This window comes from Triticum aestivum, chromosome 6B (assembly GCF_018294505.1).
Source record: "Triticum aestivum cultivar Chinese Spring chromosome 6B, IWGSC CS RefSeq v2.1, whole genome shotgun sequence".
Classification (NCBI taxonomy): Eukaryota; Viridiplantae; Streptophyta; class Magnoliopsida; order Poales; family Poaceae; genus Triticum; species Triticum aestivum.
Genome location: NC_057810.1, coordinates 691,974,094 through 692,046,182, shown reverse-complemented (window position 1 = coordinate 692,046,182; position 72,089 = coordinate 691,974,094). Strand labels below are relative to the sequence as shown.

Genomic DNA, 72,089 nt, shown 5'->3' with positions numbered 1-72,089 from the left:
GGCCCCGCAATTCCCGACCCACCCCGTAGCGCCCGTAGCCCGCTACGGCCCCTGTGCCAATGATAGTGGGGGCCCATGCCCCAGAACGTTTTAACTAAAATAAAAAAAGAATTAAAAAATATGTAATAAATATAAATAAATAGATAGTAATAATTAAATTAATTAATTAATTAACAAATTAATTAAGTTAATTAATCACAATTAGATTAACCTAATTAGCTGTTAGTTAACTAATCAAACAATGACAGTGGGGCCCACCCCCTAATTAATTATGATTAGTTTAATTAATCTGTTAATTAAAATGTGTCACTGACCAGTGGGACCCACTAGACAGGTTGACTAGTCAACTCTGTTGACTGCTGATGTCAGCACGACATCATGCTGATGTCATTATTTCATTTTCGAATTAACTAAATAAAAAAAATCAGAAAATGATTAAATCTTTAGAAAATCATATCTTTTAATCCGTAACTCGGATGAAAATACTTTCTACATGAAAGTTGCTCAGAACGACGAGACGTTTCCGGATACGCAACCCGTTCGTCCGCCACACCCCATAACCTATCGAACTCGCAACTTTCCCCCTTCAGCTCCTCTGCCCAAAAACGCGAAACACCGGGAATACTTTCCCGGATGATTTCCCCATTCGTCGGTATCACCTACTACCGTGATTGGGCACCCCTAGCATAGTTACTTATCATGTCATGCATCGGTATGCATATGTTTGCATGGTATTCACTGTTTCTTCCCCCTCTTCTCTCTGGTATACTACGAGACCGACGCTGCTGCTGCCCAGTTCGACTACGGAGTTGACGACCCCTCTCTCTTGCCAGAGCAACCAGGCAAGCCCCCCCCCCCTTGATCACCAGATATCGCCTACTCTCCTCTATACTGCTTGCATTAGAGTAGTGTAGCATGTTACGGCTTTCCGTTATTCCTATCCTGATGCATAGCCTGTCTTTGCTACTTCTGTTGATACCTTTACCTGCATTCCTACTTGCCTAGTATAGGATGCTAGTATTTCCATCTGTGGCCCTACATTCTTGTCCGTCTGTTGTGCTATACTATCGGGCCGTGATCACTCGGGAGGTGATCACGAGTATATACTATATACTTATACATGATACATGTGGTGACTAAAGACGGGTCGGCTCGTAGGAGTGCCCGCGAGTGGATCTTTGAGGCGGAGCGACAGGGCAGGTTGAGACCGCCTAGGAGAGAGGTGGGCCTAGCCCTGTTCGGCATTCGCGGATACATAACACGCTTAACGAGATCTTGGTATTTGATCGTTGACCTTATACGCACTAACAGCCATGTGGGACAAGTTATGGGCAACCGGCGTCGTGGTATCAGCCGAAGCACTTCGTGACGTCAGCAACTGAGTGGCGCGTGCCGGATTGGACTGGAACGCCTGCTAGGCTAGGTCTGCTTCTGGCCGCATTCGCAACGTGCAGGTGTGCTAAGGGCGATGGGCCCAGACCCCTATACGCGTATGTTTAGACCGGCGTGCTGACCTCTCTGTTGTGCCTAGGTGGGGCTGCGACGTGTTGATCTTCCACGGCCGGGCATGACCCAGAAAAGTGTGTCCGGCCAAATGGGATCGAGCGTGTCGGGTAATGTGGTGCACCCCTGCAGGGAAGTAATCTATTCGAATAGCCGTGATCTTCGGTAACAGGACGACTTGGAGTTGTACCTTGACCTTATGACAACTAGAACCAGATACTTAATAAAACACACCCTTCCAAGTGCCAGATACAACCCGGTGATCGCTCTCTAACAGGGCTACGAGGAGAGGATTGCCGGGTAGGATTATGCTATACGATGCTACTTGGAGGACTTTAGACTACTCTCTTCTACATGCTGCAAGACGGAGGCTGCCAGAAGCGTAGTCTTCGACAGGATTAGCTATCCCCCTCTTATTCTGGCATTCTGCAGTTCAGTCCACTGATATGGCCCCTTTTCACATATACCCATGCATATGTAGTGTAGCTCCTTGCTTGCAAGTACTTTGGATGAGTACTCACAGTTGCCTTGTTCCCCCTTTTCCCCCTTTCTTTACCCGGTTGCTGCGACCAGACGATGGAGCCCAGGAGCCAGACGCCACCGTCGATGACGACTACTACACTGGAGGTGCCTACTACTACGTGCAGCCCGCTGGCGACGACCAGGAGTAGTTAGGAGGATCCCAGGCAGGAGGCTTGTGCCTCTTTCGATCTGTATCCCAGTTTGTGCTAGCCTTCTTAAGGCAAACTTGTTTAACTTATGTCTGTACTCAGATATTGTTGCTTCCGCTGACTCGTCTATGATCGAGCACTTGTATTCGAGCCCTCGAGGCCCCTGGCTTGTATTATGATGCTTGTATGACTTATTTATGTTTTAGAGTTGTGTTTTGATATCTTCCCGTGAGTCCCTGATCTTGATCATACACATTTGCGTGCATGATTAGTGTACGATTGAATCGGGGGCGTCACAGCTCTTTTGCTTCACTTATATTTGTTAGAGCATGGGCGTATCTTTTGTATAAAGAATTAAACTCTCTTGCTTCACTTATATCTATTTAGAGAGATGACAGGAATTGGTCATTCACATGGTTAGTCATAAAATCCTACATAAAACTTGTAGATCACTGAATATGATATGTTTGATTCCTTGCAAGAGTTTTGCGATATAAAGGTGGAGTCGTGCTAGTTGAGTAATTGTGAAATTGAGAAATACTTTTGTTGAGGTTTGCAAGTCCCGTAGCATGCACGTATGGTGAACCGTTATGTAACGAAGTTGGAGCATGAGGTGTTTTTTGATTGCTTTCCTTATGAGTGGCGGTCGGGGACGAGCGATGGTCTTTTCCTACCAATCTATCCCCCTAGGGGCATGCGTAGTAGTACTTTGCTTCGAGGGCTAATAAACTTTTGCAATAAGTATATGAGTTCTTTATGACTAATGTGAGTCCATGGATTATACGCACTCTCACCCTTCCATCATTGCTAGCCTCTTCGATACCATGCATTGCCCTTTCTCATCTCAAGAGTTGGTGCAAACATCACCGGTGCATCCAAACCCCGTGATACGATACGCTCTATCACACATAAGCCTCATTACATCTTCCTCAAAACAGCCACCATAGCTACCTATCATGGCATTTCCATAGCCATTCCGAGATACATTGCCATGCAACTTCCATCATCATCATATACATGACTTGAGCATTTACTGTCATATTGCTTTGCATGATCGTAAGATAGCTAGCGTGATGTTTTCATGGCTTGTCCGTTTTTTGATGTCATTGCTACGCTAGATCATTGCACATCCCGGTACACCGCCGGAGGCATTCATATAGAGTCATATCTTTGTTCTATTGAGTTGTAATATTGAGTTGTAAGCAAATAAAAGTGTGATGATCATCATTATTAGAGCATTGCCCCAGTGAGGAAAGGATGATGGAGACTATGATTCCCCCACAAGTCGGGATGAGACTCTGGACTTTATAAAAAATAAAAGAGGACAAAGAAGCCCAAATAAAAAAGAGGCCAAAGAAGCCCACCAAAAAAATGAGAGAAAAAGAGACAAGGGGCAATGTTACTATCCTTTTACCACACTTGTGCTTCAGAGTAGCACCATGTTTTTCATAGAGAGAGTCTCCTATGCTTTTACTTTCATATACTAGTGGGAATTTTCATTATAGAACTTGGCTTGTATATTCCGATGATGGGCTTACTCAAATGCCCGAGGTCTTCATGAGCAAGCAAGTTGGATGCACACCCACTTAGTTTCTAGTTTGAGCTTTCATACACTTATAGATCTTAGTGCATCCGTTGCATGGCAATCCCTACTCCTCGCATTGACATCAATTGATGGGCATCTCCACAGCCCGTTGATTAGTCGCGTTGATGTGAGACTTTCTCCTTTTTGTCTTCTCCACACAACCTCCATCATCATATGCTATTCCACCTATAGTGCTATGTCCATGGCTTGCGCTCATGTATTGCGTGAGGGTTGAAAAGGCTGAAGCGCGTTAAAAAGTATGAACCAATTGCTCAGCTTGTCATCGGGGTTGTGCATGATTTGAATGCTTTGTGTGGTGAAGATGGAGCATAGTCAGACTATATGATTTTGTAGGGATGAGCTTTCTTTGGCTATGTTATTTTGATAAGACATATTTGCTTGGTTGGTATGCTTGAAGTATTATTGTTTTTATGTCAAACGATAGACTATTGCTTTGAATCACTCGTGTCTTAATATTCATGCCATGATTAGATTGCATGATCAAGATTATGCTAGGTAGCATTCACATCAAAAACTATCTTTTTTATCATTTACCTACTCGAGGACGAGCAGGAATTAAGCTTGGGGATGCTGATACGTCTCCATTGTATCTATAATTTTTGATTGTTCCATGCCAATATTATGCAACTTTCATATACTTTTGGCAACTTTTTATACTATTTTTTGGGACTAACATATTGATCCACTGCCAGTTCCTGTTTGTTTCATGTTTTATGTTTCACAGAAATCCCATATCAAACGGAATAAAAACGGATGGAGAATATTTTGGAATATTAGGAGTATATGGGAAGAAGAAACAACGCGAGACGGTGCCCGAGGTGGCCACGAGACAGGGGGCGCGCCTGCCTCCCTTGGGCACGCCTGCCCCCCTCGTGGGCCACCCGTCAGGCGGTTGCTACTCTTCTTCGGCCGCAAGAAAGCTAATTTTCGGAAAAAAATCGTGGCGAAGGTTTCAATCCAATCGGAGTTATGGATCTCCGGATATAAAAGAAACGGTGCAGGGAAGAATACGAGAACGCAGAAACAGAGAGAGACAAAGAGATAGATCCAATCTCGGAGGGGCTCTCGCCCCTCCCACGCCATGGGAGCCAAGGACCAGAGGGGAAACCCTTCTCCCATCTAGGGAGGAGGTCAAGGAAGAAGAAGAAGAAGGGGGGCTCTCTCCCCCTTGCTTTCGGTGGCGCCGGAGCGCTGCCGGAGGCCATCATCATCACCGCGATCTTCACCAACATCGCCGTCATCTTCACCAACATCTCCATCACCTTCCCCCTTCTATATTCAGTGGTCCACTCTCCCGCAACCCGCTGTACCCTCTACTTGAACATGGTGCTTTATGCTTCATATTATTATCCAATGATGTGTTGCCATCCTATGATGTCTGAGTAGATTTTTGTTGTCCTATCGGTGATTGATGAATTGCTATGATTGGTTTGAGTTGCATGTTTTATTATTGGTGCTATCCTATGGTGCTCTCCGTGTCGCGCAAGCGTGAGGGATCCCCGTTGTAGGGTTTGCAATATGTTCATGATTTGCTTATGGTGGGTGGCATGAGTGTCAGAAGCACAGACCCGAGTAAGTAGGTTGTTTGTGTATGGGATAAAGGGGACTTGATGCTTTAATGCTATGGTTGGGTTTTACCTTAATGATCTTTAGTAGTTGCGGAAGCTTGCTAGAGTTGCAATCATAAGCGCATATGATCCAAGAAGAGAAAGTATGTTAGCTTATGCCTCTCCCTCAAATAGAATTGCAATAATGATTATCGGTCTAGTAAAGTAGTCAATTGCTTAGGGACAATTTCACAACTCCTACCACCAGTTTTCCACAATCGCTATATTTACTTCATTGCTTCTTTATTTAAACAGCCCCTACTTTTTATTTACGTTCTCTTTATTATCTTGCAATCCTATCCAACAATACCTACAAAGTACTTCTAGTTTCATACTTGTTCTAGGTAAAGCGAACACTAAGCGTGTGTAGAGTCGTATCAGTGGCAGATAGGACTTGAGAGAATATTTGTTCTACCTTTAGCTCCTCGTTGGGTTCGACACTCTTACTTATCGAAAGAGGCTACAATTATCCCCTACACTTGTGGGTTATCACGCCACACCCCTCCCAATGAACAGGACCCCGTTTCGAGTGTAGGCGCTCGAACAGAAGTCTGTTTCCTCCGTTTTGCAGTACGCCAGACCCCTCCCAATCAACAGGACCCTGTTTGACATTAGACGGTCGAACAGAAGTCCATTTCCTCCTTATGGTATGCCAAACCCCTCCCGATGAACGCGACCCCCTTTCAACTGTACGCGGTTGAACAGAAGGTTGTTTCCTCTGTTTTGCGGTACACAAGACCCTGTTTCGGCTGTTCCATCCAAGCCGGTTGGCTCCCGATGATCAAGACACATTCCATTGCCTCCCGATGAACACGATGCTGTTTCTCTGTTCTGAACCAGCCGGTTAGTTGCCGATGAACAGGAGGCCGTTGCTTCCATCCGTTGCCTCTTCATGTACACGAGCACTGGCCGTACATATGCGCGAATACACATTCGAGACCCCGCCTGTACGTACGTACATGGCCGTATTTTTGGCATGTGGCTATACGTACATGTACATGGTTTAGACGGGACTGCCTGAACTGCTATGTCAGGGGCTCTGTGATAACCCAAAAGTATAGGGGATCGTAACAGTTTTCGAGGGTAGAGTATTCAACCCAAATTTATTGATTCGACGCAAGGGGAGCCAAAGAATATTCTCAAGTATTAGCAGTTGAGTTGTCAATTCAACCACACCTGGATAACTTAGAATCTAAAGCAAAATATGTAGTAGCAAAGTAGTATGATAGTAATGGTAACAGTGGTAAAAGTAAAGATAGCAGTTTTGTAGTAATCGTAACAGTAGCAACGGTAAAGTAAATAAGCAAAGCACAATATGTGAAAAGCTCGTAGGCATTGGATCAGTGATGGATAATTATGTTTGATGATGGAGGATGTTTGATGATGATGACAGCGACGAATCCCCCTCTCCGGAGCCCCGAATAGACTCCAAATCAGCCCTCCCGAGAGAGATTAGGGCTTGGCGATGGCTCTTTATCGTAAAACGTGATGAAACTTTCTCTCTGGTTTTTTTCTCTGCGAAAGCAAATATATAGAGTTGGAGTTGAGGTCGGTGGACATCCAGGGGGCCCACGAGGTAGGTGCTTGCCCAGGGGGAGGGGGCGCGCCCCCCACCCTCGTGGACAGGTGTGGGCCCCCTGGCCTTTATTCTTTCGCCAATATTTTTCATATTTCCAAAAATAATCTCCGTGGATTTTCAGGTCATTCCGAGAACTTTTGTTTTCTGCACAAAAATAACACCATGGCAGTTCTGCTGAAAACAGCGTCAGTGCGGGTTAGTTTCATTCAAATCATGCAAGTTAGAGTCCAAAACAAGGTTAAAAGTGTTTGGAAAAGTAGATACGTTGGAGACGTATCACTCTACTATGACACGTGCGCTACTTACTCAGCCACGGTTCATCGTTGCAGAGAGACCGGTCGACCAGTATGTACGTACACGCTCGCGACCATACAGACAACGCTACATACGTTTCGACTGGGTGGGTCCCAGCTGTCAGGGAGGATAAGGACGCACTTTCCTACCGTGTGAAGATATAGCTGTTGGGTCCCAGCTGTCAGGGGAGGAATCTTTTTTGTTTTGCGAGTAATAAGGAGGCACTTCCTTGTGTTCGAAGATGTAGGTGGTGGGTCCAGCTGTCAGCCTCACCGCCTAAATTCCTCTTCTGATGGCTGTCATTCTTTGACCTTGTTGACCGCGCCATACCGAGAGCATCAAGGCGGTGGACGACGGCGAGGCCTAGGAAGGGAACAACGCGGAGCTAGGGAAGATGAGGCAGGTGGAAGCCCATGCGGAGGGGAGTACGAGCATTCATTGGGGGTGTGGATGACTAGATGGAAGGCCTGGCCAGTGATGGTAGTAGGGTCGGGCGGTGAGGCCTGCGTGGTAGCACAGCCGACCATGGAGGCTGGAGCAGGCGGTACAATGGGTGCTGGTTCGGGCGGCTAGACAAGAATACCAGTGGTTGAAGATGCAGCAAGGCCATTGGATTAACATCCAATGGTTACGGCATCTAGAATCGTTTATTGACTAAGTTGACAAAGCCCTGGGTACGCGTCAACTAAGTAGGCCCATAAGTCAACCTCCAAATCTGGTGGATCCCAGCTAGCAAGGGGAGGAATAATTTATTGCATGTAATGAGGAGGCACTTCCTTGCGTGCAAAGATGTAACTAGTGGGTCCAAGCTGTCAGGGATGAAAACTTTTTTTCCGCGTAATAAGAAGGCACTTCCTTGCGTGCGAAGATGTAGTTGGTGGGTCAAACCTGCTCGGGGGAGAAATCATTTATTTTCGCATAATAAGGAGGCACTTGTTTGCATGCGGCATGGACCATGTGGGTCCCTACTGTCAGCCACTCCACGTACATCCCTCTTATGATGACTGTCGTTTGTTGACGAAGTTGACCATGCTGTGCCGAGAGAACCAACGCGATGGACGACGGTGAGGCCTAGGAAGGGACGACCCGGACCCGACAAAGACACAGTAGTGGTGCCCACGCGGAGGAGAGTACGAGGGTTCACTGGTTTGGTTGCGGTGTGAGGCCACCATCGCCGGAGAATAATAGGAGGTGTTGGTGAGTAGAGGAATGGCTTGGACGGCGATGGGAGTAGGGTGGGCCGGTAACGCCTACACTGCAGCACAGCCGACCATGAAAGGCAGGAGCGGCGGGCGATGGTTTGGGCGGCTGAAGCAAGAATATCCGCGTTGAAGAAACACATACGTACAACCACTCTACAAGAAAGTAAATACGGCTACATACATACATACGGGTGGGGTATCAAACACGTACAATGACGACGTCCTGTTTATCGGAAGCCAACCGGCTGGGTCGGAATGGAGGAAACAACAGCACGTTCATCGGGAGGCAACCGATTGGGTCGGAATACGTCCTGTTCATCGGGAGCCAACCGGCTTGGACAGAACAGCCAAAACGAGGTCTGGCTTACCGCAGAACAAAGGAAACGGCCTTATGTTCGACAGCGTACGGTCGAAACGGGGTCCTGTTCATCAGGAAGGGTCCGGCCTACCGCAAAACGAAGGAAACAGACTTGTCGCCAAATGCCTATGGTCAAAAAGGGGTCCTGTTGATCAGGAGGGGTGTAGCGTACCACAAAATGGAGGAAACAGACTTCCACTCGAGCGCCTGCGGTCAAAACAAGGTCTTGTTCATCAGGGGCGGGGTGGCGTACTGCAAAACTGGACTCCACGGGCTACTGTTCATCCACCGTTCACTTCCTTCAGAGGCTACTATTCCTCCACCGTCGACTTCCTCCAGCCTCCACTTGCTACTGTTCATCCACCGTCGAGTTTCTCCAGCCTCCATGAGCTACTATTCATCCATGGGCTATTGTTTATCCAGCCTCCACCGGCTAATGTTCATCCAACCTTCACTAGGGTCCTGCTCATCCACCCCAAATCGGCTGGGGTGTGTGGTAGCCTCCTCCGTGTCTTGTTCATCCAGTGGCTACCGCCTACACACGGCCGGGGTCCTGTTCATCCAACCTCCACCAGGAACTATTCATCCACAACCAACCAACCGGCTAGGTCGACTAACCACGTCTCGACTCGTTCTACATATCGCACACAGGGCAGCAACGGACATTGTTGATCCAGAGGCAACCCCCAACCGGCTAGCTACATCTCGCACGGGGGTTCGATCGGCTTCAGTAAGCAGCAGCCGCGATCAATCGGGTTCAGTTAGTAGCGAAGGAGTCAATCAAGTTTAGTTTGCAGCGAAGGGATCAATCGATCGGCTTCAGTACGTAGTAGGGCAATCGCTCGTGTTCAGTAAGCGAACACCTCTCGCTCGGGTTCAGTTATAGCGACACGGCTTGCACCACATGCGCGTGCGAGGGAGAAACGTGCAAACCACACTGCATTGCTCGGCCCCGACCACCCACCGTAACCGGGAACCCCGTGAAAATTTCCTCGCCCTCAATTCTACCACGATTGTTTATGTCATGAAAGGCCCAAAGAATGTCATGCAAGTGCATCCCCGGCCTGCCGAGGATGAAAAGCCCATCTTTTGTTTTGATTTTTTGTCATAGAAGTAGGAGCCCACCACATCTATGATGATACATGTTTTTGTCACAATTATCGTCATAGAAGTGTCATGACCATGACATAAAAAAATTCATTCGGGCCATAATGTCACATATGTGCCTTTTTTTGTAGTGTCAGCCTGATATTTGGACTTTGTGATTTCCAGGTGAATGGTTCCGAGTTGCCTTGGTTGTTGTGAATAGTAATCCTAGTTCCGATGGTTCAAGTCATGTACCGTAGGGAGGGGTGTGACCGGCTTCTCTATTGACCCGACTATTGGGTTGCCCTGGACGGCTAAAGAAGGACATGAGCAACGATCACTTAACCAGGACGGTTCCTGATATGGTTCGAATGCAAACGAAGGAGAGGGTGTAGTAAGTCGAGGATTGCGCCATACTGCTAGAGAAGTTGCCATAGGAGTTGGTACTGCCAGAGGAGTTGGTCCCTGCGCAAATCAGAGATGCTCAAGTTGTCATCACGAGCAAAAGGTATACATAAAAAGAAGGTCTACTATACGTGCCACCCATAGATTGCTTGACTTTCTGGTGTAGTAGGTGTGTTTTGTGATCTTTGCCTAACCTTGGGATGCCATGGACATGCCAGTTAGAGGGTCGGTCGGGTGGGGGCATGTGAGACATAAATCGAATTTGAGAAAGTAGTAGTGGCGGTTGGGAAAACAGACCCCCCATAGCTACATCCATTCCAGTGATGGGCGTCAACTAATACTCGTCATAGGTAAACTCTTACAAATTAGCCCGAGAGATGGGAAGAGCAGTGGTGGGCACTACATAAACTAGTGGCGGTGTGTGGAAACATGTTCGCCACAACTACATTTCGGCAAGCCACACCAAAAATTACAAAATATGACAAAGTGTGCAGTGGCTGGTGTCTGTGCCCGCCCGCCACTTCTCACTCTGCAAACTTACCCCCACGCCCGCCTGACCTAGACTAATCCATTTTCAGTAGTCTTGTTGGTTCCCCCCCCCCTTCTGTGTGCGCCCGTATCACTCCATCGTCCCTCCTATCCGCCGGAGGCTCCTTCCACATCATCCACTGTCGGATCTGCCTTCTACACCGTCCGCCGCCACAATAGTCGAAACAGCCGTCCCTCCACACTTCTGTCCGCCATCGGATCCACCCACGGTATAGTATCTCCCCTCCCATCCACTATTGCTCTAGATACATTATAGATTGGCTCCAATTAGGTAGGGTTAGGGTCTGCTTCTAGATATTTTGTAGATTAAATTATGCTTTAGGGTTTCATCTTCCTGTGTGATTGATGTAATATTCATCTACTACCTTAATTTACGTAGGTTAATTAGCCGCCAGATAAATGTTTTTGCACTGCAATGGACAGTGGCAATGTGGTTTGATTATTATTTTTGCATTCCAATATAAAGTGGCAATGTTACCCATCTGCCGTGTTGTACATGTACCATTTTATTTGCAGGGATTCAACAATGAGTGCCAACATTTTGGTGAAACTTTGATTCATTTCCGTTTCGCCAAATTTCTGTCACTCAATATGTTCACTTTTTAAGCAAAGGTCATGCCGAATTTCATTTATGTCACTCAATATGAGTGGCATTGTAATATCTCACATTGTGCAAGTGCATGTGATTAGCATGTTTAAGTTGCTTACATATGAGTGGAATTGAGTCGACTTTACTTACATATGACAAGTGCATGGGCTTAGCATGTTATTTATAGGGATTTAAAAATGACTGCCAACGTTTTGGTGAAACGTTAATTAACTTCTGATTCATCAAATTTCTAGTATTCAATATGTTAAATATCCAGCAAAGGTCATGTTGATTTTTTTACCCTTCTTAGATGGTTCCTCTTCTCAATATTTCTTCCATAAGCTAGTTTTCATGTCAACTATTTAAAATTGATAAGTGCATCATATTGATTACTAGGGATCATGAGGCGTAAGAATTGCCATATCTGCAAAAGTCCATGTATGGACAGTTTGCTAACTACAGTACAATTTGGGATCATCTTGAAGAAGGGGTTTCAAAAATCAGTGGTAACGGTCTTCAACTTCTATTAGTTTTCAATTCTAACCATTTGTTTAATCCTTTTACTAACTTTATTGCTAATTATCAACTCTTGCATAGTGTATCCCGTGCAACATAAGGGTTGACTTCAACAATTTATGTCGTAACATTATGGACTTGAGGATGATAAGAGGTGCATACTCAAACTAGATGTGCGTAAACAAAGGGATAGAACCATCATAGGCGTCCCTGGATGGAAGAAGTACATTTCACATGATGACCTCATCGGAGGAGAGTACATAACATTTTCCTTGAAAGAAACGGTCAACGGGTTAAGGACACTATATTTATCCAGCCAAGATGATGAGGCTGACGAAGATGATGAGGATGACCAGGATCAAGCGATAGCCCAGGATGACCATGATGATGGGGACAACCAAGATGACGAGGACGAAGAGGAACATCAGGGCAGCTAGGATGATGACGACAGCCAGAATGATGAGGATGAGCAATATGATCAGGATATCAAAGATGATTACAATTATGGTCCCTTTTAATTCTGTAATTTTCTCTCAAAGAATGAAGAAGCTTACTCAAGATGAGACCATGATTCATTGCGATGCTACCATCTAGTGTGGCCTTCTTGGGGGAACCCTTTGTGCATCATTTAACTAAGACCAACGTCGTTAGAAACATCAACGTGAGATGTTTTGTATTATTTCATATATTAGTTAGTTCATTACCATATATGGTGAGATGTCTAACATTGCGTGTGAAGGAAATATGCCCTAGAGGCAATAATAAAGTTATTATTTTATTTACTTATATCATGATAAATGTTTACTATTCATGCTAGAATTGTATTAACCGGAAACTTAGTACATGTGTGAATACATAGACAAACAGAGTGTCACTAGTATGTCTCTACTTGACTAGCTCGTTGAATCAAAGAAGGTTAAGTTTCCTAGCCATAGACATGAGTTGTCATTTGATTAACGGGATCACATCATTAGAGAATGATGTGATTGACTTGACACATTCCGTTGGATTAGCACTTGATCTTTGAGTATGTTGTTATTGCTTTCTTCATGACTTATATATGTTCCTATGACTATGAGATTATGCAACTCTCGAATACCGGAGGAACACTTTGTGTGCTACCAAACGTCACAACGTAACTGGGTGATTATAAAGGTGCTCTACAAGTGTCTCCGATGGTACTTGTTGAGTTGGCATAGATCGAGATTAGGATTTGTCACTCCGATTGTCGGAGAGGTATCTCTGGGCCCTCTCGGTAATGCACATCACTATAAGCCTTGCAAGCAATGTGACTAATGAGTTATTTGCGGGATGATGCATTATAGAACGAGTAAAGAGACTTGCCGGTAATGAGATTGAACTAGGTATTGAGATATCGACGACCGAATCTTGGGCAAGTAACATACTGATGACAAAGGGAACAACGTATGTTGTTATGCGGTTTGACCGATAAAGATCTTCGTAAAATACGTGGGAACCAAAATGAGCATCCAGGTTCCGCTATTGGTTATTGACTGGAGATGAGTCTCGGTCATGTCTACATAGTTCTCGAACCCGTAGGGTCCGCACGCTTAACGTTCTGTGACGATTTGTATTATGAGTTATGTGATTTGATCACCGAAGTTTGTTCCGAGTCCCAGATGAGATCGGGGACATGACGAGGAGTCTCGAAATGGTCAAGACATAAAGATCGATATATTGGAAGGCTATATTCAGACATCGGAAAGGTTCCGAGTGATTCGGGTATTTTTTGGAGTACCGGAGAGTTACATGAATTTGTATTGGGCCTTAATGGGCCATACGGAAAAGGAGAGAAAGGCCTCAAGGGTGGCCGCGCCCCTTCCCCATGGACTGGTCGGAATTGGACTAGGGAAAGGGGGCGCCCCCTTCCTTCCTTCTCCTTCTCCCTTCCCTTTTTCCTATTCCATGTGGAAGGTGGAATCCTACTAGGACTAGGGAGTCCTAGTAGGACTCCACACTTTGGGCGCGCCCTATGAGGGCCGGCCTCCTCCTCCCTCCATCCTTTATATACGTGGCCAGGGGGCACCCCATAGACAGACAAGTTGATCATTGATCTCTTAGCCGTGTATGGTGCCCCCCTCCACCATAATCCACCTCGGTCATATCGTCGTAGTGCTTAGGCGAAGCCCTGCACTGTTATCACCGTTATCATGCTGATGAAGCTCTCCCTCGACACTTTGCTGGATCGTGAGTTCATGGGACGTCACCGAGCCAAACGTGTGTAGATCGCGGAGGTGCCATATCTTCGGTGCTAGGATCGGTCGATCATGAAGACATATGACTACATCAACCGCATTGTCATAATGCCTCCGCTTATGGTCTACGAGGGTACGTAGACAACACTCTCCCCTCTCGTTGCTATGCATCACCATGATCTTGCGTGTGCGTAGGATTTTTTTTAAAATTACTACGTTCCCCAACAGTGGCATCCGAGCCAGGTTTATGCGTAGATGTTATATGCACGAGTAGAACACAAGTGTGTTGTGGGCGATAAGAGTCATACTGCTTACCAGCATGTCATACTTTGATTCGGCAGTATTGTTGGATGAAGTGGCCCGGATCAACATTACGCATACGCTTACGCGAGATTGGTTCTACCGACGTGCTTTGCACACAGGTGGCTGGCGGGTGTCAGTTTCTCCAACTTTAGTTGAATCGAGTGTGGCTACGCCCGGTCCTTGTTGAAGGTTAAAACAGCACATACTTGACGAAAAATCGTTGTGGTTTTGATGCGTAGGTATGAACGGTTTTTGCTCAGCCCGTAGCAGCCACGTAAAACTTGCAACAACAAAGTAGAGGACGTCTAACTTGTTTTTCCAGGGCATGTTGTGATGTGATATGGTCAAGACATGATGCTATATTTTATTGTATGAGATGATCATGTTTTGTAATAGAGTTATCGGCAACTGGCAGGAGCCATATGGTTGTCACTTTGTTGTATGAAATGCAATCGCCATGTAATTGCTTGACTTTATCACTAAGCGGTAGCGATAGTCGTAGAAGCAATAGTTGACGAAACGACAATGATGCTTCGATGGAGATCAAGGTGTCAATCCGGTGACCATGATGGTGCTTTGGAGATGGAGATCAAAGGCACAAGATGATGATGGCCATATCATATCACTTATATTGATTGCATGTGATGTTTATCTTTTATGCATCTTATTTTGCTTAGTTTGGCGGTAGCATTATAAGATGATCTCTCACTAAATTTCAAGGTACAAGTGCTCTCCCTGAGTATGCACCATTGTGAAAGTTCATCGTGCCGAGACACCACGTGATGATCGGGTGTGATAAGATCTACGTTCACATACAATGGGTGCAAGCCAGTTTTGCACACGCAGAATACTCGGGTTAAACTTGACGAGCCTAGCATATGCAGATATGGCCTCGGAACACTGAGACCGAAAGGTCGAGCGTGAATCATATAGTAGATATGATCAACATAGTGATGTTCACCATTGAAAACTACTCCATCTCACGTGATGATCGGACATGGTTTCGTTGATATGGATCACTTGATCACTTAGATGATTAGAGGGATGTCTATCTAAGTGTGAGTTCTTAAGTAATATGATTAATTGAACTTTAATTTATCATGAACTTAGTCCTGATAGTATTTGCATAACTATGTTGTAGATCAATAGCTCGCGATGTAGCTCCCCGTTTATATTTGATATGTTCCTAGAGAAAAATAAGTTGAAAGATGATAGTAGCAATGATGCGGACTTGGTCCGTGATCTGAAGATTATCCTCATTGCTTCACAGAAGAATTATTTCCTTGATGCACCGCTAGGTGACAGACCTATTGTAGGAGCAGATGCAGATATTATGAATGTTACAAAGCTCGGTATGATGACTACTTGATAGTTTAGTGCACCATGCTTTACGTCTTAGAACTGTGACTTCAAAAATGTTTTGAATGCCACAGAGCATATAAGATGTTTCAAGAGTTGAAATTGGTATTTCATACTCATGCCCGTGTCGAAAGGTATGAGACCTATGACAGTACTTTGCCTACAAGATGGAGGAGAATAGCTCAACCAGTGAGGATGTGCTCAGATTTTTTGGGTACTACAATTGCTTGAATCAAGTGGGAGTTAATCTTCCAGATAAGATAGTAATTGACAAAATTCTCTAGTCACTATCACCAAGTTACTAGAACTTCGTGATGAACTATAATATGAAAGGGATGACGAAAGTAATTCCCAAGCTCTTCGTGATGCAGAAATCAGCGAAGGTAGAAATCAAGAAAGAGCATCAAGTGTTGATGGTTTACAAGACCACTAGTTTCAAGTAAAAGGGCAAGGGAAAGAAAGGGAACTTCGAGAAGAATGGCAAGCAAGTTGCCACTCCCATGAAGAAGCCCAAAGCTAGACCCAAGCTTGAAACTGAGTGCTTCTACTGCAAAGGAAATGGTCACTGGAAGTGGAACTGCCCTAGATACTTGGCGGATAAGAAGGATGGCATAGTGAACAAAGGTATATTGGATATACATGTTATTGATGTGTACTTTACTAGTGTTTATAGTATCCCATCGGTATTTGATACTGGTTCAGTTGCTAAGAGTAGTAACTCGAAACGGGAGTTGCAAAATAAACAGAGACTAGTTAAGGGCGAGGTGATGATGTGAGTTGGAAGTGATCCCAAGGTTGATAAGATCACCATCGCACACTCCCTTTATCTTCGGTATTAGTGTTGAACCTAAAATAAATGTTATTTGGTGTTTGCGTTGAGGCATAAATATGACTGGATCATGTTTATTGCAATACGGTTATTCATTTAAGTCAAAGAATAATTGTTGTTCTATTTACATGAATAAAACCTTCTATGGTCATACACTCAATATAAATGGTTTATTGAATCTCGATCATAGTGATACACATATTCATAATATTGAAGCCAAAAGATGCAAAGTGAAAAATGATAGTGCAACTTATTTGTGGCACTGCCATTTAGGTCATATTGGTGTAAAGCGCATGAAGAAACTCCATGCTGATGGGCTTTTGGAATCACTTGATTATGAATCACTTGATGCTTGCGAACCATGCCTCATGGGCAAGATGACTAAGACTCCGTTCACCGGAACAATCACTATTAGGGAAAACCCTAGCAGTAGCGCTGGTTTTGTGCTCACTAGTAGCGCGGGTAGGCGCGCTACTAATAAGGCGCTACAGCTACTGCTTAGCAGTAACGTGTGCCCGCACGCGCTACTTCTAGGACGAATAGCTGCAGCGTTTGTTCACTCCAGCGCTACTGCTAATGTAACTACTGGCAGTGTGTTTTCTCTCCATCGCTACTAGTATTCTTTTTTTATTTTTCATTTTTAGTTTATTTATTCGCCATCGTACAAATATTGATACAATACCAGTTATGAGGTTTACATCATTATGTCCATAACAGTGTCAAATAAAGGTGGATTAGGTTCAAGTGGAGGCAATATGTGGTGCATGTCAGAAGTATACTACTAATCCAAACTTGATCTAGTTTGGACTAGTAGTACTTTTGATGTGCACCTCATGTTGCCTCCACTTGAATCTAATCCGCCAGCACAAGATATTTAATCATCATCATGGTCATTACCACCAACAGTATTTATTTAATCACCACTAACACTAGCTAATAATAATCATCATAGTCATTACCACCAACACTAGCTATTTTATCATCATAGTAATAGTGTAGCACATCATCATCCTGAAACTCATTTCTAGCTAGCTAATCACTCCTGCTGCTCTCTCTTAGGTAAAACAAAATAAAACATGTGTAGCTCTCCTCCTTGATCAAGTTGGAGCATGCAGATGAACCTGTCTCCTAATCGTGGGTAGCGCCTCTGTTTGCTCCCTAGTACTTCTCTGCGCTCCCCCATCACATATTTGGTCCAGTCTTGCACTATTAAGCGTCCGTCGCTAATCTTGAATGCACTAAAGTAATCTGTAGGATATCTTGGCCGTAAGCTGATAATACTCATGGTACCTTTAGTCTTGATCCCATAAGGCACAACATTCATCGGGAGTCCCTGTTGAAGAACATCGTATGGTAACATACTTAGCAATGAAGTTTAGCCTCAAAAATAATGTATGGAAAATATGCAGTGAGGACAAATAGTAAAAATCTTACCATCCTTCCTAAATAGATGTGACCATAGTTCATTACGAACACTATTGGTCGCACGTTTTTAGTACTAACATTTCTAAATCCAGGAAGAAAATTTGTCTTGACAGTATCAAGATCCTCAAGCCATGAAACATAATGACTTAGCTCCTCGCAGTTTAGTTCAGCCTCGGGACAGTAGTAGGTCCTGTCTACCAAGCGCTGGACATGTTTTCTTGCACCGAAATAAGCTGACAATACAAATTAGTTGTCAACTATTTTTGAATAAAAAATATCAAAGACATAAATATGGTTGAGAAACTTACATAATGGTATAACTGGAGGCGTCTGCACATCGACCCAGATGTCGGTATTACCTTCAATATCATCTAACCATATCAGGCTCAAATGCATAAGTCTTGCATAGTGCTCGCCATGTTTTGCATCCAAAATAGGTGTAGTCGTCTGAATTGTATAATTTTGCATGGAAAATATAACCATGCTCGGTCTTCAAATAAACTTTCTTTACCTCTGTAGTATGACTGAAACCTATCTTATCCAATACAAAAACTCTTGCATGGCAGGGGATACGCTAGTAGAATAGTAAAAAAAAATATAAGTTTAAGACGATGTCATGCTTAATTACGAAATAAGACTTGTCGTTATGACTTACTGTGTCCACTTCGAAGTTCTCGTCCAGCTTGATGCTGAAGCGCCTATCATCATCTAGGAAGATTCCGTCGCACAGGCCGCGCTCGTCTTCGCAGTATTTCCAAATACCGAAATCCTTTTCGTCGTCAGACATTTCCTATGTTCATAGTTAAAACATTAATTGAAAATCGATCGAAGACAACTACCAGGATACTCAACACACAAATCCGGGCCACTCGATATTTCCTACATAGAATCTGGCACAAGTCATGCCAAAATTCACAGAAAAATCCGTCATGACCTTTGCTAAAATAGGACATATCGGGCGCCTGAAATTTGCCGGAACAAAAATGAATCAACACTCCGGCAAAACATAGGCCACTCGGAGGTGTAACCTGCAAACATGACCGGCCACTTGGATATAGAGCAACACAAGATATACATTTCAAAATATCTTATAGGACTCAAATTAGCATGCATTCAATAAGCAAAAGTAAATCATCTCATGCGTCCGTACATCGTCGAATATTATCACTAATACATCACGAATAGTGTCATACATATAACATCACTAATACAACTAAAACCCTAGCACACGACGGGTATCGGCACGGGCGGTGGACACCCACAGAGAAGGAACCATCACGGGATCATAGCTCCAGTGAGATCCCTGGAGAACCTGCCAGTTATTGGAGAACCTGTGCTCCAACGCAAACAAGTAGCGACGGACGTGCGCGTCCTCCTCACTGACACGGTGACGCACCACCTCCGCAGATTCCTCGAGCCTCTGGACCGTCACTGGCCCACGCGACCGCCACCAAAGAAGGTTTGGGTCAATGACAGGGTGGCTCCTCACCAACCTGCGCCCCCCGGTAGGTAGTGCCTCCCAGTACCACCCCGGCGGAGCCCAATCCCGGACATGGCCCATCTGGTCAATTAGGTGTTGTAACATCCCAAAATTCTAAATTTTGGAATGTTATAAACAAATAGATAGATTTGATTGATTGCTTGATTGATTGACTGAAAGTGAGTGAATTCGAAACTTTTTGAAAGTTAAATGAGAGGGAATAAAAGGACTTTCCCAAACTTTCATATTGGTTTTCTGATCTTCGTGAATTCAAATTCTTTTCATCACAAAACCCCGGAGAGAAGATGACATGACTTCTTCCATTTATTTAAATGACAAGGGGTGTTGAGAATATTTGAATTTCATTTGGAAATATCCCAATTCTGAAACTTTATGCGACTCAATGATTTTCACGAGAGAAGATAAAATGACTTCTTCAAATTATATGAAATATGAGTTGGGAGTTTCAAAGAATTAAATTCAAAGCCCCTTTGAATTTATTTTAAATTTGGAATAGATCATCATGCATATTTTATTTTCTTGCATTTTGGTCGATCCTATAAATTTCACGCAACTCAAGGACCCTTGGAGAGAGTTGGAGATTTCGTTATTTTCATATTTGAGAGTTTTCTCGAATTGAAAAGAGGATCATTTGATTTATTTATTTCATCTTCAATTATTTTCCGTTATCAAAAATATAAGAGAGGGAATAATATGACTTTCCCAAATTTAGGAAAATGAAGATTTAATAAATAGATCAACTTTTGTTTGCCGGAGTTTTATTTGCATTTTATTCGGATAGGGAAAATTGTGCGTTTTCAAAATTTGCTTTTTAGGTCCGGAGAAAAGTTCATTTTGTTCGGCTCATTTTTAGGAGTCGGGGAAAATTTACTTTATTAAATTTTGGAGTTCGTTTAGATTTTCTTTTATTTATTTTTCTGCGCGCGAGACCGTTTTAAAAAAAAAATCCGCAGCGCCTTGGGCCAAAGGCCCAAGCCGCTAGCCGCCGGCCGGCCAAGAGGCCATAGCGCGCGTGCACCAGGGAGCCGCCGCTTCCTTCTTTTGCCTAGTCCTAGTAGGACTCTTGTCCTATGTTCGTTTATTCCGTATCTATTTCTAGATCTTTTCCTCTTGTTTCCTAATTCTAATCTATTTCTTGTCCCCTACCCCAAGCAAAACCCTCCCCTCCCCAATATAAATACCCAAGCACCCCCCCCCTCTAAACACATCAAACCAACACCTCTCCTCTCCTCTCCGCCGCCCCACGCCGCGCCGCCACACCCACGCCGCGCCGCCGCACCACCCAAGCCGCGCCTCACCCCGCGCCTCTCACCCGCGCCGCCGCCCTTGTGCATCGCCGCCGCGTCAACGCCGCCCAACCCCGCGCCCTAGTGCCGCCACCGCCACCATGCGTCACCGCGCCGCCGCCGCCCTGCGTCAATGCCGCCGTCGCCGCCGTTCGCCGGAGGTACCGCGCCGCGTCTCTTCTTTCCCTCGGTTCGGTTTTTCTTATAAACCGTTCCGATTCTTTTCTTCTCTACCGATTCGTTTTCTTTCCGATTTTTCGCTAAACCGTTCCGGTGTTCTAGATCGGTTTTTCGTTCGATCTCTTTTCCCGAAAACCCTAGATTGGTTTTCGTTCTTCTTTCGGACCGTTCGTCTCAACGAACGTGATCACCGATTATTTCCCGGTTAACGACGTCTGTTCGTATAACCGTTCTTCTTTTTCTTCTCGTCGGATTTATTCCGCGATCGCGATCTCAGATCCGATCTTCGTTCTAGTTTATCTTCTCGCTCGTTTATCGGAATCAGGTGATTCAAGCGCCTGGAGTTTCATCTCGAAACCGCCGTTTCGTCTAATCAACTTGAACAAGCTTTTGCTACAGTAAAATTTTGACCTAGATTCAACTTGCTAGAACCGAGTTGTTTTCTTCCGCCGTTTGTTTTTCGTCGTTTGTTCGGCTCGTTCTTTCTTTGCAACCGGAGTTCTTAAGTTGAACTTTCTGGTTCGTTCTCTTGTTCGATTTTTCCCTGTGCATTAGATGAGTACTTATTGTGTGGTTACTATTGCTTGCCTACGATAGATTGACCGGAGTATGACGATTAGATCTATCAAGAGTTTTGAGTGCGAATCATCTTCATCAACATTGCAGGCAAGTAACACTTGATCATATCTTTCCTACTACCCAGTTTTATTGCATTAGATCAAACCCTCAAACACTTGCATTGTTAGGATCTAATTAAATTGTGGGTTGGGAAGTAGAATTGAGGTAGTACCTATTACCTGTTACTTATGAAACCTTGGGAGTTACTTCTACGTTTGCTTATTATGCTATGCTATGCTAGTAGACGTGGATTGGGTGAGTGAATATCCATGACAGATGTGAGATTGTTAATTAATGGCTTATCTAAGGTGGCAACCTAAACACACATCTGGGTGGATTGAGGCACCTGATGTCTATCAGGACTTGCCTGTTTTTTTTTGGACCGCCACCCAGGCTCTAAGGGATCATAAGATCTTTCATGCTAGAAACTTCCGTGTGCAGCCACATGCTACTATGGGCTCTAGCATAGTTGACTAAGTTGTGCGAACTCTTACGGGGTAGACTAGCAGATGTAGGGGATGTAGGTGTACCGGTTTACCCCACATGTAAGGTGCTAGCGCTTCTGAAAGACTATGTCTCGGTCATCCGTCTTCTCAAACACCCTGTAGTGCGAGAAACCAAACGGAGGCGATCGAGTCTTGTGGGAAAAGTGCGCAAACCTCTGCAGAGTAACAAACTAATCATGATTAGCCGTGTCCCCGGTTATGGACATTTTGAGTATCTAGTTCTTGGATTATCCTGTTGATCTCAACACGTTACTTATTATAATTTGTTTGGGTTTAATGAGTACTTTTAATTGGGATTGAGGATGCTGTCAACCATTCTCAATGTTTAACAACCACCATGATAGTTAAATAAATTTATTCCTTTGAAGTAGGGAAAATTGGCTTTTCGCAAAAACTGTAATCATAGAGCTTTCCACCAGCCATATATGCATGTAGTATAGCCTATTCTTTCATTACTCTCTATGTGTTACATTGCCAGCATATTCCATGTGCTGACCCGTTTTCGGGCTGCAACTTTTCATGTTGCAGACTTTTCAGACGACGAGTAAGTGGTACGTTAGGGTTACGATTTCCTATACTCAACTTTGCCGTTGGTGTTGATGGGAACCACAACCTTGTTGCTTCCGCTATATTTTGGATTGAGGTAATAGTATTTACGTTACTTTATACATGTGATTTACCTCTGTTATAAATCCTTCGAGTACTGTGTGTGTCAGCATACTGATCCAGGGATGACACATAAGCACAGAGACTTGATCCATTCGGGTCGGGTCGCTACAAGATGGTATCAGAGCACATGTTGACTGTAGGACGTGACCCTAGAAACTGGCAAGCCAATAGCAAAGATTTTTCTCTACAACTTTCCCTTTCAAAAGATCTTTTACCTCTCTTCTCTTCTGAGTTTATTCAAATATTCCCCTTTTAAGTGAGACCATACCCCTTTTCCCTTTTGACCACTCGAAGATTTGACTGATGAGACCACTCCAAGGAGACAAGATATCGGACAACTAAGACCATTTGGAATGAAGAGGATTTTACCGTGTAAATGGAAACTACAACTGTTGAAGACTCCGAAGACTTGGAGAATTTGAAGGCTCTGAAGAATTCCCAAATTTGTATGACCCAGGAAGGCTACCTTTATGGAACCTGGCAGACTATGGAAGTTATCAATACCGAGATCAAGGTGTATCGGAGAAAGACCGGAGCATGGAGAGTTAGTAACTCAAAGTTTTGTCAAGAGAACCCTAAGGCAGGAGTTATTAACTCATGGAAATGACAAGAGCAAAAAAAAAAACACGGCTATCCATGATGTTATCGCCCGCCTATGCTATTGTCACCGTGCGGAGTTAAAGCATGCAGATGCATGGAAGGATTGGATGGTAGAAAGCTGATGGAGCATCTATCTGCAAACGTTGGAGTGTTAACCTTAGCTGGTGTATTCACCAGGATCTGGAGTGTTACATCAGGAAGTTAAGATGGACCTACAAGAAGCAATATTTGACAATAAGGCAATTGGTGAAGAACTCAGGACCCAGAAGCTGAAAGTAGACAAGATGAAGGAGCAAAACATCGAGATACCGGAGATTTGACAATAACTGAAGGACAGTAGGATCATGGATCATGTCAAGGATGTTGAAACCGGCAGTTGGAACGTAACTCCAGAAATATTGAAGGACGTCGCGAGAGACTTCGCGTCAACAGAGATGATCTGGCAAAAGAACTTGAGCAGGACAAGCACGATTGGAAGAAGCCATCGGAGACATGAACAAGACTTGAAGAGTTTGGAGACGTTGAAGATTCATTGACCTTTAGAAGACCAAACCCCTATTATATACCTACGTTAGATGCGACGTTTGTGAGCTGTCATTTGTTTGATGTTTTTTCGACAGCCACAACAAAATCTGTCTTTTCAAAACTTTTGCTTGTATTGTGTGCATTCCTCTCTCTTGATCTCTCTTATCTCACCCCAAACCCTTGAACCCAATAGAGGATGAATGGCGATGAGCTTGTATTTTCTGGACCGATGAGTCAATTGGAGACAGACCGATGGATTCAGAACATGGAGGATCATATGGAGAACAACCCTATAGTCGGAAAGGATATGGCCCAGCATGCTCTTCAATGCTTTGAAAGAGGTGCTGCTACTTGGTGGAGGATGTACCAAACCATCAATGGATGGCAAGGAGTAACCACTTGGAAAGAATTTAAGTTGACCTTGCTAAAGTCTCAGTTTGTGTCCCAGAAGTTGAAGCCTTATGGAAAGGATATGAAGAAACCTTGTGCATGCAAGATTTGTGGACAAATCGGACACACCCATAAGGAACACAAGGATGAATGCCCTAATTGTGAAGGAAGTCACCCAACTGAAGAATGCCCAACTAGACAGATTACTTGTTTCTTGTGTGAAGGGACTACCCACTACCCTGCTCAGTGTCACATTTACCCCATGGTACAACGAACCATCCAGCTGAAGGAAGAAGCAATGAAAGGAGCTCTCATGGAAGGTTTAGAAGAACCTGTGATGAAGAAAGAGGTGGAGGACACACCCAAAGAAGAGCCAATTAGACCCTGCACTAAGTCATGCTATTCATGTGGAGAAGAAGGACACATCTCCCAGAATTGTATGAACGGGAATCTAGTAGAATTCCCGACAGAGGAAGTAGAATATGACCCACGGGAAATAGAAGCCATGATTGGAATGGAAAGGTCCAGGAAGAGAAGTAGGTTGGATTCGAGGAACAACCCAATTTCCACAAAGAAAGACCTGAGTCATATCACATGTTTCAGGTGCAAAAATTCAGGGCACTACTTCAATGATTGCCCAAGAGGGAAGAAAAGGACCCAAGGAGGCTATGTGATCATGAGGAAACCTCGAAACCTGTCAGAAGTAATGTGTTTCCGTTGTAATGGAGCAGGGCACTTTGCCAGAGGTTGTCCGAAGGAGAAGGAGACTTGTGATAAATAGTTGAGTTTGTAACAGAAGTAATATAGTAGTGGTAGTGAGAACATTTTCTTTTATATAGAGGTATTGAATTGAGGCATGTAATGGAAAAACAGGAGATTGTAATGATTTGAGAATTAATAAAGTTAGCCTCGTTGGTACTGATATGGATTTTATGAGTTGCTACTCTATGAAGGAGGATTTTGACCATTTTTGAGGATAAGAGAAATATGGTCTATGGAAGATTTGTGTATTTTAAGGGTGGTAGTACCCTGTAAGAACCTTTGACCCCAGAAAGGATAAAGATACTCCACTGCATGGATTTTGGGCAAAATGAAATACGAGTTTTGTCTCGATATGTGTGATGCCCCAAGAGTATGTGGGATGAAGTTGGAGACCGTCAGTTGTTTGGACCAAATGTGATCAAGGAGTCAGAAGAGAATGTTAAGTTGATTCGAGATAGACTGAAGGTAGCTCAGTCCAGGCAGAAGAGTTATGCAGACTAAAAACGCAAGGAGGTAGTCTATGAAATTGGAGACAGAGCATGTCTTCATGTGTTCCCTCTGCGAGGAGTTAAACGGATTGGAGTTAAGGGACAGTTAGCCCCGAGGTTTGTAGGACCATACCGAGTTTTGGAGCGTATGGAGAAGTGGCCAACAAGTTGAGTTACCCGAAGGACTGTCAGGAGTTCAAGACGTGTTTCACGGTTCCCAGTTGAAGAAGTGCCATGCAGAGATGGCCAATATTCCCTTGTAAGGACGCTTGACCGCAGAAAGGATAATGATGTTCTACGAAGTGAATATGGACTTCATAAGTATAAGTTTTTATCTTGGTATGTGGGAAAATCCCACGAGGATGAAGAAATGAAGTGTTATTGGATATAAAGGAGGTATGATGTTGGAAATATGGATCAATGGAAATTCCATGAAGAGTCTGAGTAATCATGTCCCAGTTTGGTGCAAATATAAGGAAAAGAGACAGTACATTTGGATGGATTTAAGTATGCCAGGAAGTTGGATGTTGGGATAATGATCAGTTGCCCAGATGATGAGTTCAAGATTTGCAAGTGATGAGATGGGCCATAACCCACAGGCCCCAGGACCTGCCAAGAAGCAAGCACACTCTTGCTGAAGGAAAAACCCTGGAAGAAGTTACGACTTGTATCAACCGACGATTCTATAGGAGTTTACGCAAAACCTGAGAGTTGTTAAGTAACGATAGATGTTTGTTTGGCTTGCAGAATCAATGGATTTTCCGAACTTGGTTCATCGACAAGAGAAATCCTGCAATGCTTGTGAGGTTGACCGAGTGTTAGTATGCGAGATTCGCTAAACTGTATACATGGTAATGATTTGGGTGCGGGATGGATTGATCACCATACCGACTTACTCTTATTATTCGCTTTGCTATATGGGATGGTAAATCTGAGTGACTTGCCTATAGTAGAGAGACAACGATATTAAACCTTGTTTGAACCTTAGAAAGGTATAGGTATTTTTTCCCTTGTACACGGCAGTTGTTGCCAACCGTAGGTTATACGGTGAGGTTCAACCCAGACCCTTTCCTGCAGGAGAAACCGTAAATTGTTGACCACCACGAGATATCGATAGTTGTTTAGCATTGGCGTCAGACCCGTCAGCTATGAAGACCCAGTTTCGGGATAACCTTACCAAGATGAAAGGACAAAGGAATTGAGGAAAAGGTTATGCCACTACCGGAAGAGCCAGAGAAGGGATTATCCTTAATATCTGAGAAGACTGACACTGTCAACGATAAGGATGGAGTATATGAGTTTTGATGGAACCGTAACAATGTTTCTAAGGGTGGTAGCACCCGAGACCTCGGAGATGATCGATGGACTTTGAGAAGACCCCAAACCCTAACCTATTCTTTCTAGCCTCTCCGAATCTCGAGGACGAGATTCATTTTAAGGGTGGTAGTTTGTAACATCCCAAAATTCTAAATTTTGGAATGTTATAAACAAATAGATAGATTTGATTGATTGCTTGATTGATTGACTGAAAGTGAGTGAATTCGAAACTTTTTGAAAGTTAAATGAGAGGGAATAAAAGGACTTTCCCAAACTTTCATATTGGTTTTCTGATCTTCGTGAATTCAAATTCTTTTCATCACAAAACCCCGGAGAGAAGATGACATGACTTCTTCCATTTATTTAAATGACAAGGGGTGTTGAGAATATTTGAATTTCATTTGGAAATATCCCAATTCTGAAACTTTATGCGACTCAATGATTTTCACGAGAGAAGATAAAATGACTTCTTCAAATTATATGAAATATGAGTTGGGAGTTTCAAAGAATTAAATTCAAAGCCCCTTTGAATTTATTTTCAATTTGGAATAGATCATCATGCATATTTTATTTTCTTGCATTTTGGTCGATCCTAGAAATTTCACGCAACTCAAGGACCCTTGGAGAGAGTTGGAGATTTCGTTATTTTCATATTTGAGAGTTTTCTCGAATTGAAAAGAGGATCATTTGATTTATTTATTTCATCTTCAATTATTTTCCGTTATCAAAAATATAAGAGAGGGAATAATATGACTTTCCCAAATTTAGGAAAATGAAGATTTAATAAATAGATCAAATTTTGTTTGCCGGAGTTTTATTTGCATTTTATTCGGATAGGGAAAATGTGCGTTTTCAAAATTTGCTTTTTAGGTCCGGAGAAAAGTTCATTTTGTTCGGCTCATTTTTAGGAGTCGGGGAAAATTTACTTTATTAAATTTTGGAGTTCGTTTAGATTTTCTTTTATTTATTTTTCTGCGCGCGAGACCGTTTAAAAAAAAATCCGCAGCGCCTTGGGCCAAAGGCCCAAGCCACTAGCCGCCGGCCGGCCAAGAGGCCATAGCGCGCGTGCACCAGGGAGCCGCCGCTTCCTTGCTTTCCTAGTCCTTAGTAGGACTCTTGTCCTATGTTCGTTTATTCCGTATCTATTTCTAGATCTTTTCCTTTTGTTTCCTAATCCTAGTCTATTTCTTGTCCCCTACCCCAAGCAAAACCCTCCCCTCCCCAATATAAATACCCAAGCACCCCCCCTCTAAACACATCAAACCAACACCTCTCCTCTCCTCTCCGCCGCCCCACGCCGCGCCGCCGCACCACCCAAGCCGCGCCTCACCCCGCGCCTCTCACCCGCGCCGCCGCCCTTGTGCATCGCCGCCGCGTCAACGCCGCCCAACCCCGCGCCCTAGTGCCGCCACCGCCACCATGCGTCACCGCGCCGCCGCCGCCCTGCGTCAACGCCGCCGTCGCCGCCGTTCGCCGGAGGTACCGCGCCGCGTCTCTTCTTTCCCTCGGTTCGGTTTTTCTTATAAACCGTTCCGATTCTTTTCTTCTCTACCGATTCGTTTTCTTTCCGATTTTTCGCTAAACCGTTCCGGTGTTCTAGATCGGTTTTTCGTTCGATCTCTTTTCCCGAAAACCCTAGATTGGTTTTCGTTCTTCTTTCGGACCGTTCGTCTCAACGAACGTGATCACCGATTATTTCCCGGTTAACGACGTCTGTTCGTATAACCGTTCTTCTTTTTCTTCTCGTCGGATTTATTCCGCGATCGCGATCTCAGATCCGATCTTCGTTCTAGTTTATCTTCTCGCTCGTTTATCGGAATCAGGTGATTCAAGCGCCTGGAGTTTCATCTCGAAACCGCCGTTTCGTCTAATCAACTTGAACAAGCTTTTGCTACAGTAAAATTTTGACCTAGATTCAACTTGCTAGAACCGAGTTGTTTTCTTCCGCCGTTTGTTTTTCGTCGTTTGTTCGGCTCGTTCTTTCTTTGCAACCGGAGTTCTTAAGTTGAACTTTCTGGTTCGTTCTCTTGTTCGATTTTTCCCTGTGCATTAGATGAGTACTTATTGTGTGGTTACTATTGCTTGCCTACGATAGATTGACCGGAGTATGACGATTAGATCTATCAAGAGTTTTGAGTGCGAATCATCTTCATCAACATTGCAGGCAAGTAACACTTGATCATATCTTTCCTACTACCCAGTTTTATTGCATTAGATCAAACCCTCAAACACTTGCATTGTTAGGATCTAATTAAATTGTGGGTTGGGAAGCAGAATTGAGGTAGTACCTATTACCTGTTACTTATGAAACCTTGGGAGTTACTTCTACGTTTGCTTATTATGCTATGCTATGCTAGTAGACGTGGATTGGGTGAGTGAATATCCATGACAGATGTGAGATTGTTAATTAATGGCTTATCTAAGGTGGCAACCTAAACACACATCTGGGTGGATTGAGGCACCTGATGTCTATCAGGACTTGCCTGTTTTTTTTGGACCGCCACCCAGGCTCAAAGGGATCATAAGATCTTTCATGCTAGAAACTTCCGTGTGCAGCCACATGCTACTATGGGCTCTAGCATAGTTGACTAAGTTGTGCGAACTCTTACGGGGTAGACTAGCAGATGTAGGGGATGTAGGTGTACCGGTTTACCCCACATGTAAGGTGCTAGCGCTTCTGAAAGACTATGTCTCGGTCATCCGTCTTCTCAAACACCCTGTAGTGCGAGAAACCAAACGGAGGCGATCGAGTCTTGTGGGAAAAGTGCGCAAACCTCTGCAGAGTAACAAACTAATCATGATTAGCCGTGTCCCCGGTTATGGACATTTTGAGTATCTAGTTCTTGGATTATCCTGTTGATCTCAACACGTTACTTATTATAATTTGTTTGGGTTTAATGAGTACTTTTAATTGGGATTGAGGATGCTGTCAACCATTCTCAATGTTTAACAACCACCATGATAGTTAAACAAAATTATTCCTTTGATGTAGGGAAAAATTGGCTTTTCGCAAAAACTGTAATCATAGAGCTTTCCACCAGCCATATATGCATGTAGTATAGCCTATTCTTTCATTACTCTCTATGTGTTACATTGCCAGCATATTCCATGTGCTGACCCGTTTTCGGGCTGCAACTTTTCATGTTGCAGACTTTTCAGACGACGAGTAAGTGGTACGTTAGGGTTACGATTTCCTATACTCAACTTTGCCGTTGGTGTTGATGGGAAACCACAACCTTGTTGCTTCCGCTATATTTTGGATTGAGGTAATAGTATTTACGTTACTTTATACATGTGATTTACCTCTGTTATAAATCCTTCGAGTACTGTGTGTGTCAGCATACTGATCCAGGGATGACACATAAGCACAGAGACTTGATCCATTCGGGTCGGGTCGCTACAGGTGTTGTCCTCCGCCGACTCGACGACGAGGATGTCGGATAGGCATCGTCCACGTCGATGCGGGAAAAATTGCTTTAACTAAAAAATAGCAACAAGTTCTTACTAACTAGTTCTATTAATTCAACTAGTTCTTACTAAAAATAAACTTACTATAAATAAAAATATTCTAATACCTAATTAGTACCTAGTTCTTACTAACTAATTAGTACCTAGGAACTACTGCCCTAATTACCATCTAATTTGATGAACCTATAGGGCTGGAAAGTGGTAGCGGATATTCCAATTATCCAACTATAAAGTGAAATAAGTGGTCAAATTTTACTCGTTTTATGATTCATCTTAGAAATTTGATTCGTTTCCACCCTTACATGAACCCTAACTCATTTGCCGCATCCACATCCGATTTGTTTCCACTCTTACATGAACCCTAACTAATTTGATGCAACTAAAATATAAAAAAACCCTAGGCAGAGGTAGGGGAGAGGGAGCAGCAGGCGTGCTCACCTCGGGTGCCTGCGATGAGGGAGGGGAAGGCGGCGTCGAGGTCGGGGTCGGGGGCTCGGGCGCGTGGCCGATGGCGGCGTTGAGGTCGGGGTCGGGGGCGGCGTCCGGGGCGGCGTTGAGGTCGGGGGCGGAGGCGGCGTTGAATCTGGGGTCGGGGCGGCGTAGAGGGTGTGCGGAGAGCGCGCGGCGGCCGACGGGCGACGGCGGCGGCGAGGAGTGTGGACAGTTGGATTTGGGGAAGTGGCCGTGTGGGGAAGGACGAACCCCGTGGTTAAGTCAGAGGTAGCAGTAGCGCGTTCCAGGAAGAGCGCTACCGCTACGTTAGCTACAGCGCTTTCTGGGATACACGCTACTGCTACTCCTTTCTCTTTTTTCCCTTTTTCATTTAGTTTTCTTCACATTTTATTTTTTTCCCTTTCACCTTATTCTATTTCTTTTATTTTCAATTACCTTTCTATTTGCTTTCCATTTAATTTTATATCTTTAGCAGTAGCGAGTTTAAAATAAAATGCGCTGCTACAAAGAATGTAGCGGTAGCGCGGTTCGTTATAGGTCGCTACTACTATGTGAAGCCTATCGGCTAAGCCGTGGGAATTTTAGTAGTAACGTGTTTAGGGCAGCACGAGCTACTGCTAGAACTTTATCTGCAGCGCGGTTTGTCCAGGCGCGCTACTGCTAGTTAGCACCAGCGTGCTTTTTTGACCCTCGCTGCTGCTAAAGTTCTGTGTATAAGGTTTTCCCTAGTAGTGAATGGAGCGATCAACTGACTTATTGGAAATAATACATACTGATGTATGCGGTCCGATGCGTGTTGAGGCTCGCGGCGGGTATCATTATTTTCTTACCTTCACAGATGATTTGAGCAGATATGGGTATATGTACTTGATGCAACATAAGTCTGAAATATTTGAAAAGTTCAAAGAATTTCAGAGTGAAGTGGAAAATTATCGTGACAAGAAAATGAAGTTTCTACGATCTGATCGCGGAGACGAATACATGAGTCATGATTTTGGTCTTCAATTAAAACAATGTGGAATAGTTTCAAAACTCATGCCACCTGGAACACCACAGCATAATGGTGTGTCCGAACGTCATAACCATACTTTATTGGATATAGTGCAATCTATGATGTCTCTTACCGATTTACCACTATCGGTTTGGGGTTATGCATTAGAGACAGCTGCATTCACGTTAAATAGGGCACCATCTAAATCTGTTGAGACGACACCTTATGAACTGTGGTTAGGCAAGAAACCCAAGTTGTCGTTTCTTAAAGTTTGAGGCTGCGATGCTTATGCGAAAAAGCTTCAACCAGATAAAGGTCGAACCCAAATCGGAGAACTGCGTCTTCATAGGATACCCAAAAGAAAATTTTGGGTGCACCTTCTATCACAGATCCAAAGGCAACATCTTTGTTGCTAAAGAATGGATTCTTTCTAGAGAAGGAGTTTCTCTCAAAAAAAGTGAGTGGGAGGAAAGTAGAATTGATGAGGTAACTGTCCCTGCTCCCTTATTGGAAAGTAGTTCTTCATAGAAATCTGTTCCTGTGACTCCTACACCAATTAGTGAGGAGGCTAATGATGATGATCATGTAACTTCATATCAAGTTACTACCGAACCTTGTAGGTCAACCAGAGTAAGATACGCACTAGAGTGGTACAGTAATCTCGTTCTGGAGGTCATGTTACTTGACCATGACGAACCTACGAACTATGAGGAAGCGATGATGAGCCCAGATTCTGCAAAATGGCTTGAGGCCATGAAATCTGAGATAGGATCCATGTATGAGAACAAAGTATGGACTTTGGTTGAATTGCCCGATGATTGGAAAGCAATAGAAAACAAATGGATCTTCAAGAGGAAGACGGACGCTGATAGTAGTGTTACTATCTACAAAGCTAGACTTGTTGAAAAAGGTTTTTGACAAGTTCAAGGTGTTGACTACGATGAGATTTTCTCACTCGAAACGATACTTAAGTCTGTCCGAATCATGTTAGCGATTGCCACATTTTATGAAATCGGGCAAATGGATAAACAAAATTGCATTCCTTAATGGATTTACTAAAGAAGACTTGTATATGATGCAACCAGAAGGTTTTGTCAATCCTAAAGGTGCTAACAAAATGTGCAAGCTCCAGCGATCCATCCATGGACTGGTGCAAAGCATCTCAGAGTTGGAATATACGCTTTGATGAGTTGATCAAAGCATATAGTTTTATACAGACTTGCGATGAAGCCTGTATTTACAAGAAAGTGAGTGGGAGCACTAGAACCTTTCTGATAAGTATATGTGAATGACATATTGTTGATCGGAAATGATGTAGAATTTTTTGGAAAGCATAAAGAAGTTTTTCAAAGAAAGACCTCGGTGAAGCTGCTTACATATTGAGCATCAAGATCTATAGAGATAGATCAAGACGCTTGATAAGTTTTTTCAATGAGTAAATACCTTGACAAGTTTTTGAAGTAAGTTCAAAATGGAACAGTCAAAGAAGGATTTCTTGCCTGTGTTGCAAGGTGTGAAGTTGAGTAAGACTCAAAGCCCGACCACGGTAGAAGATAGAGAGAGAATGGAAGTCATTCCTATTCCTCAGCCATATGTTCTATAAAGTATGCCATGCTATGTACCAGACCTATTGTATACCCTGCCCTAAGTTTGGCAAGGGTGTGCAATAGTGATCCAGGAGTGAATCACTGGACAACGGAAAAATTATCCTCAGTGCAATAAGGAAATGTTTCTTGGTTATGGAGGTAACAAAGAGTTCATCGTAAAGAGTTACGTCGATGCAAGCTTTGACACCGATCTGGATGACTCTAAGTCTCGATCTAGATACATATTGAAAGTGGGAGCAATTAGCTAGAGTAGCTCCGTGCAGAGTATTGTAGACACAGAAAAATTGCAAAATACGTAAGGCTCTGAATGTGGCAGACCCGTTGACTAAATTTCTCTCACAAGCAAAACATGATCACACCTTATTACTCTTGGGTGTTAATCACATAGCGATGTGAACTAGATTATTAACTCTAGTAAACCCTTTGAGTGCTGGTCACATGGCGATGTGAACTATAGAGTGTTAAACATCACATGACGATGTGAACTATTGGTGTTAAATCACATGGCAATGTGAACTAGATTATTGACTCTAGTGCAAGTGGGAGACTGAAGGAACTATGCCCTAGAGGCAATAATAAAGTTATTATTTTATTTCCTTATATCATGATAAATGTTTATTATTCATGCTAGAATTGTATTAACCGGAAACTTATTACATGTGTGAATTCATAGACAAACTGAGTGTCACCAGTATGACTCTACTTGACTAGCTCGTTGAATCAAAGATGGTTAATTTTCCTAGCCATAGACATGAGTTTTCATTTGATTAACGGGATAACATAATTAGAGAATGATGTGATTGACTTGACCCATTCCGTTAGCTTAGCACTTGATCGTTTAGTATGTTGTTATTGCTTTCTTCATGACTTATATATATTCCTATGACTATGAAATTATGCAACTACCAAATACCAAAGGAACACTTTGTGTGCTACCAAACATCACAACGTAACTGGGTGACTATAAAGGTCCTCTGCAGGTGTCTCCGATGGTACTTGTTGAGTTGGCATAGATCGAAATTAGGATTTGTCACTCCGATTGTCGGAGAGGTATCTCTGGGCCCTCTCGGTAATGCACATCACTATAAGTCTTGCAAGCAATGTGACTAATGAGTTAGTTGCGGGATGATGTATTACAGAACGAGTAAAGAGACTTGCCGGTAATGAGATTGAACTAGGTATTGAGATACCGACGATCGAATCTCGGGCAATTAACATACTGATGACAAAGGGAACAACATATGCTGTTATGCGGTTTGACCGATAAAGATCTTCATAGAATACGTAGGAACCAATATGAGCATCTAGGTTCCGCTATTTGTTATTGACTGGGGATGAGTCTCGGTCATGTCTACATAGTTCTCGAACCCGTATGGTCCGCACGCTTAACGTTCTGTGACGATTTGTATTATGAGTTATGTGATTTGATGACCGAAGTTTTTTCAGTGTCCCAGATGAGATCGGGGACATGACGAGGAGTCTCGAAATGGTCGAGACGTAAAGATCGATATATTGTAAGGCTATATTCGGACATCGGAAAGGTTCCGAGTGATTCGGGTATTTTTCGGAGTACCGGAGAGTTATGGGAATTCGTATTGGGCCTTAATGGGCCATACGGGAAAGGAGAGAAAGGCCTCAAGGGTGGCCGCACCCCTTCCCCATGGACTGGTCCGAATTGAATTAGGGAAAGGGGGCGCCCCCTTCCTTCCTTCTCCTTCTCCCTTCCCTTTTTCCTATTCCATGTGGAAGGTGGAATCCTACTAGGACTAGATGGTCCTAGTAGGACTCCACACTTTGGGCACGCCCTATGAGGGCCGGCCTCCTCCTCCCTCCATCCTTTATATACGTGGCCAGGGGGCACCCCATAGAAAGACAAGTTGATCATTGATCTCTTAGCACTGTGCGGTGCCCCCCTCCACAATAATCCACCTCGGTCATGTCGTCGTAGTGCTTCGGCGAAGCCCTGCGCCGGTAGCTTCATTATCACCGTCATCACGCCGTCATGCTGATGAAGCTCTCCCTCGACACTCTGCTGGGTCGTGAGTTCGTGGGACGTCACCGAGCCAAACGTGTGCAGATCGCGGAGGTGTCGTACCTTCGGTGCTAGGATCGGTCGATCCTGAAGACGTACGACTACATCAACCGCGTTATCATAACGCTTCCGCTTATGGTCTACGAGGGTACGTAGACAACACTCTCCCTCTCGTTGCTATGCATCACCATGATCTTGCGTGTGCGTAGGATTTTTTTAAAAATTACTACGTTCCCCAACAATGTGCTCTCTAGTTGCTCTTAATGATGGGGAAGTTCAGAAATTACCTATGAAGATGGTTGACAGAGTGGACATCCCCATCATCGGCAAAGCTGGAGTACGCCATGGACCAACAGAGCAGGTCACCACGGTTCAGTACAAGACGGAACCAGACGGGCGCATATCCTTCTATGAGGCCGGCTGGCGGGAGTTCATGACGGGAAAGAGATAACTAAGGGTCGACACACCAGTGATAATCACCATAAGGGATAGCAACCGCAACGACTTGTAGATGATGGTTGTCATTGACCATGTTTAGAAATAAGGTCCAAGACATGAATATATTAGCCGATGAATTGTAATTAGTATGTTAAGATGGATGTGATACATTGATGTTTGTTTGTTGAGTGGAACAAATTTGAAGTGTTACTTAATTAGTTTGTCGTTTGTTTCCAAAATGGATTGAGTGTGGTTTAGTTATATTGAGAATCACATGACCATGTTAATTAACCTTTTGGAAGTAATGTGTGGCAACATGCAATGCCAACAAATGAGGTTCTCTCTTGAGCCTCGCCCGCCAATGGTGGGCGCTACAGCACAACCGCTAGGGCACCATTGGCGCGCAAAAACCGACACCTGTGGCGGGTAGTAAACAATGCCCGTCACTCAAACTTATCTACCAGTGGCGGATGAGCGCCTGCCATGATGCCATGTCAGCAGTGGTTGGAGGTCAGTGGTGGGCGCCCCTGATAGCCTTGCTTGTTACTGCTGGGCTTTTTCGCTAGCCACTATTAGTCATTCCTGCGGTAGTGACTCCTTCGATGGCACAGTTGTTTCATCACACACACACACACGCGCGCGCGCGCACACACACACACACCTGAAACAAACGTGGATCCAATCGCATCCGCCTCTAGAATAAGGAAATATGTAACCCCTCATGGAGTAGTTGCTCCACCTTCCTCCATCTCAGCCGATACGCGCTCGGTCACATGAGATAGAACCAGGTTGGTGCAGTGCCGCCATTATGCTCACATGGTAAAACTGATAAGTACCATCAAACCTTGGAGCCTCTGTCCTTCACCTCGGCATTCATTAAAACGCCTATGACATAATGTGATGTTCCCACCCATCTATCAGTTATAAACCATGACGCGTATTCGGTGTTGTATTTTCTAATTTGGCTCTCTTTGGAAGAGAGGATGGCACATATCCCGTGATACAGTGAACGCAAAGATAATCTAGACTATTTGTCGCCACTTTTAGTTCGCCCGCTCTCACATTGTGCCAAAGTTATTACTAAAGTGGCTTTTCTGGTTCCTTCGAGACCCTTCCGGTATTAAATAGAAGTTATTTTCTATAAGACCCACCCACATCCATCAAACACCCATCACTTTCTCTTTTTCCCTTCCTTCGACATTCTTTGTTTTCCTGTTCCACCAAATTATGAGCGAGAAGGCGTGAGAGAAGAGTCCCCTCTTTTGCTGCTTGGAGAACTGAGGACCATCTAGGAGGAGGAGGAGGAGGAGGAGGAGGAGGAGGAGGTAGAGGAGCACACACGTCATCTAGCGGCGGCTGCAGGTGAGCTAATCCGGTGAGATCGTGATTATTGTCTATATTCTCCACGTGACTGGTCTCACTGACCGGCTCACCACGTCTAACAACACTACAGCTTCGGCATAGGCAACCTGTTCGACATAATGTCTGAGAGGCTTAATGACGAGGAAACCATGGAAACGACTCACGCCAGCGGAGAGGACCGCCTCGAGGCCCTCCCAAATGATCTTCTCGGCTATCTTATGTCGTTCCTACCTTCACACGACTCTGTGCAGACATGCGTTCTCGGTAAGCGTTGGAGCATGCTCTGGAAGTCTGTGCCCGCCCTACGCATCAATGACCCCGATAGCTACGACGACGTCAGTGGCTCCAACACATTTGTGAACGAGTTTCTTCTCCTTCGCGACCCAACTCCTCTAAATGTATGTGACATCAGTTCGGATTGTGTGGAGACTGCGGCTGATTACCCCGAATGGGCCGATGAGGCATTCCAACAAATGAAGCCGTGGCTCTGGGATGCTCTATCGTGTCAAGTTCAAGTGCTTAAAATTTGTTTTCCCTGGCGGGTAATCGAAACTACTATCATCTCGTCACACTTGAAGAGGTTACATCTTGATGGCATGCACTTTGAGGGATGCTCCCTCGATTTTTCGAGTTATAAGGTGCTAGAAGTGTTAGAGATGATAAGTTGTGACATCTATGTGAATATCCTATCCCAAACATTACGACATCTTAAAATTAATGGTGGGGGTTTTTGTATTGATGACCGCATTCGTATTTCCACCCCAAATCTCATTGGCTTCATACTAGCTCCACTTTGGGGTTGGGCTCCTTTGCTATATAGCAAGTCATTACTTGTAACAACATCTGTAAAGCTTGGAGAAGGGTGTGAGGGGAACTGTGTTACTGTGGTAATCCATCATGTGAAGGATGTGATGCTCAACCTGGTGGAACCAACTATCCTGTGGCTCTGGAAAGTTTGTCGGGCACAACAAATTTTAAGTTGAAAATATATGATCCGACACGGGTATGCTCCCTTTTCGCCACCTCCTATTGTTGTTTTACATCCGCTAGATTCTATGTATGTCTGCATGAAGATATTTGTCAATAGAATCTTATCAAGCATGTTCATTACATGTGTTGCATGTTTTCCAGAATTCACATGCTTGAATCTTGATGTTTCTTGAACACATTTGTTACTATGCATACCGCTACTGGATAATTTAGTCATGTGTACTATTCAAATATGTAGCATTGAGATTATAGTACAGCTTGGGTTACAAATTGTGGTATATGCTAACTATTAATTGCTATACAAAAAGAGAGCCATTAGAAAGCTTTCAAAGCATGTACTTCCATATCTAAAAAAGGAGCTTGTACTTCTGAATTTAGATCTTGAATTGTGGTTTAACCTTCTTCATTTTATCTCCAGTTATCTATTTTCAGAATGGATTTGAAATGGCGCCCTGTGTTTAGCAAGTTAAAAACATTGTTGCTCAATGAATGGTGTGATAGTTCGCCGTATTATAAAGATTCTATGTGCCCATGGAGTGCCTTACGAGAAAATTGAGGTTGAAGTTCGCATGTAAGTTGCCATCATCATTATTATCTTTCAGTCGCCAACCAATACATTAACATACTTGGATAAAAAAATCTTAGCCCCAAGAAGAGTAGGACGATATATCCACACCACTTTTTACGTCCTTGTAGCCCACCATGACACCGCACTATACTTGGGAACCACAATGTTGCACGTTTAATGGTGGCATTGATGCTTCTTGTCATCACCATAGGTGTGGATGGAACCCAGCGGTAACACTGGCTAAACAACTAGAGCTGCAACATGTGCTTGGTAGCTACATGCAGCAGAATGCCCATGTTAGCAATGCACAAGAGTAGGGAGCTTAATTATCAGTTAGCGCAGCAAAAGAAAGCATTATTTTCCTCAACTGAATGCTTGATTAGGTAATGTAAGGTGGTCTGGACTAATGTAGGTAGTACCGAAGGCAAAAATCTGAAGTGTACATTATTTTATTCAAATGGGACAGTTTGACACCCTGCTCTATAGCTGTTTCGTGTAAGCGCTACCCAAAATTCTTCCTACCAAATTTAAGTTAAAACTTCTGCTTAGTTTCATGTTCCATTACAGTCCCGTTACAAGAAGTTCTTAGAATAAGCCCTGATGGCTAGCTACACTAAAACTGAAGAGTTCGTATGAATTCAAGCATTCTGATAGCTAGATCAACCAACAAAATTTCTCATAATATTCCCTGCATTCCTTCCGGTACGAGACTTCATGTGCCCATTGTGTCCTTTGTTGTTATGCAGGGTTTAATTTTGATCTATATCTGATCAGATCATCCCCGTTATTCAAACTTGAGGCCCTCGGATCTAGTGCCATGAAGTTGTTGTGTCTCATCTACTAGTGTCCTATTCATATGAAGTTATGAACTCTTATGTGCTTTGTTGCATTTCGTCTACTAGTGTCCTATTCATATGAACTCTTATGTATTTCTGTGTAGCTTGTTGCTTGGATGTTATCATAAATCATAAATGTCGAGGTTTTGAAGTGTCGTGGTAGTCCTAGTGCACTTTTGCTCATCTCATGAACTTAGTGCCAGGCCTGAACCGGTTATGTAATTGTGATAAGATGTTTCATGCACCTGTCTAGTGTTGTTCTGGATTGTGGTAAGTAATATGCAACATGTGATTGTCTGCTTCTTTCTAAACATGACATGTTCATGAGTGTGTTCATGCTCGAGAATACAAGCTACGATTTCCAGTCGAGGTGGATCTTGGGCTCGAGAAGTACGGGGGTCATTTCCAGCCGATGTTCCCCAATGTCATTGTCACCGCCTCTAGCTTCGCATTCTTGAGGTCCATGAAAGGAGCGTTCTGCAAATGTGCTTTTCAGTTCATGGTTTCTTCTCTTCTCTGGCAGCGGTGAAGGCTGATGGCGAGATGGCCGTCGCTCAGGGACCTCTAGGGGCTTCTCTGTATTTTTATTTTCCTCGGTTGTTTGTGCAATGTTCTAGCACCTGTATGTGTGGATTCTAATGATGCAGAGGCCGAGGGTCAAGCCTCCTTTTTGAAAAAAATACATGTGTCTTTCTAGGTTGTTTGTTGGTCTGTATATAATTACCATTACTCTCTTTGTTGAAAAAACACATTGCTCAAGGATAGACAACCATCAGACACCCATCGAAAACCTACCATCTCATTAATGCTCTTTCCAGTCACTCCGCTCTTTCTCGCCACAATGAGTCTTTGGGGAGGTGAAATGGTGGTTGTGGACTTGCGGTGATAAATTCATTAAGGATTCTATCTTTTCCTTCTTTAGAGAATTCTTTATTTGACCCTGAATAAAAATGTGGTTTCCTATTTGGCCCTGAAAAAAATAAAATCCTCCCTATTTGACACATGGTCGAAGTTTTGTTCCTAATATGAAATTCCATCAATTTTGGTTACTAAAGGTGTTAACTCAGACTAGAAAAATACAATTTTCCCCCTGGTATAATATCTATGACCTAGGCATGTCAATGCGCAACAAATGACGCCGCAAGGCCCGTTTGGTTAGATTTACTTAACTCGATAGTTCATTTTCCCACAAAAAGAGCTTTATTGAACTATTAGACCGATAAGTGGGGACCCGGTTTACATCCCCACTATGACCAAACGAGGAATAAACTCGTAGGAGTTCATGAAAGGATCTCCGTGAGCATATTAGCATCAATTGTCGTAGTCGCACTCAGATTGTAAGTTATGAATGGGTAATACTGGACTTGGATATTTGTCTAGTAGCCTCTACCGAACCATTACAATCTGGCCATGCATGGCCTGACATTGTAATTCATGAACTCGCCACGATTCCACCCTCAAATCCTGCGAGATTCAGACACTCATCCGCCCTGTCATCCCCGGCTAAGTCACCAACCACACATGTGTCCAAGGACACCAAGGCAGTCACTTAGTTCACCTCATCCTAGGTTGCCTTGTTTGATATAACAATGGTGATCTCTTGTATTTAGCATTGGATTGTATTCTGACCATGTAAGGATTGTGGTCATTTAGGTCTGAAGAAATAGTCATGTTGCTGCTTGAATGTTCGGTGTATGCCTAAATTTCACTTCATATTCTTTGCTTTAAACATGTTCATTTGATCTCTTCTTGGTCTTGAAACTGGTTCTGTACGTCTTTGCTTCTGTAAAGTCAGAAACTTCCCGTCTTTGTTCCGATCCTTGTCAGTGTCAGTCTGTAGGTACATATTTAAAAAAGTTAGATGTGTCCGCAGATACAGCCACTGAATTTACATCTCAAATTTGATATCTGCAGATACATAATGGCAGGGGTTGTTATGATACTGGCTGCTGATCTTTGGCACGATTGAACAAAAACATCTTGGTACCAAACTTATCGTACACTTTCATGTTTTGTGCAGATCTCAGTTTCCAGAAGGATCCTCCTAACGCACGAGGCCCTGGAGCTTCCACCATTAATGGCTACAAAGATGTGTCCTCGGTCGTCATGTAGGTGTTAAGCCTTTGTTAGTCTGTAATGGTGGTCCTATGTTGGCCATTGTCGCTAGATTTAGTTTCTTGCATTTCATCATGTTATGGTTGCGTTGATTGATCAGTGCAACTCACGAAAACAGTTTCCAATTGGTCGAAGTCTTAAAATGCGTCCTGGTTGGTCAGAACATTGTCGTTTTTCCATTATTGGAAAATAGAAATTGGGTGAGGACATGACTATGTACAATGGAAATTGAGCCTATGTGCCCTGTTTGACTGCCAGAGTATGCACCCTTTTTTAATCTGTAAGTATTCAGTTTGTGTTAAATTGGATTGTACTCCGGTGTAGTTCAGAATGACTGTTGTTCCACCAAAACTAATAACCATGTAACTGATGGTGACAATACAATAGTTACCACACGACGTTTGTATCATCAATGCAAGCTCACTTGGGGTTTGATTCTCTTATCTGGTTGTTCTCATGTTGTGGAAATGCAGTTTATTTCTTCTCTCATCTTCGAGTTGGTAGATTCCATTTTATGAAGAATCTCTAACAGGTAGTGGATAGAGTGCATCCATCCGTCCATCAAGGACTAAGTTGATTTGTCTTCATTGTTTTCACTATTCTTCATAGCCTGTTGTAAGTTTGATCATCAGAGACTGATGCCGAATACCATGCATTCCACAACTGTCTGAAATCTGTACCCCTCCTTAGTCTCAGCGGTCATATGTATAATGTCTGTTGGCATCGCACCACCAAACTCCTCGTTGACAAAGATATTTGGCAAGGATATTGCTGAAAAGAATCTTGCATGTCTCCGGGTCAAAGAATTTCGGCCAGCCAGAGCCGGAGAATCGACTGAAGATAATTATTTTTTCCCACAAAACAGAATAATAGAAATTGCGTAAAGGTATTCACCAATATATATCAACTAAGGACATTGGAACAAATTTATTGTACCTTGCCATGTTTTGTGCAGTCTTCAAATTCTAGAACCATCACGGTGACAGGGCGGCCACTTCCACCATTGGCTTCTGAGAGTGTGCATCTAAAGTTCATATATGGGATGGCAACTAGTAGAATTGCCCGCGCAGATGGGCAGGCAATGTCTATTATGTACACTTTTTTAGGAAAATGTTGGTTAGTTTTTTATTAATTGAAAACATCTGTAATCCATCTCCAATTTTTCAATGTTTTAGTTGTTGTTGAGGAATTTTTTTACTCGCCTTTAATTGGACATTATGTTTGTTGGTTCATGATTTCATAGTATTGGAATTAAAATATGGCAAGTCGGCAATAAAATTGATTGAGCTCCCAGCCTATACTTGTTGTAAATCATTGTCCAAAAATATGCATGCAATCAAAGTCATCAATCATTGATTCACATTATTCAAAAATAACTATTTAGTCACATGAAAATAGTATCCGAACTTTCTTTTTTTAGAACGAAGGCTCAAGAAGAGCCCGGCTTTGAATTAACAAAGCCATCAACCGGACAGGATTACAAGATGTAACAGAACCAAAATTGGGTTATCAATTTTTGTGTTGTTATTCCTTCCTGGCACTCATTTCTCAAATCTTTCTCTTGTGTTTTGCTGATGACCCTGAGAATTCTTGTCATTTACAACCTTTCAAAACTTGCTAATGTCTTTTTCAGTGGGCAAGACCTCAGTTGCATCATCTTAAACCCTCTCAAACCCTAATTCCAAATTTTTGGAATTTAAATGTGCCCTTTGTGATTACAAAGGAGCCATCATTTTCCTTGATCTGTTGATCATCCCATCTGTTCCTAGAAACCCTTCTATCCTTCTAAACCTTGGATATGCAAAAATATTGCCATGTCCCATGCAATATTTTTGAATTATGACTTATTCCTTTTCTTGCCTTTCCGGGGAATAAAATCAAAAGGCATATCTAGCCATCTCCTAAATTCATGTGAATTTGTGGAGTTGATAATTATGCCTAATACAAGCTGTGGAAATTATATTGGCCATAATTAAATAAGGAAAATTTGCCTTTTACTATTTAATACCAATGTTGCATTTCTGCCATTTTCTAAAGAAACTACTATTTTTATAGCGGGGAAAATTCTCACATAAATTGTGGAGCTTTTCCTTGCTATATAAGCACTAGTTCCATATTTATCCCATGTTCATCAGTTCAAAAATTGAGCACATGATCCAATGCAAGTTTCTGCCTTCTTTGAAATTTTGCAAAAGAAGTGCTTTATTCCTAATTACATTTGAGATGCAAATTGGCAGGGTGTTTAATATTGATAAATAACCTATGGATACCAAAGATGAGCTCCATCCAATCATCCAAGCTCCCTGTGCAATGTTTCAAAGTTTCTGACCAGATTGTCACTTTGTGAAGGAAGTACCTTCATAGAGTTTCCAAATGGGATTTAACTTTTCCATCCTCCCAAGCATCTCAAATCACTAGCCTTCACCCAAATTCAGCTGATTTTATTGATCTATGTCAGCACAGGAGCAATTCTTGTTTTCTGTCCAAATTTTCAGTTCGTGAAGCAAGTATATTTTATCTTGCTCCATTATGTATGAACATAATTCCAAGCCTTATCCTATCCATATAACCCTCCTACCCAAGAGTTTGGCTAATTTCATTTAACCAATATTTTCCTAGGATTTTCTCAAGTTTCTGGTCCAAAGTAATGCTTGTGAAGAAAGTACCAATTTGGAAAGTCCATTTGGTCTGATATTTGTATAGCATCTACTTATGACAAAATCATGAGGATTTGCCAAGTTATAGCTCAATCCAACACTCCTGGTGAGTGCTTCTTCCTCTTTTGTTTTCTGGACCAGATTTGGCATTTGCACTGCAGCTATGCTAAATCCTTGAGCTAATGACCTCAAAACTCCCAGGACAGTAGTCCTTGCTGCCCTAAGCCTCCCAGACAGCAATTCTACCGTTTACCCTCTCTGATTTTATCTCTAGAGTGTTGCCAAGATTGCAACAGAAACCTTGTGGAGCTTGGTTTACTCCACTCCCTTTGTCTCAGCCTGTCTCTTTACCGTAGTAATAATCCGCTCTGGAAGGACTACGCAGTAGACATGGTTTAACCATAGTAAAAACCCCAGAGCGCACCATGCCAAAGGTGACCACGAGTGCAGCCAGCCAAAACGGTGGTCTAGCCACTATTCTCGTCGGTAGCGCTACTCCGACCGTCCCTGACCTCACCATTAATGTCCTACAGCTCCCCCTCGCCGTCTCCGTTCACCTGGACCCCGCTCCCCCTCCGTTTGCTTCTCCGACGAGCCGTGCCAAGGGTCGAGCAGTGCGCCCGTGGCCATCGTCTTCTTCCTCTCTTCTGTTTTCTTCCCCCTCTCGTCCGCGAGTGCCCCTCGTCTCCGTGAGCCTCTGGCGCTCGTCGTGACCCCCTCATCGCCTTCCCACTGCCTCCCGTGAGCCCTGGCCGCGACTGCCGAAGACTGCGCCGTCGCCGATGCGCGGACACGTCACCCACCGCGTGCCACCTCGCCCCCTCCCCCTCGAGCTCCTCCGCGGCTATAAATAGCGCTCCCGAGCCCCCCTCGAAGTCCCCAAGCCTCCTGCAGCTTCCCCCTTGCCCGGAGCTTCTCTGGCCCCTCCCCATCGCCATGGCCGCCGCCTCGGGCGCTGCTTGATTCCAGCGCTGCCTCGCTCCCCTTGCCGTTCCTCCACCACCACTGCATCCCCCATACTCCGGCAAGCCTCCCCGTGGCCTCGGCCTCTTCCCTTCCCCACCGTAGTGCGGTACCCACCGGCGGCCGAAGCCCTCTCCGCCATGGGCCGTGCAGCTCCCTCCCTGGTGTTCCTGGGCGGAAGCCAGCACCACCCCGAGGTGCCCCTCGCTGTCTAGGTCGCCCGTCCGCTGCCGTGGCCGGACGCGCCGGCGAGCACCGTCGGGGCGGGCGTCATCCCTCGGTCAGGCGTGCGTCGGGAGAAGAAGGAGCCGGCCACGAGCGTTGACCTGGCAAGGTAGGCCCCGCGACCCCACCTGTCAGCGACACTGGAGCCCGGCCCCGCCTCTGCCCTTTGACCCGGTCGTCGCCATGTCATTCAAGTGGAAGCGCCCCCGCCACGAGCCATTTTCCCTTGACTGAAGACGTATTTTCGAAAATGCGTGTTCAATTTTTTCCTCCAGGGGCATGTTTGCTGAAAAAAATTCACCGATAGGTCCCTGAACTTCGACCCTTCGTATCTCGACAATCGTAACTCCGATTGAGGTAAATCCAACGCCCACGTCTTCGTCTCGTCGAGCCCGTTCCGTTCCCATCATTTTCACTATGGTTTGACACTGTTAAAATGACCATTTTGCCCTTGTCCGTAAACAGCCCCCTCCGAGAGAGAACTGTTTCCGGTAAATTTTTCTGCGGTCGTTTCTCACTTCTTCCCGGAGTATTTGTCGACCCCCAGGCAAGCCAACCTCTTATCATGAGCCCCGAACTTGCATGTTGACTTTGCTTGCACCTTGTGTGTGTGTAGTTGCAGTTGTTTCTTATTGTTTTCGTTGCGGTTATTTCATTATGCTTACCATGCATGCTTGTGTTTTCATGCTACTTCTTGCCATGATAATTAGACTGTTGTTATTGATTATTCCATGTCACTACTCTAATTTATTTTCATGTCATAGTTATAAAATGCTATGATGATGGTAATGCACCGTGGATATGTTAGTACTTGGTATTGTCATGATGCTGTAAGTGTTCGCTTGAGAAGCTCGATGCTTTGTTAAAACATTTGTATGAGGTATGCTCATTGTTGCATTCATGTGCATGATGATGGAGAAGGAATTAAAATGACTTAATAGTTACAAACCCCCTCCGTCATCGATGGGATCAATTCATAGTGCCGCCAAATCGAACTTTTTCCAGTGCAACCACATTTGCCGGTGTGGGACGGCCTTAATGCGGTCTATTGTCGTGCCTCTGGTCGGTGCCTCCAACGAGGGAAGGTTATGGGCATGCGCTACCCTGATCAGGTAGGTGGACATAAGCCTTGTGTGCCCGTAGTTGTTATAGCCGGCGGATCCCCGTGTGGGATCGTTCATGTTTTGGCCACGACGGTGGTCATTGTGTCTTGTGGTAGACACGGGGCCACCCATGACAGCCCAGAGGGGAGTGAGTCGGAGTGGTCGGGAGAGTGTCATGGCAGTAGGTCGGTTTTGTCGGAACGCCGTTGGTCCACCCGAATGGGAGTGTGAGGCCATGGGTTCCGTGGTGTGGGTACAGTGTACTAACCTCTGTAGAGTGTATTTAAACTATCGATAGCCGTGTCCTCGGTCATGGGCATAAGTTCGTAGTAGGGTACACTATCGGGTCTTGATCGAAATGGAGGATAAACCTAAAATAATTAAGCTGGTTAATGTGGTTAAGGATCACGGGCCAGATGTGGTCGGGTTGTGATCACCGTAAGGATCATAGGCCAGATGTGGTCGGGTTGTGATCGTCGTAAGGATCACAGGCCAGATGTGGTCGGGTTGTGATCGCCGTAAGAATCACAAATTTGTCTCTGTTGGTGATCAGGAAATGAGGTGATCACCGTTGGTAAGAGAGTCCGAGGGACTCAGTGCACAAGTTTGGTGGCATTGCATGAGTAATATGTTTGCATTTAAAGAACTATGGTAGAACTAGAGATGGTTTCATACAGTTAAAATGCTATGTCTGCATTGGATATGATTGGTAGTAAATTTTCAGCATAGTTTCATGATGACCATGCCATGCTTTGATTGATATGATTGAGATGATATGCTATGTTTTGCTGTGGCCATAAAGTTGCTATGCCATTTTGTTGCCATGCTAGTGGATGCCATGATGTTAGTCTGATTTATGTCTTCGGTTGATACTATGCATGCTTAGTTTTTGATATGAGTTAGGTTGTTGCTTACGCTTGGTTCTTGCCTTGTCACTTGTTTGTTTGGATGCTATGTATTTGGTTGTCTTGCAAGTACATTCAATGTACTGACTGGTGTGTCATGCCAGTTTTGTAGGTCGTTCACTTGTTCCGTCGTGCTAGGCCGTAATCTTGCCAGTCCTGTGAGTTGTGGAGCCCAGCCAGAGTGTTATGCTGCCAAGACTTCCGCCGCCATTTTAATAGACTTCCGTTGCCATGTAAATAGCGTTAGGGCTATGCCAAAAGATTATATCCATCACTGATATAATTATATACACATGTATTTGATGAATATTCTTGTACCTGGAATGCTGTATCATGGACCTGTCGTGCGTCAGGTGTTATCCTGGGCTGACGTGCGAAGGCCCCCTGCTCCATGCGGATCGGGGTGCCACAGGGCTTGGTATCAGAGCAGCCAGGCTGGCATAGATTATCCTAGCATTAGATCACCGCTACCATCAACCCGTAACGACCCTAAGGGATTTGACCCATCCCTGGCATCCGGCATGGCCACTGTTAATTAACAGGCGGCGCAGTCGGGACCGACAGGTCCTCAGCCCACTGTCCCTGCCTAGTTATCCGTGGAACGTGCAGCAATCCTATCCTTTCTGGTCGGCCGCACCGCTTTCTCTTCACCATTAAGGGAAAGGGGCCACGCCACGCGGGCCTGTCCCGCGTAGCTGCCTATAAAACCCCCTTTCCGCTAGCCGCATCGATCACTCCTCAGTCCGCCATGTCCCTACAGAGAAGCTTAGCTAGTAGCACCCAGCCATGACAAGAAGCTCAAAAGCTCCCACGTATTACACCCGCACCTATGCCGTCAACCACCCTGGTTTTCCACCCCTTCTTGCCGAGATGCTCACCAAAGCATTTGGCGGTAAGACTAGCCCCGATTACCTGGTGTTCCAATCGACACCCGTCCCTCACCTTCATCGCTTTGATGCAAGAGTGCACATCAGCCTAGGCCCTACAGTAGATGTCCAGCCTTTGGTTTTACAGGGTAGAGCCATGCCTACCTTTGGTTTAGCCATTCAAGCCGCTGCTGTGGAGGCTATCCTACACCTGCGAACCAACTTCCCGCATGCAGCAACAAGGCGAGAGTTCTACTTTTTCCCCACTGTGTCAAACGCAGTAATGCAGCCTTCTTCCGTTAGCCAAGGAGATGATCCCGCAATCGCTCGCCTGGTGCAATACATCACTGCCCAGGGGATGTTGATTTCAATGTTGCTTGCCGAGTTTAGAGCCATGGACAATAATGTGGTACGAGTCGTCAAGGAAGCTTACCGTGAGGCTCGTAATTTCGCATCTCAAGCAGTTGGCCCAATGCCATCCGAACCAGTGTTATCCTCTCAACCTGTGCTATGGCCCAAGCCAAACATCATCACCCTCGACAAGTCTCTTCTCCGGATCCACCAGCTACATTTTCCTAGAGCAATTTCAGCCCCACCGCCCCAACCCATAGAAGTGTCAGACGATGAAGATGGAGATTGGCTCAGTCTTCGTCCTCCAGGAGAGCCCCAGCAAGGCCAGTCTTCTGCCTGACCTCAGTCACGCAGTCAGTGGTTCCTGCTAGTCGATCGGTCTGTCGGTTCATCCCCGATATGAGGATAGAACCATGTATCCCGGAGTGAGTAGTTTCGTTTAGCGCGTAGTGCGTCTGTGCTTGTTGTATGCTGGTACTGTTGTAACCCGTCTGCTGTGTTATTTGCTTATTTGCTTTTGTTTGTGTGTTTGTTTTTGCTTGTCTCTCTATCAAACAGAAATGTTTGACAGGGTTGGCAATGTGTGCTAACAAGATTTTAGTCAGTAGAACACATACACTAAAAACAACATTGACTCATTCCGAGTCTCTAATAAAATGTGCGCTGGTGTAGGTATATGCATACCAGGAGTACATATACCCACTAGCATTAAAACACCTCAGTGTGATTTGTCTGATGTGTTTTTTTTTGTTGCATGTTTATTGCATCTAACTGTTTGTTTAGATTTTACTGCATACTGCACGCATACCCGGTTCACCCACGAGTACAATTGAGCAGTACTCAGGGGAATGCAAAGTCACATATCCCTCTCTATCTGTGCATACCCCGTGTGCCAGATTTTCCAAACCCAGAGCCTCGAAGAGGCCATTTTCATCTGGCCATTTCTCATCCCCGATTCTTTTCATGAACCCAATTGAGTTTTTGGAGAAACACTGCCAGCTTTATTTCTCGCAATCCATTACAACTCCCCGATACAGATTTCAACTCCGATTCTACCTCGACACCTACATTTCATGGAGCAATCCGCGAAATTTTTCCCGTGCCCTAAACTGATTCCTGAGCTGGCATAGCCACCTCACCTCCACCCGGACCCCATAATCCACACCATCACTACCTTGCATGGCACCGCAAGTCGCCACCTCCGCTCCCCCGCAGCACACGATTACTCTGCCAGCGCGAAGAGACGAAGGACCAAGCGTGGCGGAGGACCACCCCGTGCCCCATCTTCTTCCACACCTCGAGCCACCAGCCACGTGTTGTCTCGAGCCCGCTCGTTCCTGATGAGAATCACAAGGAGGATCGACGAGCCGATCAGCGTGCCCAGCAGTGCCGCGAGGAACAACCATAGCGCCACCAAGAACACCTCCTCGCCGAAGGAGCTCGGCTCGATCTCGCCCAAACCGAAGAGGTAGTAGAGTGGCATTGTGTTTGTGTGTTGGAAGCGAGTCGCGCTGCCGTTTTTATAGCCCAACCCCGGTGTACGGTGAGCAGAGTCCAGGAAACTCGCTCGTCGCCCGATCACCGGCGTCCAGGAGGCGAATCCGCAAGCAGTGCCGACAAGGTGCTGGCCCGCGACGTGAGTGCTCGCTGCACCAGCGCCGTGCACGCCGCGCACTATGGCACTAGGGTCCTCACCGCCCTAGGAGCTAGATGCGCGCTGCGCCAAGCCACACGCGAAGCAGCAGCACGGGAAAAGCGGTTAGCCGGAGGTAGAAGAAGGAGGCTGCCAGTGGGCCCTGGACCCACGTGTCAGCAGGTGAGTCCACAGTTCATGGGTGCATCTAGCAATTTTGCGAGAGTTTGATCTCGAGTGCCCCTAGTCGTGGATATAACCGTGTTCTCCCATATCCCTTCCTGGGTGTACCAATTATCGGTGCCCCAACTCGTTCAAATTTAACACAGAGATTTTTCCCCGGAGTGGTTATCTTTTCATTGTGCTGTAACCCTAGAAATCTCGAGGATGAGATTCTTTTAAGGGGGGAAGGTTTGTAACAGCCCCTAAATTGGGTTATCAATTTTGTGTTGTTATTCCTTCCTGGCACTCATTTCTCAAATCTTTCTCCTGAGTTTTGCTGATGACCCTGAGAATTCTTGTCATTTCCAACCTTTCAAAACTTGCTCATGTCTTTTTCAGTGGGCAAGACCTCAGTTGCATCATCTCAAACCCTCTCAAACCCTAATTCCAATTTTTTGGAATTTAAATGTGCCCTTTGTGATTACAAAGGAGCCATCATTTTCCTTGATCTATTGATCATCCCATCTGTTCCTAGAGACCCTTCTATCCTTCTAAACCTTGGATATGCAAAAATATTGCCATGTCCCATGCAATATTTTTGAATTATGACTTATTCCTTTTCTTGCCTTTCTGAGGAATAAAATCAAAAGGCATATCTAGCCATCTCCTAAATTCATGTGAATTTGTGGAGTTGATAATTATGCCTAATCCAAGCTGTGGAAATTATATTGGCCATAATTAAATAAGGAAAAATTGCCTTTTCCTATTTAATACCAATGTTGCATTTCTGCCATTTTCTAAAGGAACTACTATTTTTATAGCAGGGAAAATTCTCACATAAATTGTGGATCTTGTCCTTGCTATATAATCACTAGTTACATCTTTATCCCATGTTCATCAGTTCAAAAATTGAGCACATGATCCAATGCAAGTTTCTGCCTTCTCTAAAATTTTGTAAAGGAAGTGCATTATTCCTAATTCCATTTGAGCTGAAAATTGGTACGGTGTTTAATATTGATAAGTAACCTATGGATACCAACGATGAGCTCCATCCAATCATCCTAGCTCCCTATGCAATTTTTCAAAGTTTCTGACCAGATTGTCATTTTGTGAAGAAAGTACCTTCATAGAGTTTCCAAATGGGATGAAACTTTTCCATCCTCTCAAGCATCCCAAATCACTAGCCTTCACCCAAATTCAGCTCATTTTATTGAGCTATGTGAGCACAGGAGCAATTCTTGTTTTCTGTCTAAATTTTCAGTTTGTGAAGCAAGTATATTTAATCTTGCTCCATTATGGCTGAAAATAATTCCAAGCCTTCTCCTATCCATATACCCACCTACCCAAGAGTTTGGCTAATTTCATTTAGCCTATATTTTCCTAGGATTTTCTCAAGTTTCTGGTCCAAAGTAATGCTTGTGAAGAAACTACCAATTTGGCAAGTCCATTTGGGCTGATCTTTGTATAGCATCTACTTATGACAAAATCATGAGCATTTGCCAACTTATAGCTCAATCCAACACTCCTGGTGAGTGCTTCTTCCTCTTTTGTTTTCTCGACCAGATTTGGCATTTGCACTGCAGCTATGCTAAATCCTTGAGCTAATGACCTCAAAACTCCCAGGGCCGTAGTCCTTGCTTCCCTAAGCCTCCTAGACATCAATTATACCATTTACCCTCTCTGATTTTATCTCTAGAGTGTTGCCAAGATTGCGACAGAAACCTTGTGGAGCTTGGTTTACTCTACTCCCTTTGTCTCTGCATGTCTCTTTACCGTAGTAATAATCCACTCTGGAAGGACTACGCAGTAGACATGGTTTAACCTTAGTAAAAACCCCAGAGCGCGCCATGCCAGTGGTGACCATGAGTGCAGCCAGCCAAAATGGTGGTCTAGCCACTGTTCTCATCGGTAGCGATGCTCCGACCGTCCCTGACCTCACCATCAATGTTCTACAGCTCCCCCTCGTCGTCGTCGTTCTCCTGGACCCCGCTCCCCCTCCGTTTGCTTCTCCGACGAGCCGTGCCAAGGGTCGAGCAGTGCGCCCGTGGCCATCGTCTTCTTCCTCTCTTCTTTTTTCTTCCCCCTCTCGTCCGCTTGTGCCCCTCATCTCCGTGAGCCTCTGGCACTCCTCGTGACCCCCTCGTCGCCTTCCTACTGCCTCCCATGAGCCCTGGTCGCGACTGCCGACGACTACGCCGTCGCCGATGAGCGGACACGTCGCCCGCCGCGTGCCACCTCGCCCCCTCCCCCTCGAGCTCCTCCGCGGCTATAAATAGCACTCCCGATCCCCCCTCGCAGTCCCCAAGCCTCCCGCAGCTCTCCCCCTTGCCCGAAGCTTCTCTGGCCCCTCCCCGTCACCATGGCCGCCGCCTCCGGCGCTGCTTGATTCCAGTGGTGCCTCGCTCCCCTTGCCGTTCCTCCACCACCACTACATCCCCCATACTCCGGCAAGCCTCCCCGTGGCCTCGGCCTCTTCCCTTCCCCACCGTAGCGCTGTACCCACCAGTGGCCGAAGCCCTCTCCGCCATGGGCCGTGCAGCTCCCTCCCTAGTGTTCCTGGGCGGAAGCTAGCACCACCCCGAGGTGCCCCTTGTGTCTAGGTCGCCCGTCCGCTGTCGTGGCCGGACGCGCCGGCGAGCGCCATCGGGGCGGGTGTCGTCCCTCAGTCAGGCGCGTGTCGGGAGAAGAAGGAGCCGGCCACGAGCGTTGTCCTGGCCAGGCGGGCCCTGCGACCCCACATGTCAGTGTCACTGGAGCCCGGCCCCGCCTCTACCCTTTGACCCGGTCGTCGCCATGTCATTCAAGTGGAAGCGCCCCCACCACGAACCGTTTTCCCTGACTGAAGACGTATTTCATAAAATGTGCGTTCAGTTTTTTCCTCCAGCGGCCTGTTTGCTGAAACAATTTCACCGATAGGTCCCTAAACTTCAACCCTTCGTATCTCGACAACCGTAACTCCGGTTGAGGTAAATGCAATGCCCACGTCTTCGTCTCGTCGAGCCCGTTCCGTTCCCATCATTTTTACTATGGTTTGACACTGTGAAAATGACCATTTTGCCCTTGTCCGTAAACAGCCCCCTCCGACAGAGAACTGTTTCCGGCAAATTTTTCCGCGGTCGTTTCTCACTTCTTCCCGGAGAATTTGTCGACCCCCAGGAAAGCCAACCTCTTGTCATGAGCCCTGAACTTGCATGTTGACCTTGCTTGCACCTTGTGTGTGTGTAGTTGCAGTTGTTTCTTATCGTTTTCGTTGCGGTTATTTCATTATGCTTACCATGCATGCTTGTGTTTTCATGCAACTTCTTGCCATGATAATTAGACTGTTGTTATTGATGATGCCATGTCACTACTCTAATGTATTTTCATGTCATCATTATAAAATGCTATGATGATGGTAATGCACCGTGGATATGTTAGTACTTGGTATTGTCATGATGCTGTAAGTGTTCGCTTGAGAAGCTCAATGTTTTGTTAAAACATTTGTATGAGGTATGCTCATTGTTGCATTCATGTGCATGATGATGGAGAAGGAATTAAAATGACTTAATAATTACAAACCCCCTCCGTCATCGATGGGATCGAGTCATAGTGCCGCCAAATCGAACTTTTTCTATTGCAACCACATTTGCCGGTATGGGACGGCCTTAATGCGGTCTATTGTCGTGCCTCTGGTCGGTGCCTCCAACGAGGGAAGGTTATGGGCGCGCGCTACCCTGATCAGGTAGGCGGACATAAGCCTTGCGTGCCCGTAGTTGTTATAGCCGGCGGATCCCCGTGTGGGATCGTTCATGTTTTGGCCACGACGGTGATTGTTGTGTCTTGTGGTAGACACGGGGCCACCCATGACAGCCCAGAGGGGAGTGAGTTGGAGTGGCCGGGAGAGTGTCATGGCAGTAGATCGGTTTTGTCAGAACGCCGTTGGTCCGCCCGAATGGGAGTGCGAGGCCATGGGTTCCGTATTGTGGGTACAGTGTACTAACCTCTGCAGAGTGTATTTAAACTATTGATAGCCGTTGCCATAAAATTGCTATGCCATGTTGTTGCCATGCTAGTGGATGCCATGATGTTAGTCTGATTTATGTCTTCGCTTGATATTATGCCATGCTTAGTTTTTGATATGAGTTAGGTTGCTGCTTACGCTTGGTTCTTGCCTTGTCGCTTGTTTGTTTGGATGCTATGTATTTGGTTGTCTTGCAAGTACATTCAATGTACTGACCTGGCGTGTCATGCCAGTTTTGTAGGTGGTTCACTTGTTCCGTCGTGCTAGGCCATAATCTTGCCAGTCCTGTGAGTTGTGGAGCCCAGCCAGAGTGTTATGCTGCCAAGACTTTTCGCCGTCATTTTAATAGACTTCCGCTGCCATGTAAATAGCCTTAGGGCTATGCCAAAAGATTATATTCATCACTGATGTAATTATATACACATGTATTTGATGAATATTCTTGTACCTGGAATGCTGTATCATGGACCTGTCGTGCGTCAGGTGTTATCCTGGGCTGACGTGCGAAGGCCCCCTGCTCCATGTGGATCGGGGTGCCACACAAGATCACCAACTTACAAGGAAAAGCAAGAAGAGAAACAAGCGGCCGATACAAGTAGCAAAGCGAAACAGACTCAAAGGCAGCAGCGATAGCAAGCACGCCATGCTGCCGCCATCACCCTACAGGACGACCTACACCAACCGGACAAAACTACGGACTTGAGAGGATGCACCACCGCGCAAGCTTCGTGATCGTAGCCAAACTCGAAGACAAAAACTGACACTCCTCTGGAACTGCCGCTGCAAAGGGCCCCTGCCCTCTCATCCTAGCTCGAAGGATGCCGCACCGGCAGGCGGCAGCTCGGTTCACCCTAGAACCCAGAGGAAGACGTCCAAGCTGCGCATGAAGAAAGAACTAGGAGCAGACCTGCTAACTCAGAGCACACCATTCCAAGCACCGTCGTCATCCGCGGTTAAGCCACACCGAAGGGCTAGAGCTATCGGCCACCGTCGCAGCAACAAGGGTAACAGCGAGCCACCGAAGAAAGGCAGTCAAGTGCCGAGCCAAGCTGCCACCCGCCACCATCACACCCACAACCCGACTCTCTCGCCGCCCCTACGATCCCTGGACTGCGCCTCCAAGAAGGAACACGACATGGATGTGTCGGCGCCGCCCGAAACAGGGGACCTAGGCTTTCACATAGGAAGGAATGGAAGGAGGGGGAGAAGGATCCTCACCACAGCCTCCAGGGAGGGTACGGCACCCAGAGCGTCGCCTCTGGTGTGGCTGCGTTGGCCAGGGGTTTCCACCGGATCCAACCCCACTCGACAAGATCCGCGCTGCCGGTGCCTGGGAAGAACGGCCTAAGCCACTAGGACCCGGATCCGGCGATGGAAGGAGCAGATCGGGGCGGAGAGGATGAGATGCATCTTGCGGTGGCAACCGCGCGGGGGAGGCCGCACACCAGCGACCGTGGACCGACGCCTCCTCGTCCCCCGTGAGACCGAGGGAGCCGCCGCCCCGGATGCCGAGGCCCTCCACGCTATGTGGAGCCGCCAGATCCCTTGCCACCACCTTCATCGGTGTCGAGCGTACGCCGGCGCACACCTCTGGCGGCGGCGGAGGGGAAGGGGAGGGGGGAGGAGGGGTGCGGCGGCGGAGGTTAGGGTTTCCCCCGAGTTGCCTCTAAGGAGATGACGCAGGGGCGGGGGAGGGGGGGTCTACTGCTACCGTGCAGGAAGAGTTGAAGTCCAGTATCTGAACTTTCATAATAATTTTTGCTATAACATCATATTTTCTTAAATTTTAACTAGCATATTTACATAAAGATGAACAACCGAAGTTGTACATGGATGACTAGGTCTATGCCTACAATGGCTACTACTACATAACATACCTATTAGCACCGCGTGTCGCACACTAAGGCATCAGAAATGTGTGCAAGAAACATTGCACACGGTTGTTTAGAAACGCTTGTGTGGCATATGATAGACAAAATATGTACTTGTTCACCATTTGCAATGTGGTCATTCACATCAAAATTGATGATAGATAGACCACTGTGCAAATATATCGACCCAATAGACCCATTTCAAGGATGGTATATATTTCGCAGAATGACCCACACCGCACCGCGGACCAGATCCTGCATAGTCACCACCATTTCTCTATATCTCTCTCAATTCCTCAGGGCGAGCTTCTAGAGGTCAGGGAGGTGGCCTCCTCGGCGAGCCACTTGAGATCCTATAACGGTGTGATCAGTAGCTTGTTGTCTCTCAATAGGCTGAAGGACTCTCTAGACGAGGGTGTCGACATAACCCATTATCCTCTCCGCTCTCTACAAGGAAGCTGAGGACTCCAACTCCACCGGTGGGTGTGGCCCAAACGAAGACGAGCTCACCGTGAGCAATGGTGGAGGCAAGCCGTGCAGCTTTTTTTTGTTGGCATACACATCAGACATGGGTACCGACGATAACCTTACCTCATTACGGCCACAGGTGCCCCAACCATTGTGGTGTATGTTTTTGCATGTTTCTAATGTACCAAACTATAATAGTGGTCATGCATTTACGAAAAATATTTATTAAAGCATCTCATCAATTACATGCTCATAGCCGGAGTACACATGTGTGCCATAGTTTCCTATCCGACACTATATACAACAGACACGAGTCACTGTGCATTTAACGAAGGGAATGTTGCAGCTCATTTTTCCTGATAGTAATGATGCTTACCTTATTTGCGGAAGACATATTATGATAATTATCTATTTTTTGGCTCGCCTTTAGTCTTAAGATTTGCTGGTCTTGTCTCCTGAAGGTGATCATAGGGATGGGCTATGAGTGTGTGTGTTCACAGAGGCGAGTGTTCGTGCATGTATGTGAACGTCTGCCTTTTGTACTGTGTTTCTCAAAGAAGAAAATATAATAGAGTCTCTATCTATGATATCTTCGTAGTTGTATAAGGGTGTTTGATCAGTAATTCAAAAGGAAAAATGTACATTGGGAAGTGGTATGCATATGAGGTGATCGGCTTCTCCCCTCCCTAGTGTCGCCCCTCGGTGGCGACCCGGGGGCGAAACCCTAGCACTGTCCACCACCTCCCCCTCCCCTTCCCCCTTCTCGCCGCTACCTGAGGGGTCACCGGCTGGGCCGTGCGACCACCAAGGAAGGTGGCGGCGCGGCTCCTCTCCGCCCCATGGTTCGTGTAGGACACTGGATCTGGGGCGGCGGCCCTAACAGCGAGGGTGGCGCGTGCATGGCAGTAGGCGGCGGTCACCGGCACACGGAGACGCATCCTTGGTTGCACGGGCAACGAGGAGGCGGTGGTCGGCGGCTCGGTGCGGGAGCTGACTCCGCCGGTTCCCTGCGCCAGATCTAAAGAGGGCAGCATCTCCGTGCGCGCCCCGGCGAGCCCCATCTGCTCAGGACTCCGGCGTCCTCTGGTTCGTCGGGCCTGCAGGCTGGGTGGTGTGCTTAGGGTCGAGGGAGCGGATCAGGGAAACCCTTGGCCGGCAGTGACGGCCACGAGGTCGACCCGCAGCGGGCGCGTTTTCCCTCTTCTGGGCGACACCGAGGTACATCCCTCCCCCCCCCCCATGTGTCCCTGGTGAAAACCTAAAATCCTCCATTTGGGCGGCGGTGGCGCTCCGGCGTCGTCACCTTCTTTAAGGCGCCACCTTTGGACAGCGGGGTGGCAGGCTCGGCTCTTGCACTGAAGTTTGGCCGCCATGGCGGCCGGTGTTCTTCATGGGGCAACACTCTAGTGGCAGGGGTGGATGCATTTTTTTCCCGGCCTCTTCTTTGCCTCTAGTTCGATAACCTGGGTCTTATGCTGCAATTTGTGCCAGCGGCGAGTGCTGCCTGCGTGTGGTGGCTCTGCGAGGTGAGGCACTCATTCCTGTCTTCGTCCCTTTAGGCCACCGGATGTGCCATGTCCACACGTGCTCGGGTAGAGCATCTCCGCCTTCCAACGGCGCGGCGCCCTACGAGCTAGGGCAAGAGGGCAGGGTGTGCCCTCTTCGGAGGCAGAACTAGAGGGCGTGCCGGCCGTGTGTGTTCTCAGGGTCTTGACGACAAATGGGCTTCCTCCGGTGTTGGATCACCCTCCATGGTTTCCCTCCTCTTCGGCACGTTCGCGGCGGCGGCGGATTAGTTGTTTCTTGTGTGTCTTGTATCTTGAGTTGTTGTGTTGCTCTGTTCTTTTTCTGTTTTGTGTTGCTTTCGTGGCATATCGGTCTGTAAGGGCGTCATTGATTTAATGCCGGGCCTCGGCCTTTTTTCTAAAAAGAAGGTGGTATGCATATACACCAAAAGCCAGTGTGACAAACATTCACTTGTTCGTGCATGGAGAAATATGACTGGACACATGTCATAAAAAGACAACCATGTGTAAATGTGAAACCATGAATCTACACAACCTGATTTGGTTAAAAACAAGAGCTAGGTTCATTTATTTGAGATCCATTAGTGGTTGAGGGGTGTGAGAACATATACACAATAGTTAATGTAGTGAGACTGATGTCACGAACATCTAAAGAGTGCAGCCCATTTTGTATCCATTCTAACTTCTAACCACCCATACCAGATATCTGCTGACCGGTGACATCAGACCATCCAAAGGGTGCAGCCCACATTGTCGCCATTCTAACTTTTGACTAGCCATAGCCGATATCTGCTGAACGGTGACATCTGATCGTCCAAAGGATGCAACCCACTTTGGATCCATTCTAACTTTTGGCCACCCATATTGGATATCTACTGACCAGTGACATCAGACCATCCAAACGGCACCGCCCATTGTGTACCCATTCTAGTTTCCAGCCATCCCAAATTTCACTATTCACAATTTTGGAGACCATGTTAGACTCCTTGGCCATGATCAACTAGTACTTAAAGTAGAGTACTCTATTATGTTTGAAACTTTGTTTCTAGTGCAGACTTATGGACCTCACGTAGGAAATCACCTCTGAAAGTAATGTTCTTTAATTCTAAAATTTGAGGGTCACACTGAACACTGACTCTAAGTCCATTGTTTCAACAATATTGCAACTCGTTAGGAGAATGTGATTATAACTTTGATCTCGCCACTACATTGTGTTCACATCCATGCGACATCACTTTGTCATTTTGATTTGTGCCGCCAGTGACTGCGACAGCACCAAAGAGTTGTGGTTTCAAGTGCACTGATCACTTTGAAACATCCTTTTTTGCACAAATACAAATAGAATAATCTTGCAATACAAAAAAGTTTTGCGGATAGCTGAACCCATAACTTACATGTAGAATTGCCGCTGAATGCAGCTCCTCCGAAAAATGGTGTTATAATTGTGATTTTGTTTTTACGTTGTCGTCGCATCCATGCGATGTGTTATGTCATTACGCTTTGTCGTTTTGGAATTCGATGCCTTCTATAAACAAATATAAATACAAGTGTACACATAGATTTTCTCCACTACTTTAGGTGAAACATATCATTTCCGTACATATATGTGTGCTTGGTTTGTATATATTTGAAACACATTATGTAGCTAGTACTTTCGTGGTTATTGAACAATCTACATTTGGTGATAACTCTTTTTTTGGGAGAGGGGGGGTGATTCATTTATTGTTGTGTCAGATTCTATCCCACCATGTGTGTCACCTTATAGGATGCATGGACCACACCTGCCCTCTTTGTGCTATTAGCTCTTTTGCATTTTTTAATAGTAATGTATTAATTTTTTATATTATATAAACATGACTGTGTGAAATAGAAGAAACGTTGTTGAGCTATAAATAGCCACCAATGCCCAATTGCCACATTCACGCATACAGAAAATAGAAGCAAATAGAGCTCTAGGTTTGAGAATCCCCATGGCAGAAAGAGCAGAAGGAAGGCCCTCAGATGCGCTCAGCGTGATGGTCATTGATGAAGATGAGTTCCATGCCAACTCTGCAAAATCCATTCTCTCTGAATTGAACTATTATGGTAAGGTTTTCTACATCGCGTGAAAGAGGAACTATCTTCATATTTATGAAAATATACATTTTCAATGTTTCATGGAAACCATTTCTTCTCATGTTTTGAGATGTCATTACATTCGGATAGTGAAGTTGATCTTGTTTTCCAGTGGCAGTCTATACAAGTCCCATAGAAGCGCTCGGTATTCTTGAAAAGAAAGCACATGATGTTGATTTTGTCATAGCAGCGGTGGACATGGAAGAGTTGAATGGCTTTCAGTTCCTGGAAGCAGCCAAAGATATGCATCGAAACCTTCAAGTGATCAGTATGTTCACTAATAATTGTCTCCAACTGCATGCACACGCATCTTCTTTTATGTGACGTTGATAAGTCTTATTTGTTTTAAAGCAGTGATGTCAGTAGATACAACAATGTACACAATGAAGAGATCTATTGAACTTGGTGCTCGTTTTTTGGCGAAGAAGCCTCTTGATGCTACTACCATTCACAATATGTGGCAACATCTTGATGTAAAAGTTCTTAGGCTGAACAGGATGAAGTATCTGTTTCAAGGTTGAAATTAACATCTTATGACAAAATATTTATGCTTATAGTTTCTAGAAAATATCTTAACACTATAATCTAATGGTTCATTGAAAATCTATTTTAATGTACAATTTTTCACATGGCCAATCCAATCTGTCTTTGGAGTACAATACATCCATTTCAAAGTAGATTTCTTTTTATAGATTGGCACGAAACATAAGAGTAAGAGTAAAATATCATTGCTTCTCTTGAATTATTTTCATGTCTATCTCTTTTTCTTCACCAAGGCAAATAATTACTATCTCCTTCCATGTTTTCAAGAACACACATTTTGTGTCAAACTTTAGCCATCAATTTGACCCCCCCCCCCCCCCCACATGTAGAAGGGCCATTATTTTTTGGCAAAAGTTTAAGAGGTTCAAAAGATAGGTGCTTTGAAATGGAATGAGTCTCTACCAATAAGGTGAGTTGGTGTCGCATGTTCATTGGTGAAGCCTCCCCTTGCCCACGGCATGCATTAACTCAATCAAATCAAATTAAATATTTTGCAATGCCTCTCTTGGTGGGTGTAAGATAACTGCATTAACTCAATCAAATTAAATCGGTCATTCTAGCTATACGTCGGACATGGACAAATCGAAAATCAAAGCAAATCTTTTACATTAACTCAATCAAACCAAATCAAATATTTTGCATTAACTCAGTCAAATCAAATCAAATCACTTCCTACATTACAATATGTTGGGTGTAAGGTATATGTCGGATATGAGTGTTGAGTCACTAGAATATGTATGCCTCCGTTTATGAACGCCCAATTAGCTATATATAATAGTAGTACAAGTTAGAGACATCTGTTTTAGTGCATGCTTTCCAGAACATTATATTAATTTTCTCAATGTGGTAGTAACCTGAATTGTGTCAAGTAAAATAAGTCTTGTCTTCCTTTGGATTGCACGAAAACATGAAACTGCAAATATTAAAGTATTATGTTGTGCACACGCAGGTGTTGGAGATAAAGCGCAAGATGGAGAAGAAGTTGGAGAGTCTGTAGAACAGCAAAAGGATGGAACTAAAACGACCACTCATTTCAAATGGATACCTTTCCTGGAGAGCAAGTTTTTATATGCCCTTCAAATACTTGGAGCAAGTAACTACCCATCTTAGGCCCAAGCACTTTCACTTCAGGATTAGCCTTTCTCGATTTAAAATCGATAATATGAAATTGTACCTGTTAATTCATTTCAGATGCATCGCCCAGCAAGATAAAGATAATCATGAACGTGGATACTGTTACGAGGAAACAAATTTCTGCGCATCTGCAGGTGTGTTCCCAATACACATTTATTGAACTCTGGAGCATGTATGGAGTCATTTCAAATGAGCTAAGTCAAACATGTAATTTGACTGAAATAAGCCAAAGTGTCTTGTATTAGAAAACTTAATATAAAATGCTTTTGTTTATAAGTTAACAATACAGATGAACAGTGAACCCAAATTTTTGAATTGAACAACAAAACGAAAGGCCTGATGTTATATAGTGTTTTCTAGTACCTAATTTATGAAGCTAAAGTTTTCATCTTTGAATGATTGTCTACTAATAATTGTGTATTTTATATTTTCAAGAAACATCGAAAGCGTATGAAAAGGGAACAAAACATGGCAATGTTTATGGATAGCTACGGGAATTGTGCCTCAAGTTCTAAATCCGTGAAGACTCGTCATACAATCCCTTACATGTCGGGCTATCATTCAGAAGACGATGTCCAAAGAACAATGGTGAGCTAACAATGGAAAGTTATTTATATATTATATTACTCAGAAAATAAAGTTAACACTTCAGTGATTAATTAGTCTTTCTAATTCATCTCAGATGCCAAACTTGTTTGGAGACACTCAAGGCGTTGATGTATCTGCAGCAATGCGAAGAGCCTTACAACTTGGGGCTGTTTTTGACGAGTTCCAGTATTCCAATGGTCCTTCTAGTGACGAACCATGTGAAGTTATAGGACATATAACAGGAGAAGATGGCATTGTTGATGAAGCTAATGGCTCAAATTCATCTAGTCGTGATCAAGTTGCTGCTCAAACATACAATTCAAGAGCTACACAAGCAATCACATTCCGGAACAATTATCATCATGACCAAGTCTCCAACATAAGTAAGGTTCCAGTTGAGGGCCTTGTAGACTATCCAGATTCCGAGGATTCTGATTAACAGGAGATACCTTAATTCAACTAGATATTATTGAGTATGGACCTGAAATCTCACTAGACTCTATGGTGAGTTGAAGGTAATATTAGGGGCCTAATCAAAGTGTCATTATTTTCTTTGCAAGATTGACCAAGACATTCCAATAAGATTGAATCGTGAGTGCTAGAAACTAAGAAACAAGATAGCTTACTCTCCGATTTATACTAGATATACTAGTTCGCTATTCTTGTAAAGAAAATCATGAGTGAGAACGACATCGTACCAGTTTGGACGAAAAAGACGACTAGGCGTCCCTCATGGACATCCAGGTCGCCGACGAACCCAACTCCACCCGTAGAGTCAGCTGCACGCCACCTCGATCTCCCTCTATATGGGAAAGTACCAGCCAGGGCTCTGTTCGCGTGTAGCTGCCCTCGGCCACCAGCAATGGTAAGGGCCTGCTGCGTTGTCCGGCTATAGCTCACGATGTTGTCCGGGTATCATACCGGCTGCGGTGCGCTCAACGGCCTTTTTTCCCACTGCTCACTCTGTCTGACATGGAGAGGCCCTGTCGCTCGTCGAGTTGTCCAGGCAGGCCTGCTTCCTGATTCTAGGGCCCTTGCCTTTTATTTTAGAGAATCCAGGACCTTTGCCTTATGGCCATGCCCAACGGGAGTACGTACAGGGTGCGGCGCACATAGCAAAGCACGAGGTTTACTGTAGTGCGTTTCAAATTGCTTTGAAAACAGCAAACATATTTTGAAAACACAAAATTATTTCAGGTTTGTCAATATTCATTGAAAAAGCGAACACTTTTTGAAACTTCCAAAACCATTTTTGGAACGGCGAACAATTTTTGAAATTTCAATGATTTCTTTCCGAACAATTATTGAATCAGAAGAAAACCGGTAAAACAACCAAAAGGAAGAGAAAAAACCTACCTGAACCATACCGAAACCTTCTAGAAGGTTCCTAAAACTAGGAAACTTGGCGCGAATTGGTCGCTCCAAGAGTGTGTTGCATGTGCGGAACTTAGACAATCTGCCACAAATAAGCGATGAATAGGAATTGACATGTGCAACCACATGCCCAAGTGGCATTAATTGGCCTATAACATGTGGGTTAGCATGTGGCTGAATTGACAGGTCAGAAATTCAGAGCGCCACTGCAACAAAAAGAAAATTCGGGGGCCCTAAAAATTGAAGGCCGCGTCCCATCGCACATGTCACGCACCCCTAGGGATAGGCCTAGTAACATGGAATAGTGACTAAAACAGTAGGCATATATGGCATGGGGCTAATTGTACCTTACTTTATACAAATAGATGACTCGTTGCGACCATCGCGAAAATATCAAATGCATCCGAGAAGTGGCTAACTATATGAAACTAAATTAATACATTGTTGGTCGGGTAACATGGCATGGTCGAATCATGGGTCGAAGGCCCGAGTTCAGCCTTTGGCGCCATCGAAATAACGACTTTCGGTGAGATTTTGATGTTCTGTGGCTTTATGGATGTATTCCTGGCCTACTGATACACCAGAGCATGATAGGGAATGTTGATGGTGCGCACTACCCTCCACAGCGCGCCCCTTGCCTTGTGCCTCCCTCGTATGTCTTCTGGGCTCCTTCTGAAGCTTCTAGGGTATCTTTTTGTCCAGAAAAAATCATCAAAAAGTTTCATCATCTTTGGACTTTGTTTGGTATGGATTTTCTGAAAAACCAAAAACAAGCAGAAAATAGGAACAATCACTGAGCACTGAGTTAATAGGCTAGTTCCCAAAAATGATATAAAAATGACATATAAAGCATACAAGATTGATAATATAATAGCATGAAACAATAAAAAAGTTATAGATACTTCAGAGAAGTATCAAGAGTGCATCAAATACTAAAGAACGAGATCCTCTTATACATCTCTAGCTCGACAATTGCAAGAATCTAGTTATCAACTTCAGTTATCTACAAGGCCATGCAAGCTTTTATCTTACCACCAGTTTATACGTATTACTCTCAGCACCAACATATAATTCATGCAAACAACCAATTGTTATTCAACTCTCTAAACAACTGAGTTTCTTATTATTGGATTTCTATCTTTGTTGCTCGAGGATGGTCAAGGTTTAAGCTTGGGGAGGTTGATGACTGATATTTTTACGCTCATCACACCGTTGTTTGAACAGGATAATCTTCGAAATTCTGAGAAAATCACTACAATATTGCCACTAATGACTAATGAATGCGAGAGATCGCAAAATCCTTCGTTTATTTTATTTTCACAGAAAAAGAGGCCATACATGAAGACAAAATATTGTTTATAAGGAAATAAGAAAAATGGAGAAGGAAGGAAGGAAGTAGGAGACGCAATAATTGATATAGAGCAGAAGATGATGTTTGGTATGAGCAAGAACAGATTTCATATTTGGTCCGTTAGTATCGATGACTCCGTGAAGTTGGTTTTGAGAGTCCGGGAATACGTTCCAAAATGTCTCGTCTGATCAGTATTTTTGTTTTCAAGTTAGCGGTGTTAAAGAAAGACGGGCTCTCACATTGAAAAACACGTAGGGCATGCACGATTGCCTGGCTCAGTGTGCGCATCGGTCGCGTCCTGCTGGGCTGTTTCGTTCATTGTTAGGTGGATGTCAGGTTGTGCCACGGCCTACTTCCCTCGTGGCCTGTTGGTTGGATGCCTTGTTTTTAGTTGGCTGCCCGATATTTGGACTTTTTATCTTCCCCGATGGTTCCGAGTCACCTCGGTTGTTAAGAATAGTAGTCCTGGTTCTGATGGTTCAATTCATGTACCATAGGGGGGAAGGGTGTGATCGTCCTCTCTATTGACCCGATTGTTGGGTTGCCCTGGCCGGCTAAAGAAGGACATGAGAAGCTATCGGCAAACCAGGACGGTTCCTGATACAGTTTGAATGCAAACGAAAGAGAGGGTAAAATAAGTCAAGAATTGTGCCATATTGCCATAGGAGTTGATACTGCCAGAGGGTTAGTCTCTGCGCCAATCAGAGATGTTCAAGTTGTCATCACGAGCTAAAGGTATTCATAAAAAGAATGTCTACTATATGTGCCGCCCATAGATTGCCTAGCTTTATGGTATTGTAGGCGTGTTTTGTGATCTCTGCCCGGCCTTTGGATGATCTGGCCTTGCTAGATAGAGGGTTGGTTCGGTGGGGCATGTGGTTCTGACGGTTGAGGTCGGTTGCCGTGGGTGGGGGTGCGGTCGGACTTCCTGTCAATCCGGCCATTGGGTTGCCCTGCCTAGCTAGCGAAACACCTAGGCAACAATCGTCATTGTCTGTCATTGGTAAATATACAAAGGCGATACAAATATAATTACTTATAGGATATTCACTAGAAAATTCCTTCAAATGGTACACCTAATTTCCCAATTGTTGTTTTCCTATCATAGTTACCATACATGGAAAGGTCGGAGCATCAAAAACAAATCTCCAAAGAAAGCTATGGGAAATTATCACCATCAAGGCAAATAGAAACACTTCACAAGTGTAATAATTAGCACACAGTTGAGAAAAAAATCCTTCAAATAGTTTGCTTAACTTCTGGGTTTCTGTTGGTCTCTACGCTAATTGGCACACTGGGTCATCTAGTAAACATATAAGAGTGTGAGGACCAAGGAACTGTGCACACAAGACATGGAATATTCAAACGCCAGACTGAACCCATCCACCAACAAAACCTGAACTCATAACCACCCTCAACCTAATCAATGCAGGTCTAAAGCTCAAACAAATGTGTATCCAATCGCATCCGCCTCCAGAATAAGGAAATATGTGACCCCTCCATGGAGTAGTTGCAACACCTTCCTCCATCTTAGGCGATACGCGCTCGATCACATGAGATAGAAAAAGGTTGGTGCAGTGGCAGTCGTTATGCTCACATGGTTGAATTGATAAGTACCATCCAACCATGGAGCCTCTGCCCTTCACCTCAGCATTCATTAACACGCCGATGACATAATGCGATGGTCCCAACCATCTTGTCAGTTATAAACCATGACGTGTATTCAATGTTGCATTTTCTTATTTGGCTCTCTCTGGGTGAGAGGATGACACATATCTCGTAATACAATGAATGACAAGATAATCTGGACCATTTGTCGCCGCTTCGGTTCATCCGCTCTCATATTGTGCCAACATTGTTACTAAAGCAGCTTTTCTGGTTCCTTCGAGACCCTTCTAGTATTAAATACAAGTTCTTTTCTATAAGAACAACCCACATCCATCAAACACCCATCGCTTTCCCTTTCACCCTTTCTTTGGCGTTCTCTATTTTCCTGTCCCACCAAGTTATAGGTGAGAAGGCATGAGAGAAGAGTCTCCTCTTGTGTTGCTTGGAGAACTGAGCACCGTCGAGGAGGAGGAGGAGGAGGAGGAGGAGGAGGAGCATGACTAGCGGCGGCTGAAGGTGAGCTAATCTAGTGAGATCATGATTATTGTGTGTCTTCTCCATGTGGCTGCTCTCACTCACTGGCTCACCACATCCAGCAACTCTACAGCTTCGGCATAGGCAACCTTTTCAACATAATGTTTGAGAGGCTTAATGATGAGGAAACCATGGAAACGACTCTAGCCGGGGGGAGGACTGCCTCAGGGCCCTCCCAAACTATCTTCTCTGCTATCTTATGTCGTTACCGCCTTCCCGCGGCTCTGTGTGGACGTGCGCTCTTGCTAAGCGCTGGAGCACTCTCTGGAAGTCTGTGCCCGCCCTGCGCATCGATGACCCCGACAGCTACGACGGTGTTAGTGGCTCCAGCAGATTTGTGAACGAGTTGCTTAGTCTTTGTGACCCAACTCCTCTAAATGTATGTGATATCACTTCCGATTGTCAGGAGACTGCGGCTGACAACACCGGATGGGCCTACGAGGCATTCCAACATATGGAGCCATGGCTCTGGTATGCTCTATCATCTCAAGTTCAAGTGCTTAAAATTTGTTTTCCTTGGCGGGTAATCGACACAACTCTCATCTGGTCACACACTTGAAGAGCTTACATCTCGAGGCATGCACTTTGAGGGATGCTCTCTCAGCTTTTCAAGTTGTAAGGTGCTAGAGGTGTTAGAGATGATAAGTTGTGATCTCTATGAGAATATCTTGTCCCAATCATTACGACATCTTAAAATTCATGGTGAAAGTTTTTGTATTGATGACCGCATTCGTATTTCCACCCCAAATCTTATTGTCTTCAGAATAGCCCTACGTTTGGGGCTGGGATCCTTTGCTTGATAGCATATGCCATCACGGGTAACGACATCTGTAAAGCTTGGAGAAGGTTGTGAGGAGGAACTGTGTTACTGTCGCAATCCATCATGTGAGGGATGTCGTGCTCAAGCTAGTGAAACACACTATCCCGTGGTCTGGAAAGTTTGTCAGGTGCTACAAATTTCAAGTTGAAAATATATGATCCACGAGTATGCTCCCTTTTTGCTAACTCCTATTGTTGTTTGACATCCGCTAGATTCCATGTATGTTTGTATGCAGATATTTGTGCGTACAAGCTTATCAAAAATCTTCCCTGTTTGACACATGGTCGAAGTTTTGTTCCAAATATGAAATTCCGTCAATTTTGGTTATTAATGGTGTTGAGCGAGGCAAGAAAATATAAAAAAAATCCGCTGGTTACATCCCCACTATGACCAAATGGGTGCGGCCCAGACATAGACGAGCTCGCCGTGAGCAATGGTGGAGGCAAGCCGCGCTGCTTTTTTTGGTTGGGCATGTACACGTCAGACATGGGTACCGGCGATGACCCTACCTCATTACGGTGAAGGTACCCCAGCCATTATGATGTATGTTTTTGCATGTACGTACCAAACTATAATAATGGTCATGTATTTATGAAAATATATATTTATTAAAGCATCTCATCAACTACATGCTCAAGTTGTAGTACACATCTGTACCATAGTTTCCTATCCGACACTATAATATACAACAGACATGAGTCACTGTGCATTTATTGAATAAATTGTTTCATCTCTTTCTTTCTGACAGTGGTGATGCTTACCTTATCTGTGAAAGAAATATTATGATAATTATCTCTCGGAGGTGCTTATAGAGATGGGCTATGAGTGTGCTTTCATAGGGATGAGTGTTTGTGCATGTATGTGAATGTCTACCTTTGTACTGTGTTTCTCAAAGAAGAAAACATAATAGAGTCTATGTCTGTGATGTCTTTATAGTTGTATAAGGGTGTTTGATCAGTAATTCAAAAGGAAAATGTACATTGGGAAGTGGTATGCATATACACCAAAAGCCAGTGTGACAAACATTCGCTTGTTTAGGCTGCATGCATGAAGAAATATGACTGCACACACGTCATAGAGAGACCACCATATGTAAATCTGAAACCATGGTAATCTACACAACCTGATTTGATTAAAACAAGAGCTAGATTCATTTATTTGAGACAATTGGTGGTTGAGGGGTGCGAGAACATAAACACTATAGTTAATGTAGTGTAACTAATATCACAAACATCCAGAGAGTGCAGCCCACTTTATATCTAGTCTAACTTCTGACCATCCATACCGGATATCTTGACTGGTGACATCATACCATCCAAAGCATGCAGCCTACTTTGTAATCATTCTAACTTTTGACCATCCATACGAGATATCTGCTGACTGGTGACATTTGATCGTCCAAAGGTTGCAACCCACTTTGTATCCATTATAACTTCTAACCACCCATATGGGATATCCGCTGACCAATGGCATCAGACCATCCAAATGGCGCCACCCATTTTATACCCATTCTAGTTTCTAGCGGTCCATACGAAATTTCACTATTCAAAATTTAGAAACCATGTTGATTAGACTGCTTATGATCAACTAGTATTTAAAGTAGAGTACTCTATTATGTTTGAAACTGTGTATCTAGTGCAGACTTGTGGACCTCACAGAGGAAATCACCACTAAATGTAATGTTATTTAATTCTAAAATTTGAGGGTCACACGTAAACACTGACTCTAAGTTCATTGTTTAACAATATCACAACTCTTTAGGAGATTGTGATTATAACTTTGATCTCGCCATTACATTGTGTTCACACCCATGCGACATCACTTTGTCATTTTGATTAGTTCAGCCAGTGACCGTGCCAGCACCAAAAAGTTGTGGTTTCAAGTGCACTAATCACTCTGAAATGTCCTTTTTTGCACAAATACAAACAGAACTAAACTTGCAATAAAAAAAGTTTTGCGGCCAACTAACCCCACAACTTACATGTAGAATCGCTGCTCAGTGCAGCTCCTCCAAAAAATGTGGTTATAAATGTGGTTTTCTTTTTACGTTATCGTCGCATCCATGCGATAATGTGTTATGTCATTACGCTTTGTCGTTTTTGAATTCGATGTCTACCATACACAAATATAAATTTAAGTGTACACATAGATTTCTCCATTACTTTAGGTGTAACTGATCATACATGTGTGCTTGGTTTGTATATATTCTAAACATATTATGTAGCTAGTACTTTCGTGGTTATTGGTTAATCTACATGTGGTGCTAAACTCTTTTTTGGGGGGCGGGGGGTGATTCATTTACTGTTGTATTGGATTCTATCCCACCACGTGTGTCACCATGTAGGATGCATGGACGACACCCGCCCACTTTGTGCTATTAGCTCTTTTGCAAGAAAAAATAGTAATGTATTATGTTATTTTTATATATATTATACATATGAATATGTGAAATGGAAGAAACCTTGTTGACCTATAAATAGCCACCAATGCTCAGTTGCCACATTCACACATACGCAAAAACAGAAGCAAATAGAGCTCTAGTGTTGAGAAACCTCATGGCAGAAAATGCAAAAGGAATGCCCTCAGATGCGCTTAGCGTGATGGTTATTGATGAAGATGAGTTTCATGCCAACTTTGCAAAATCCATGATCTCTGAATTGAACTATTATGGTAAGGTTTTCTAAATCTCATGAAAGAGGAACTATCTTCATCTTTATGAAGATATACACCTTTTCATGTTTCGTGGAAACCATTTATTTTCATGTTCTGAGATGTCGTTACATTCAGATAATGAAGTTGATCTTGTCTTTCCAGTGGCAGTCTATACAAGTCCCATCGAAGCACTTGGTATTCTTGAAAAAGAAAGCACATGATGTTGATTCCGTCATGGCAGCAGTGGACATGGAAGAGTTGAATGGCTTTCAGTTCCTGGAAGCTGCCAAAGATATGTATAGAAACCTTCAATTGATCAGTTTGTTCACTAATAATTTGTCTCCAACTACATGAACATGCATCTTCTTTTATGTGACATTGATAAGTCTTTTATTTATTTTTAAGCAGTGATGTCAACAGAAACAACAATGTACACAATGAAGAGATCTATTGAACTTGGTGCTCGTTTTTTGGCGAAGAAGCCTCTTAATGCTAATACCATTCACAATATGTGGCAACATCTTGATGTAGAAGTTCTTAGACTGAACAAGATGAATGTCTATTTCAAGGTCGAAATTAACATCTTATGACCAAGTATTTATGCTTATAGTTTGTAGAAAATAACTTAACACTATAATCTAATGGTTCATTGAAAATCTATTGAAGTAAAAAATTTCACATGGACAATCCAAATAATCTTTGGAGTGCAATACATCTTTTCGCCACCTCCTATTGTTGTTTGACATCCGCTAGATTCTATGTATGTCTGCATGAAGATATTTGTCAATAGATTCTTATCAAGCATGTTCATTACATGTGTTGCATGTTTTCCAGAATTCAC

General features: G+C 44.4%; 1 protein-coding gene, 1 long non-coding RNA gene and 1 pseudogene across 2 annotated transcripts; all 3 read left to right on the top strand.

Moving 5' to 3' along the window:
• Positions 1 to 37,149: 37,149 nt before the first annotated feature.
• Positions 37,150 to 39,784, top strand: LOC123134918 (uncharacterized). Its single transcript, XR_006465766.1, has 4 exons — positions 37,150 to 37,290; positions 37,382 to 38,293; positions 38,699 to 38,851; positions 39,595 to 39,784. It is a non-coding gene; the product is annotated as an uncharacterized lncRNA (long non-coding RNA).
• A 20,623-nt stretch (positions 39,785 to 60,407) lies between these two features.
• Positions 60,408 to 63,721, top strand: LOC123134917 (two-component response regulator ORR29). Its single transcript, XM_044554068.1, has 7 exons — positions 60,408 to 60,614; positions 60,757 to 60,912; positions 60,999 to 61,160; positions 62,137 to 62,280; positions 62,379 to 62,455; positions 62,757 to 62,909; positions 63,004 to 63,721. Exons 1-7 carry the CDS (start codon positions 60,500 to 60,502, stop codon positions 63,346 to 63,348), a joined length of 1,152 nt encoding a protein of 383 aa, XP_044410003.1. The 5' UTR covers positions 60,408 to 60,499; the 3' UTR covers positions 63,349 to 63,721.
• Positions 63,722 to 71,151: 7,430 nt separating this feature from the next.
• Positions 71,152 to 71,838, top strand: LOC123139645 (two-component response regulator ORR28-like; annotated as a pseudogene).
• Positions 71,839 to 72,089: the final 251 nt, after the last annotated feature.

Coding starts and splice junctions, on each gene's coding strand:
- LOC123134917 (XM_044554068.1), top strand. CDS start 60,500: ATGGCAGAAAGAGCAGAAGGAAGGCCCTCAGATGCGCTCAGCGTGATG. Junction 60,615..60,756: donor CTCTGAATTGAACTATTATG/GTAAGGTTTTCT, acceptor CTTGTTTTCCAG/TGGCAGTCTATACAAGTCCC. Junction 62,910..63,003: donor ACGATGTCCAAAGAACAATG/GTGAGCTAACAA, acceptor AATTCATCTCAG/ATGCCAAACTTGTTTGGAGA.